General features: G+C 48.9%; 2 protein-coding genes across 9 annotated transcripts; both read right to left on the reverse strand.

The window, feature by feature from the left end:
* Positions 1–15,598: 15,598 nt before the first annotated feature.
* On the reverse strand, positions 15,599–33,803 carry LOC125640339 (2-hydroxyacylsphingosine 1-beta-galactosyltransferase). Of its 4 annotated transcripts, none has more exons than XM_048858813.2 (7): positions 33,409–33,803; positions 25,157–25,223; positions 22,346–23,190; positions 18,285–18,424; positions 18,096–18,172; positions 17,537–17,756; positions 15,599–16,521 (listed from the first exon to the last, which is right to left on the reverse strand). In XM_048858813.2, the coding sequence occupies exons 3-7, from the start codon at positions 23,186–23,188 to the stop codon at positions 16,206–16,208; spliced, it is 1,596 nt and encodes a 531-aa protein (XP_048714770.2). In that variant the 5' UTR covers positions 23,189–23,190; positions 25,157–25,223; positions 33,409–33,803; the 3' UTR covers positions 15,599–16,205. The 4 variants fall into 4 exon arrangements, with proteins under 4 accessions (XP_048714770.2, XP_048714772.2, XP_048714771.2 ...); XM_048858815.2 differs by lacking the exon at positions 33,409–33,803 and adding an exon at positions 29,696–29,900; XM_048858814.2 differs by lacking the exon at positions 33,409–33,803 and adding an exon at positions 29,349–29,626.
* Positions 33,804–37,240: 3,437 nt separating this feature from the next.
* On the reverse strand, positions 37,241–60,696 carry NOLC1 (nucleolar and coiled-body phosphoprotein 1). Of its 5 annotated transcripts, none has more exons than XM_048858806.2 (14): positions 60,538–60,696; positions 58,999–59,054; positions 56,217–56,347; positions 52,500–52,624; positions 51,028–51,184; positions 48,080–48,198; positions 47,139–47,292; positions 44,759–44,926; positions 43,997–44,086; positions 42,704–42,844; positions 41,052–41,645; positions 39,997–40,112; positions 39,520–39,600; positions 37,241–39,213 (listed from the first exon to the last, which is right to left on the reverse strand). In XM_048858806.2, exons 1-14 carry the CDS (start codon positions 60,646–60,648, stop codon positions 39,055–39,057), a joined length of 2,202 nt encoding a protein of 733 aa, XP_048714763.2. In that variant the 5' UTR covers positions 60,649–60,696; the 3' UTR covers positions 37,241–39,054. The 5 variants fall into 5 exon arrangements, with proteins under 5 accessions (XP_048714763.2, XP_048714764.2, XP_048714762.2 ...); XM_048858807.2 differs by having other exon boundaries at positions 39,997–40,109; positions 52,500–52,627; XM_048858805.2 differs by having other exon boundaries at positions 48,080–48,195; positions 52,500–52,627; positions 60,538–60,695.
* Positions 60,697–60,948: the final 252 nt, after the last annotated feature.

The following is a 60,948-nucleotide window of genomic DNA, read 5'->3' on the forward strand; positions in this document are numbered from 1 at the left end:
CCTTGGATTGACAATTAGACACTTGACAGGCTCGTCTCAGGTGGTCTCCATACTAAACCAACTGGGACATTGTGCATATTGGAATACAGTGATTAGCCATGACACAAACCTGGCTCAGCTACAGCTTGTTAAAACGTTCTGATGAGGTTCCAGCAGGCTTTGCAAAAAAGATACCAACAGTTCTAGACTGGGATAATATTGATTTTGGAGAAAAAAACCCATCCAGGCATGGCACCACCCACCATACAAATGGGATAATGCTGCAGAGCCATATCTCTGAATCAACGCCAACATCAGACAGAGCCTCACTGCCTAAAAGAGTGTGTTCTCTTAAAGGACTCCCTGGTTTTGTGAGAGAGCAGCACCATCAGAACAAGATGCAAGGTCCAAAACACGTGAGTGGTGTTGCACGTGCTACATTAGAGGTGAAAGGTGCATACCAAATTTGGAACCAGCACTGAGAACCAGACTGGCATACATTTTTATGAAGTTTCTCAGTGCTGGCTCATAGACTTCCTGGCTGGACAGGTTTTCATATTGCTCTTCGTTGTGATTGTACACTTGAGATGTCAGTTATCCATTGCCTTCCCATCACTGATGTCAGCTATCCATTACCTTCCCATCACTGAGGCATTGCCTACAGAGATGTCTACTGTCTACACTATTCTGAAACAAAGTATTGATATAGCTGATCAGCTTGAAATTAAACAGGTAGTCTTGATCTGTGACCAAGCAATATATGCTAAAGCACAACAAATCCAATGGAAAGACAATGAGTATACAAGATGTTTGATAATACAGCTTGGCAAATTCCAATGCCAGTCAATACTGCATATCATTTTTAGGTGACCTTAGCAAAAGATTTGCAGATGCAGGACTTTCTGACATCTTGATAGAGTCAGAAGTTGTCATCCAAGGATCAGTCAATGGTGTTCTGAATGGTCACCATTATAATTGCTTTACAAAAGCACACAAACTTCTGTATGAAAGCACGCAGCATCTGGGATGACAGACTTTCCTTAAATCAGCATCACTGGGCAAAGCAGATGAGTACCTAAAGGTTATCAAAGAAATAAAGTGAGCATTCCTTGTTGACTTCTTTGATGTTCTGTGTAGCGCTGATGAATTCCGCAACATGGTCATGAAATAGGAAGACTTTGTCCAGAGGAGAGAACCCAACATTTGCTTTCTGGAGTTCTTACATCAACACAGTGCAAATCTTTCTCCTTTTTGTGAGAGCAACCCATGAGTCTGACTAGGAGTTGCATCTTTCAGATATCTTCTTCATGATGCTCTGGTTTGTCTCCTATGATCAGGTGAACCATGCCAGGTATCCAAATTAGCTGTTACCACTCAAGAAGAAGATCTTAGAGTCAGTGTGGATAGTTCTCTGAAAACATCCACTCAATGTGCAGCAGCAGTTAAAAGAGCAAACAGAATGTTGGGAATCATTAAGAAAGGGTTAGATAATAAGACAGAAAATATCACATTGCCTCTATATAAATCCATGGTACGCCCACATCTTGAATACTGCATGCAGATGTGGTCGCCCATCTCAAAAAAGATATATTGGAATTGGAAAAGGCTCAGAAAAGGGCAATAAAAATTATTAGGGGTATGGAACGGCTTCCATATGAGGAGAGATTAATAAGACTGGGACTTTTCAACTTGGAAAAGAGATGACTAAGGGGGGATATGGTAGAGGTCTATAAAATCATGACTGGTGTGGAGAAAGTAAATAAGGAAGTGTTATTTACTCCTTCTCATAACACAAGAACTAGGGGTCACCAAATGAAATTAATAGGCAGCAGGTTTAAAACAAATGTAAGGAAATATTTCTTCACATAACGCACAGTCAACCCGTGGAACTCTTTGCCAGAAGAGTTGTGAAGGCCAAGATTACAACAGGGTTCACAAAAGAACTAGATAAAGCCATGGAGGATAGGTCCATCAATAGCTATTAGCCAGGATGCGAAGGGATGGTGTCCCTAGCCTCTGTTTGCCAGAAGCTGGGAATGGGCGACAGGGGATGGATCACTTGATGATTACCTGTTCTGTTCATTCCCTCTGGGGCACCTGGTATTGGCCACTGTTGGAAGACAGGACACTAGGCTAGATGGACCTTTGGTCTGACCCACTATGGCCATTCTTATGTTCTTACATATTGTTGACTGGAAATGGAAAAACTGCCCATCATACACCTAGAATGTTACACAGAACACAAAAAGAAAAGGAGTACTTGTGGCACCTTAGAGACTAACCAATTTATTTGAGCATGAGCTTTCGTTTGAGCATGAGCTTTCGTGAGCTACAGCTCACGAAAGCTCATGCTCAAATAAATTGGTTAGTCTCTAAGGTGCCACAAGTACTCCTTTTCTTTTTGCGAATACAGACTAACACGGCTGTTCCTCTGAAACACAGAACACAGTGGTCGAGGACAGTGGACAGTCCAATGTCAAAGTGGACATGGATTCTCTTGAATCGCATGTGACCAGGCAATCAAACAAACCTGCAATAGAGATTCAAACACAAAAAGGTGGCTTGATTGGATGGACAAAAAAACCATTCAGCAGTTTATAGCTGGATCTTGTCACAACATGAGAGCTCTGCTATAAGGAGACTGAAGTGATGGCAGGCATGACTAATCATTTTGAGCCCAGATACAGATGCCGCAGTCATAGGCATCAGCCTTCATTCACAACTGCCAGTCAATTCGCATTTCTTCACTGACGTTCGAAATCAAAGCCGCATTACTGATTTGGAGAAAGCACTGCAGCTCGAGGCCCATGGGTCTGTACCTCCCTGACTGGACTCCACACATTCACAGGCTGCGATTCTGCAAGTGCCTTCTGTGAGAAGGCAAAGAGAGAGGCCTTTGCTGTGGCTTCTGAGGGTGAAGAGCTCCTTGACGCTTTCACAGACCCTGGGAAAGACTTCACAATTCAGCACTCAACATTCCTCGTCCTTGAGAAATGTGTGTCCACCTGTATGGCCAAGCTCCAGCACAGGATGTTAGGATGTCAGTGATGCCTGATACAAGCCTGGGCACCAGGTTTGTCTAATTTTTGGTGGTGCCCAGAATGGGTCCAAGCGGAACTGTCCTGTCCATAGGATGGACTGGGGCAATTGCCCCGGGCACCGCACTTTGCAGGGCGCCACACTTCAGGGGGATGTGGGGTCCAGGATGACCTGGGGGGTTAGCTGGGGGCCTGGTGCCAGCAGTAATGGGGGACCTGGCCCCACTCCACCCCACCCTGCCGGCTCCTGGTGTCGCTCAGGGCAGGAGGCAGAAGCCGGAAAGAGGTGGGTCAAGGGCTTGGGGGAAGAGGCGGAGCAGGAGCGTGAAAAGGTGGGGTGGGGGCTTGGGGGAAGGGGTGGAGTGGGGACAGGGTGGGGGTAGAGCAGGGGCGGGAAGAGGCGGGTGGAGTAGGCCGGGGCTCGGTTGCTCGCTGCTGCTGGTGCCAGGCCCCCCATTAACCCTCCAGGCTGCCCTGGACCCTGTATTCCCCCTGAAGCATGAGGCTCCCCAAAGCGTGGGGCCAAGGGTGGTTACCCCAATCTGTCCTATGGACGGGACAGCTCTGAAAATATAAGCCCAAACATTGGTGGAGCCAGGCCCAGTATCATCTTTGCTGAATGAACAGAGCATGCCACCACCATGTGCTGCTCTACACCAACCCAGCAAGCGGGCAAATTACTAGGCTGCTAGAATGAGGCACTCTCTTGTTAACAGGCTGAAGCTCCTTCCTCTGTTGGGCATGGATGGCATCTAGAAAACAAGGAGCTTGCCATCAGCTGTGTGACGAGAAGTCCAGCTTCAGACTGTATGTTGCAGGCCGTTCATTGTGTCTGCAAGCATGTGAAACGTCAAACAGGGAGGGGGGTTCCTGTCTGCTGCTGGGCTTCCTGCCCAGACTTGCGTAAGTGTCAGAAGTGGAAGAACATTTACAAAAAAGCTGCTGGACCCACCACGCACACTGATAACATGACCGACAAGAGTGACTTTGATGAGTAGGATGCTGTGATTTGTCAGCGTGGGAAACAAACATTTATTTTACTCAGGGAATAAATACACATAATACAGACTGAACACAGCAATACACATAATTCAGACTGAACACTGGATATAAATAAGAAAATAAAATGTTGATTTATATCCACAATTACATCAATTCAGACCAATCCAGATAAGCGGGCGCCTATAAATATTTGAGAAATAAATGCCATAGACAAGGGGATTCCAGTGAAAAGGTCTGTGTTTTACTTTTTTCAGTGCTTTTGCTGAGGAAAATATGCTGGTAGCCAAGGACGGCTGAGAAGGAACTGAGGGGGTCGGGGCATGCACGTGCCAGGAGAGGCGTCGCCGGTGCAGTGAGACGGCTCCTGCGTGCACGCCTCCCGACCAGACACTGCTAGCAAAAATCTCCAATCGACGGCACCGGGATGCACTGCCACCTGACGCGGAGCACCCACAGGGACACCACCCGAAGAAGAACATAAGTCCTTGTATCAGAGGCCCGGTATGAGGCCTGAGGCGTGGGCTAAAGTAACAGTCAAAACGTTGCTGCTATAAAGCAAAGTTAAGTTGTGAGCAAGAGGCAGGCCTTGCTCACAGAATCTGGCAAGAACAGGGCTGGTATTGCAGAAACACATATTCCTAAGAAGTGCTAGGCACAAAACACACACGCAAACACATTCCAGAAGGGTGGAAGCAGAACACCCCATACCCAGAATGGTACAAACACATTCTCCAAAGATAACAGGAATACACTGACCTCTCCTAAAGATAAGGTCAGGATGACAGTGTGATGGATAGAGATGTACAAGGTGATGGGTGGTATCCGACTATGTCAGAAGGTGTCAACTAATTATGTCAGAGGGGCAGTACGTAACTTGTTTGTACCGATGTATAAAATGGAGTCTCAGAGGGAATGTCTTTGGCCAGCTTAGGGGGCAGTGGAAAGCCCCGCCACTGACTGAGCTGCGGCCATTGTTACAGGCATACACATATTAGCGATCTGCTAGAGTCTGTGGGATACTAGTACTGTGCTTCGTTGACAATAAATCTGGCTGGGTGCCTTTGTACCTTAACTGAACTTGGGTCACTGGGCGGTTTGCTCGAGGTCTGCTGTGCCAGCTGTTTGCACAGAGCTGGGACAGCACAAAGGGAGAACACACACATGCAGCCGAACATCTAACCACAGGCACAAGCTGTATTTTCCACAGGACCCCTGCCTCATTCAGAGCACAGGTCAGACCTGCTCTCAGGGTGAATCATGGATGTATGGTCAAGGAGGCTGTTGTCTGTAGGACCCTTGCCTCATTTGTTACAGAAGTTGGAAGGATGGTCGTGAATGAGGCAGGGGACTGCAGCAAGGGAGGATGGTCACGTGATTAAGGCCGTTGAATGCTGCGCTGGGAAACTGGGTTCTATCCCTGCCTCTGTGATGATGGCAAATAGCAAACCAAACTTTTCAGAGGTGCTCACTAACTGTGCGCCTCATTTTCTGGGTGCCTAATTTGAGACTCTGGGGTCTGATGTGCAGAAGTGCTGAGCACTTGCAAGTGCAACTAAAGTCAATGGGTGCTGGGCTTTGAACATAGCACATAGTAGGAATAGAAGCAGCCAAAGCAGGGACCTTTCTCATCTTTGGACATTCCAGTCAAAACTGTAGAAAGTTCTCTGTCTCCCTCATTCCCCTTCCCTTTTCTTTCCATTTAGCTGATCCCCTCCCAAGTGCACCCCACGGCCAAATTGTGGCACTAAAATGGCATTTGCTGCCATCACGTTGGTCCTTTTGCTTGCGTTCTACCTCTTCCCCTATGTGGTGTCTATCTGGTGTATTTCATTTCTAATTTCTTTGGGGCAGAGGCCATCTACTACAGTGTGTTTGTACAGCGCCTAACACAACAGGCCCCCTTTTTGGCTGGCCAATAGGCACTGCCCTGATTAATAATAATAAATAATAATAATATAATGATCTATCACTTCATAAGTGCTTTGAAAAAATCAGGTCCCAAGGGTCTCAACTTTGGCACCCAAAGTTGATGGATACTTTTGATCTTAATCTCTTTGGCCCAGATCCTCAAAGGTGTTTAGGTGCGCGTTGAAATCAATAGGAGTTCGGTGCCTAACTACCTTTGTGGATCTTGGCCTTTGTGCCTCAACTGCCCACCTCTACACAGGGGATAATACAAACTCTCACTCTACAGGGCATGTTGAAGATAAATTATGTAGGGTTGTGAAGCACTCGGACACCCCAGTGATGATCACCACAGAAAAGCCGATGAGGAAATGAACAGAGCAGGGTTTAATCAGCATGCAATAAATAAGACCTAGGGTTACACACTGAGCAATGGGGATAAATCAAAATAGTGAATAGCTACTTCCGGTGCACAGCCCATCCTATGCACTGAATGAGGCAGGGGTCCTGAGGAAAAGAGTATGTGACCTTGTAATTAGAGATTGTATCATCGTGCATACACATGATGGGGCTGCATTAGGTTGCCCAGCTAACTTTAATTCTGGCACAGGGCCGGCTTTAGGGAAAATGGCGCCTACCCACCCCTCCACCAAGGCAGCACATCACATGGACTATGGTGCCCCCCTGACCATGGCACCCTGGGCGGTTGCCCACATCGCCCACCCCTAAGGCCAGTCTGTTCTGGCATCTTCTAAATTTTGAATTCTTGATGCTGCAGCCTTAACATTCTTAATGTTCTTTTAATGTCATCTTTGGCTATACAGACACGGGTGGCTCTATTCCAAGGGCAAAGCACACTCTATTACAGACAGCCGCCGAGTGGAGAAAGGAATACCATGAAAGATGAGCTGGGTTTTACATCGTTCTACAGAATCTAGGAGTCATTAAGTGTATCGTTGGGAGTTTGAACCAAAACTTACTTTAACTGCCTCCTGCCCCCACAGGTGTAATCTAGATACTTTCATTCAGTTGCACTGGACCTTTATACTGCTAACAATCAGAGTTCCCAGAGCATAGTATCTCTAGCCCCCCACCTCCATCTCTATACCTCTTCCTCAGTAATTGGGTCTGAGGAAAACATTGAGTGAGGAGTGGGGAGTGCAGAGAATGCTGTTCCGTGGGACTCTGCAAGTCAATAAGTAGGTTAAGAATAACTGGCTGGCAGTTCTGAGTGTCCAGATGTCTCCCCCCGGGAATCTCACCAGTGAAAAGAGGGTTGCTCAGCTCCAACACCGCGACCCGACTGGGCTGATCAGCTCTCTCACTAGAGTGGCATGGGAGTTGCAAATGCTGCTCATGCATGGAGCCTTCAGTGTCCATGTGCAGTAATCTTCTGGACTGGTCTATTTAATGGTTGCCATGACAACCATGGGACCGTGCTGGGTACTTGTAAACTCCACTCCTTAGGCAGAGCACGCTTTGGCTCTGGTGTCCAGGCTAGGAGTGGAAGTTGGAGGGATGGATATTACCCCCTGGAATGGGCAGAACATGAACTTTGGCTTGGGGTGCACCAGTCCCCCATTTCCTTCCTCACCCCAAACCTCTTTAAACTAGCTGACCTGGTTACACACAGAGGCCTGTTCCCTTTGTGCCCTTCTCTGTGTAATTACCCTTGTTTTGGTTTACTGAGCACATGCTAAAGATGAACTTTGTTTATACATGCCAGTTCCCCCGCCCCCCATAGCACCTGATTGCAGCCTGCCTACCCCTACGCCACTGTCACAGAGTGTCTCCTGCTGGGAGTGGAGAACCTCAGAGCTCACTCTCATTCTTTTCCCCAGAGTGCGTTTGCTGCTGGGAACAGCATCGCTGCATTCCCATGCAGCTGACAGCCCCACTCCTCCTCCAGGGACTGGCTGGGCAGCGGCATGCCCTCAAGTCATTCTGCCCAGTCCTGCCTGCAAGGGGCAGCAGAGATGGAAGGAGTTCCACATGGCCCACTCCAGCTCCCACACTGGCTGCTATGGGGAAAAGCTCCGCCATCCCTCCTCTCACTGATCCCCAAGACCTGGCTGCAGGAGGTCAGACTGAGGACATCTCTGTTCAGGACACCCTACAGCGACTCCTGCTAGAAAAAATAGAAATAGATTAGCTCTAGTTTCCACCACCACCACTCCTCTGCCATGTACAGTAGCCCCTGGTGGGAGAGACTGGGACAGGAGAAAACACAAGCTGACTGAGCTCCAAGGCATGAGCGTGGAGAGCAGAAGCTAGACACTACAGCAGTGTCACCCCCTATCAATTCCTCCCACCCACAAAATGACTGACAAACCAACCATGCTCACAGCGTGGGAAGGATTGGAGGATCTGGTGGGACCCACGAGACCAGTTTTTGGCCACTTTGTAGCTCAGGGACAAAACAAAATTGAGTCACTGTCCTGCTGTGCCCCCTACTGGTGGGACTACCCCTGAAGAAGCTTAGCATTTCCCCACTCCCCTGAACAGGAGACACCAGGCTAGAGAAACAGAACATTATCCCTATTGCCAAAGGACAGCTTAGAGGAACGCTCCATTCCTCCCTTGTCCCTGGTGTCTCCTGGTGGGAGAAGCACAGACAGTTCTGACAGGTTTCAGAGGAACAGCCGTGTTAGTCTGTATTCGCAAAAAGAAAAGGAGTACTTGTGGCACCTTAGAGACTAACCAATTTATTTGAGCATGAGCTTTCGTGAGCTACAGCTCACTTACATCTGATGAAGTGAGCTGTAGCTCACGAAAGCTCATGCTCAAATAAATTGGTTAGTCTCTAAGGTGCCACAAGTACTCCTTTTCTTTAGACAGTTCTGAGTTCATCCCAGGTCGCACTCAAGCAGGTTTTTTAGGAGGCAGTGCCACCTAGTGGGGTTAGAGTGGGGTACTAGGAACAGAAAATTCTTGGCTGGGGTAGGGTTTCTTGCAGGAGATGGAGATGGGGAGACGGGGCAAGGGGTTAGTAAATATTTCTGATTACAGTGGAAAAAGCATTAAAGAGGAGGGTCTTGCATTATGCCTTATACAGAGAGTCAAAACTTTCACCTGGGAGCCAGTGCAGGGCTCCTTGTGACATGGAGGCCCAGTAGTGCCAGCTGTCAAGGGATGGGCAGAGGTACTATGTAAAAGACTGGGGCCTAGGTCCTTGGGACCAGCAAATGCTGCAAAAGACTGCACTTTTAGGTTAGAATATATTAGCTACAAAAGATAATAATTAGGGCTGTCGATTAATCGCAGTTAACCCACACGATTAACTCAAAAAATTAACTGTGATTAAAAAAAATTAATTGCGATCAATCACGCTTAAACAATAGAATACCAAGTGAAATTTATTAAAGATTTTTGGATGCTTTTCTACATTTTCAAATATATTGATTTCTACTACAACACAGAATACAAAGTGGACAGTGCTCACTTTATTATTTTTGATTACAAATATTTGCACTGGAAAAATGATAAAATACTATTTTTCAATTCACCACATACAAGTACTGTAGTGCAATCTCTTTGTCGTGAAAGTGTAACTTACAAATAGATTTTTTTTAAACATAACTGCACTCAAAAATAAAACAAATAAGCTCTAAAGTTTTACAAAGTCCACTCAGTTGCTAAGACAAACAAGTCTGTTTACATTTATGGGAGATAATGCTGCCTGCTTCTTATTTACAACGTCACCTGAAAGCGAGAACAGGTGTTCGCATGGCACTTTTGTAGGAAGCGTTGCAAGGTATTTACCAGATGTGCTAAACATTCATATGCCTCTTCATGCTTTGGCCACCATTCCAGAGGACATGCTTCCATGCTGATGATGCCCGTTAATTAAATTTGTGACTGAATTCCGGGGAAGAATTGTATGTCCCCTGTTCTGTTTTACCCACATTCTACCATATATTTCATGTTATAGCAGTCTCAGATGATGACCCAGCACACGTTCATTTTAAGAACAGGATTTGACAAAACGCAAAGAAGGTACCAATGAGAGATTTCTAAGGATTGATACAGCACTCGACCCAAGGTTTAAGAATCTGAAGTGCCTTCCAAAATCTGAGAGGGACAAGGTGTGGAGAATTTTCAGATGTCTTAAAAGAGCAACACTCTGATGCAGAAACTACAGAACCCGAACCACCAAGAAAGAAAATCAACCTTCTGCTGGTGGCGTCTGACTCAGATGATGAAAATGAACATGCATCAGGCCGCTCTGCTTTGGATCGCTATCGAGCAGAACCCATCATCAGCATGGACGCACGTCCTCTGGAATGGTAGTTGAAGCATGAAGGGACATATGAATCTTCAGTGCATCTGGTATGTAAATATCTTGAGATGCCGGCTACAACAGTGCCATGCCAATGCCTGTTCTCACTTTCAGGTGACATTGTACACAAGACGTGGGCAGCATTATCTCCTGCAAATTGTAACCAAACTTGTTTGTCTGAGGAGTGGCTGAAGTAGGACTGAGTGGACTTGTAGGCTCTAAAGTTTTACATTGTTTTATTTTTGAATGCAGTTATTTTTTGTACATGATTCTACATTTGTAAGTTCAACTTTCATGATAAAGAGGTTGCACTACAGGACTTCTTATTAGGTAATTGAAATATTCTATTTTTTTTTACAATGCAAATATTTGTAATAAAAAATAAATATAAAGTGAGCACTGTACACTTGGTATTCTGTGAATATTTGAAAATGTAGAAAACATCCAAAAATATTTAAATAAATGATATTCTATTATTAAGAGTGCGATTAATTATTTTAATCGCTTGACTGCCTAATAATAATTCATAAGAGTAGGACCTAGTTCAGAGGTGGGCAAACTACAGCCCATGGGCCACATCCGGCCCGCAGGACCATCCTGCCCAGCCCCTAAGCTCCTGGCCTGGGAGGCTCGCGCCCGGCCCCTCCCTTGCTATTCTCCCTCCCCTGCAGCCTCGGCTCACTGCGCCGCTGGTGCCATGCTCTGGGCAGCAGTGCAGCTGCGGAGCCGCGGCCTGACCCAGTGCTGTGGGCGGCACGGGTGGCGTGGCTGGCTCCATCGGCTGCCTGTCCTGGTGCTCTGGGCGGCACGGCTGTAGTGCCGCCAGTGCTCCAGGCAGTGCGGTAAGGGGGTGGGGGGTTGAATAGAGGGCAGGGGAGTTTGGGGGTGTGGTCAGGGAGCGGGGGTGTGGATAAGTGTTGGGGTGGTCAGAGGGCAGGGAACAGGGGGGTTGAATGGGGACAGGGGTCCCGGGGGGGCAGTCAGGAAGGAAGGGCAGTTACGTAGGGTGGCAGGGGGCAGTCAGGGGCAGGGCAGTCAGGAATGAGAGGAAGGGTTGGATGGGGTGGAGGGTCCAGGGGTGGTCAGGGGACAGGAAGCGGGTGGATGGGGCAGGAGTCCCGGGGGGGAGGGGCCTCAGGGGGTGAAAAGCAAGGGGGAAATCGCATAGGGGGCAGGGCCACGCCTGGCTGTTTGGGGAGGCAGCGCCTCCCCTAACCGGCCCTCCATACCATTTCAGAAACCCAGTGCGCCCCTCAGGCCAAAAAGTTTGCCCGCCCCTGCCCTAGTTCATGTTTTAGGATTTGGGTTTGTATGTGACCATTTGTTTCCATCACTCGCCCTTGCTTCTGTTTGACTCTCTGGTCTTTCGTAAATACGTTTCCTTTTGCTTTACTACAATCAAGCTCATGTGCCGTATGTGACACAGGAGAGGTGGGCTAAGATGAAACCCATCAACTGGGGTACGCTGTTCCTTTGGGAACAGAGGAGCTGGGATTTCTGGGGTTGGATACCACAGGCAGATGCTTGGCAGGGGTGCCTCTACTGTCAGCTGGCAGAACCCAGAGGAGAGGGCTTGAGTGACCGACAGGCTGGTTTGTGCTAGAAGCTAACACCCAGCTGGCACAGGCAGGACTCCCTCATGCTGAAGGCAGCTGGTGACAAGGTGACTCTCAGCCCTCTGGGTACCCAGAAAAGCACCACACTACGACACAGCGGTGATGATCTCACAGCAGCCTAAGGCATGGTGTGAGTGGGGCCGGTGCACCTACAGAGACTCTGGCGTGTGCATTGGTCAGCTAGGAGGAAGGAAAGTTTCCAAGCAAGCTGGAGTGGGGAGACTTTAGTTATACTCTAGCACAGGGGTTCTCAAACTGGGGGTCAGGACCCCTCAGGGATCACAAGGTTATTACATGGGGGGGTCGTGAGTGGTCAACCTCCACCCCAAATCCTGCTTTGCCTCCAGCATTTATAATGGTGTTAAATATATTTAAACGTTTTCTTAATTTATAAGTGGGGGGGGGGTCGTCGCACTCAGAGGCTTGCTCTGTGAAAGGGGTCACCAGTAAAAAAGTTTGAGAGACACTGCTCTAGCAGCTTATAGAGGCTAAATGGAGGAGGCAAAGGGCCTGATTCTTTGTATCACTCAGGGAACGGTTGCCACTGCTAGGTTGTCTACACGTTTCCCCCTTCCAGCCAGCTTGTACAGCTTCATCCTTGCTTGCGCAGAGTTAGAGCTGCTACTCTTCAGGCAAGAGCTGCTTTCTCTAAACATGGACGGCTTAGTGACCCTAGCTGCAGCTGGGAAAAATGAGGCACTCAACTAAGTGACAGCATCACGTTGTTGGAAGCAGAACCCATGGCATCTGTGTAGATGCAGAAGGGGGAGATGTGCTGTGCTGCAGAGACCCAGCCTAAGGTAAGGCCTGTGGGAGAAGCAGCAGCTATTCACCACTCTCTGCACCCTGCTGGAAAGGATCAGTTGGAGCCCTGTAACACTGCACTGAGTTCTCCAGCTGCGCTAGCCAGGTTAGCGGTATCTTGGAGTCGATGAAAACTGCAAAGAGGGCCAGTAGTTGGAGCATGGCTGCATTGCCAACGCTGCAGGGAGAGGTCTAGTAAATGGAGTAGCTACACACTCCCCCAACCAGAGTTTCTGCAGTGCCTGTGTAGGGTCATACTGGTCCTTTCCAAATTAACTTTCCCACCGTGTCTTGAGATGCGATCTCTGTTCACAAGCCGGTCTTTCCTCATTGCTAGGAGAGGTTCTGAAGAACCTGACCATGCAAGCTAAACCTGAAAAGCAAGTTAATTCACTCCCCACACACATCCCCACCCCTGAAGAGGCCCACAGTCCCCGCTGAGGGATTTTGCATACACCAGCAAAAATCCCTGAAGCACACACTGTTCCAAAAACCCAGAGGGCAAGACAGAAGGCCAGCTTTGTATACAAATATCTGCTTGAGGCCCACAGCGGATTCCCAGCTCCTGAGCTTAACCACCGTGCTCTTCTTCAGCGCCAGGATAGGAATGGGGAGGCATGTCTCCCAGAGGGCACCTCTCTACCCCACAAATCATAGCTCTGGCTTGATATACAACAGTACATTGTCCTCTGCAGCTCTCGACACAGGAGGGCATTGTTTCACAGACGATTCATTGTTTTAGAGAAGAAGTTAAGTGACTTGCCGACAGTGACACAGCAAGTCATCAGAGTCCTGAGTCCTGGCTTAGCCCCCTGCAGGCCACAAAGGGAACACTGGGGTCAAACATGCTGCCCTTTTACTCGCAGAGGGAAATGGGCACTAGATCCTCCCTGGCCGAGCCCACTCCCTGCACATGTCGTTCCTGCCCCAGGAAAGACTGTGACCAACGTCTTTCCAGGATGAATATGAGCTAGAACTGACTTTGGCGCTCACACCTGCAGTTCCTTTGTTGGCCAAAGAGGGTGCTGTGGAGGAAAGCGAGGCCAGCCCTGCCTCTCTGCTCCACAGCACTAGCTCTGCACCTGGAATGCGAATGGGCAGTGAAAAAACAGACCCGGCGCACAGCAAGAGAATCCGCCCAAGTAGCGAGGCTTACTGGGAACCTGTACTGAGCACTGGCCTCCTTGCTGGCTCAGGCTAGAAACAGCACATGGAACTCAGCTAAGCCATGGACCCCAGCCTTGCTGCACTGAACGAAGTTGCTGAGGTATGACGTGGGCTGCAGAGGAACTACTGACAGCCCACCCCACGGGGGCCGAAGAGCTGAACAAAGTACACGAGCTCCCCTCCACCTCCCCTCCAACCACGACACCCCCACGCTTTCCAAGTTGCTCCGGGGTGACCAGTGACTCATGGTTGATGTATTGGAAACAGCTGCACTAGGACAGGCATGTTGTGAAACTTGTTACACTGTGTTTTTGAAAAGCCATATAGTCCTTTTATCTCAACCATCTCTAGACCAAGGCATGAAGGCCAGGGGTAGCCAGCACTCTCGGATCTCAGAGTCCTCCTTCCTCTACTACCAGCTAGGAGCAGGTTATTCTTCCTCCATACACCTCCTGTTAGTTGCTTGTCTTGCCACGCTCCTCTTGTCTGCCCCATCAGCGTGCATGCCCCCTCAGCAGTCTCAAGTCAGAAGGGATGTAAGTTACATAGGACTGTCAGAGAATGAAACCAGTGGGGTCCAAGGTAGCCCAGTCACCTGTCCCAGACAGCAGCCAGGCGCAGGTGCATCAGGAAAGTGCAAGAATCCCCGTGAAGTATAAATCACACTTCAGTAAGCAGACAAAGGTCTACGTTAGCATCTCTCACTATGTAACAGAAGGAGCACAGATGCCCTCCAGTTTGCCCTCTAGATTTGATCTAGAGAGCAGAGGACACCAGCTGACTGTCTCTTCTCCACGACCCCAGTGATGTCAAGAAGGCATAAGGAAGGGGCTAGAATTTGGCCTGTTGAACACGGGGTGATTACTCATTCCTCATAGGAACATGAGCGGCATCGGAAGAATGTGAAGCTTGACATTGGAGTCTGAGCCAGCTAAAATCCAAGCTAGCACCAAGTGCCCCTACCCATTCAGCAGCAGGGCCCTGTTCCAATACAGGACACTCAGGAGAGCAATCTAGGTGCTCTCCCACAAATATACTCAGATAAGGGCAGACTGGGAGATGGGCCCAGGAAACAAAGTGGAACAACTGGCACATGGTTTGCCATGGCTGGGGGATAACGAACTAGCTATTGCAAGAGCCGTGACAGGCTTGGCCAAGCTGCCAGCGCAGAAACATTCATGCTCGTTCCAAGGCATCGCCAAGTGCATTTTCCATACAGCTGCAGGTGGATTATAAAACTAGAGCACAGCCTGGGCTTGGCTCCCAATTTCACAGGCACTTGGTCCTTGGCGTCGTCTCCATACCACGCCCTCAGGGTGGGGAGCGGGCAGGTCCAGTCACATCTGAGGCTTGGTTTCCTTTATGAAGCGTATTGTTGCCTTTAAAGAGCGCTGGTTTTAAGGCCGCTGGGCTGGCCCTCGAGCCGTACTGAGCTAGCCGCTCTCTCTCACAGTTCTCCTCTCCCCTGCAGACTGGATCTCCTGCCTCCATCTCTCTGCTCTGCATTCTTCCTCAGTCATCCCCATGTGGAGGGTGCATGACTGTCCCCACAGACCATGAGGCCTCACAAATAGGGTAGGATGGGGGTGTTGCCTGAAAACCCAGCAGAGGAGCGTGTAGCATGGCAGGGAGGGAAGACTTGGCTGAGGAGCGCAGTAGCACGTACAGAGACGTGTGGGGAGGCGGCAGGGGCTTGTACAGCATCAGGCGAGAGCCCCAATCGAGCTGGCTTTGAGTAAGGCCCCACTAAAGCTACAGCAGCCTCTGCCTCGAAGGAGGCGCTCCTCACACAGACCAAACACCACTGCTCAGAAGAAAGAAGACAGTTTATTAAAAAATAAGTTAGCACAAACACAGCCTAGAGCACAGAGCACCAAGGGAAGCAGCCAGAACCTCTGCCCAAGAAATTTAACAAAGACTGATTTTTAAACAACCTTTAGGGTGCCCTCCCCTACCCCAAGTCGGCTGCCCCACTGTGCCCAAAGGAGTCCTGAGTTCCTGGGGCCTCGCTAATGGAGCAAGGGAGAAACGGTGACTGCCCCAGACAAAGCACCACTCCTGCCCCCTATGCCTCACCGCAGACCCTAGCAAGCCAGAAGGGTAACACCAGCATCTAAACCATTGTGAATAAAAAAGGGAGCAACCCCATGTTCCTCCCCGGAAACCTACCCACTCATGCCCCGCCTCAATGCTCCCACAGTCCTGGCCAAATGCATCCACCCATGCCTCGATCCATGTCCCCACCCACGTGTGCTATACACAGAGGCACACATGGGCCTTTGCACCGCTCTTTCCCCCTCTTCCCAGCCACGAGAGCAGCAATCAGACTGACGGACAAGCTTGTGTCTCTGCGTGTGCCTGGGCGGTGTGCGTGCTCGCACTGGAGTCTGTTTTGCGCCCTGAGCACACCGCGCACTACTGCGCCTTCTTCCCCTCTGTGAGGTGGCCATTCAGACAGTTGCCATTCAGATGCACGGAACTGACACTCTTTCCATGGTACCACACAATGGCTTTGGACAGAGCATAGGCAGCGCCGGCCAGACAGAGAAGGAAGAGAGCAAGGATATCCAGGCAGAAGTACTCGTAGAAGGAGAGGTCGTAGACGGCTGGGCGAAGGTACGGCGCCCCGTCGTGGCGGAGGATGTACTCCAGCCAGTACACCGTGCGGTTCAGAGCGTGCATAGGCGTGTCTCGGTGCAGGGCCGAGATCTGCTTGGCTGCTTTATTGTAGCTGCAAGACAGGAAGCAAAAAAAGTAAAAGAAGTCACCCACTGTTATTTCACAGTCACTTCTCTGGGTAGAACAGCCCCTTCTGACTCATGACGGGCCCGAAGCCTACAAGGAACCAAGCAGTCTCAATTCCCACCTCTCATGAGCAGGCTCTAGATCTGTTCCCCAGGTCCTTACAATCACCGTCACTGATAGTTTTACTCCTGTTAGCCCTGCAGAGCTGATGCAGCTAAGGCCATGCCATCCAGAGTCTGTTCTGCCTCACGCATCATGAGCGGGGTGAAAATTCTAGCTAAATTCTAGTGATGGGATCTTGGTAACAGGCATCACTCTCAGGGGCTTGAAGGACCCGGCTGGATTCTCACATCCTAGTGGGAGCAGGCAGGTGGCAGAGGCCCTTTTCTGACTCTGGGCCTGATCCCGCATAGTGCCAAGCACCCTGACGTCAACAGCAGTTGAGAGTATGTAGTAATTTAAGGGAGCGGGCCATGTGACAGCGCTTCAAACACAGGATCCTGCCAGGTCCTCTCAGGAGCATTCTAGCCAGTATCACCCAGAAGTCACTCGCTGGCCCAAGGATCTTAAAAAGCAGGTGAAGAATTGTATCTTGTACGTACAAGCCTTAGCACTGTCTGTGTTTACTGGTCTCTGCATAAAGCTAGTTTGGGCATGACCAAGCAGATTGCAAGGTGAGGACTTCGGTGGACCCGATAACATGCTGCTATTGAAAGGGGAAGAGTTTTGAGCAGCAGCATCTCAGGGACCATTCCAAGGGAAACCCAAACAAAACCAGATCAGTTTCCCTTTCACCGTAAAGACGGGCAGACCTGTGGTTTTGGCTGCAGCCGGCATCAGTCTTAAAGCTCAGAAGGCACTGGAGCGTCCAGGCAAGTGAGCGACGCACCTGGTGGAACCACTGCTTGAGCCAATTGTTATGGGAACCCAAAAGGAGGATGCATCCAACTGTTCATCTGCTCCCATTTAACCCAACAGCTCCATCACTCAGAGAGCCTCACCTGGGCTTAGAGAGAACGGTGACTATGGCCTGGTAAAGGTCCTCTTCACTTACTCGGCTCCAGTCCATGAGAATCCCCATCCCTTTTGCCTGAACTCTTGTCATGATGTCGAACTGGTCCCCATAGAAAGGGAACCCCACAACCGGCACTCCGTGATAAATTGCCTCAAATATGCCATTCATCCCGCAGTGGCTGACGAAGGCTTTCACATTGGGGTGACCTACAGAGAAGCAAGAGACAGTGACCCCCCAGCAGATGCCCCAGTTTGCCCAGGTCTCTCCATACAAACACTTGCTGTACTCATACAGATTTGGGAGAAACAGGGCATATCTTTGGGATAGAAGGAGGGTGTGGAACCCTGAAGGACCCCACCATCTCCTGCCATGACAGTGAGCTGGTTAGAACCTGTAGGAGCAGAAGGGGCAGAGGTTGGTTCCACTAGACAAGGAAGCGATTGCCTTCTGATCAGAGGTGCTCTGGATGACACACACTACAGTGGCATTTTCTTTGCTCTGGTTGTGAGCAAAACTCTGAATTATGGTATTTCTCTCCGTCTTACCTAGCAGGTCATTCTGGGGCAGCCACTCCATCATCAGCGTATTCTCACCCAGGTTATTTGGCTTCTGACCAAAGTATCTGCCAGAAAAAACAGAGAAGGGAAACCAAGAGAAAACAGACTGAGCTGGAATCACCCCTGGAAGCCCCAATCCCCACCAAACTACATCCTGAGAGAAAGGCGCCCCCTCACCTCCACACAACCCTCTGTGGAAGGCGTGCAAATGCCCCAGCCATCTTCTCCACCAAGTTGCTCGGGAGTGCTCGGATCCCAATGCCAAAGGAGACAACGACAACACCGGCATCCGCAGCTTCCACCCAGAGGCGCAGGCCCTGCAGGTGAACACATACAGCTGTGCCTCACAGCCTATCCTCCAGAGGGCTCAGACACCTCACCACCACCATGGGAAAGCCCTCCCTTCAGAGGGGGAAGCGTCACGCGTCAGTACCTGTAGAGCTTCAGTTTTCATGGACACGATCTGGCTATAAAGAACGCCTTCCCCCACCGAACCCCGCACAAGGTGGTCTCACTGAGCTGGCAAATGGTTCTAGAAAACAGCTGTGTATTTCGGATCATAGCTTTGCCAGGCAAGAGCAAAGTTACCTGGGCTCTGGTCAGCCTCTCTGCCGGTGTTGGAAACTATCAAGAAAGCCAGTTTCATTATACTGCTTTGGAAAGCTCTGAGCAGCAGGAGTGGGGACTGGGGTCATGAACTGGTGAGGAGGACCCCAAAAATACAGGCCCAGGCCTGGATAGGAGTGGAGACGTGTCCTCTTCTAGAAACCAGGCAGGTCTGGAAGGGATGTGAGGTGAACTGGGCACCTTCTCCATCCCACCATCAGAAAGGACTCACTAGCCAGATGCAGATATGAAAAGAGCCCCTGAAGCAGCATCTAGGGACAGCACCTGACAGAAATCCCTGCAACGCCTCTCTCCCAGCAGCTGGCAATGGCTGCAGATCTCAGGGTCTCATTAGGATTTTGCGGATGGGAAGCGTCCAACCTTGTCTTTAGTACCTACCGCTGACTAATTGATTTAGTCCTTCAGGCCCAGATCCTCAAAAGCAGTGGTTCTCAAACTTTTGTATTGGTGACAACACAATTGGTGACAATTGGTGACTTTTGTACTGAGTGCGACCCCCTTTATAAATTGAAAAACACTTTTAAATCTATTTAACACCGTTATAAATGCTGGATGCAAAGCGGGGTTTGGGGTGGAGGCTGACAGCTCACGACCCCCCATGTAATAACCTCGTGACCCCCTGAGGGGTCCCAACCCCCAGTTTGAGAACCCCTGCTTAAAAGGTATTTAGTCTCCTAACCTCCACTGGTTTTGAGGATCTGGGCCCCAGTTACTAAGTGCAGGCAGTGGGGCAGGAACTACAGGTGCTGCCGCACCCCTGGCTTGATGATGTAATAAACACCAAATACATTATTTTCATCATTGGCACCCCCACTATAAAAATTGTCCCAGCACTCCTGGGTGTAGGTAGGTTTTCCAGGCTGCCAAAAGGCTCTGTGTGCACACACACACAGGCACACACTCCTGACTCTCTTTAACAAAGGGAATTTAGCCAGCTGGCTCATTATGAAGCTGCAGTAGCAAACATAGGGAACCACTTTTCCCTTATCAGACTGATTTGGACTGATCCCAATTCTTATCTCCACCTCCTTGCCTCCTCAGGTTTCCCATGGCTCTTCTCCTAAATTTGGAGAATTTCAGGGGAAGGTTTTCAAAACCACCTCGAGGTAGGGGATGTCCAATTCCCATCAAACACCTTTGAAAAAATCTCACTCTAACCTCCAACGTCCTTAAAAACAAATATTGACAAGGCCTTGCCTAAGATGTAAGGGGGAAATTCCGCCCCCTCCAGTTTAAAAAAAAATAAAATAAAATAAAGGGTGTGTGTGTGTAAGGGAAGATTTGGGGGGGGGGGGGGGGGGAGAAACAGCTTCATCATTTGCCTTCAAAAAGGCCTATTGTCAGAGTATGATGTGTCAGCAGGTGAAAAGATCTATTCCAGAACTGTTCTCATACAGTATCTGACCCTTTAAGACCCCTGACAAGTGCTGGTTGAGTTTTAACCCTTTCTTGATAGCATGGGTCATTCTGACAGCAAGAAGGTCAGAGATTAAATTAAATGATTGGAGATTCTCCTGAATGTCAGGAAAGGTTTTCTTCTGGAGGTGCAACTGTCTGTAAAACCTACATTTTTAAAGAAACAGGAAATTCTGGGTATTTAAGAAGTAGCTATAAGTCCTGTAAATAGATAAATTACCCACATTATTATAATAAAAACCCAACATCAGAAGTTCAGGAATTTCATCATTAAAGCTCTCTCTGGAAACGCAGCCAACCTTGTATCAATGCCCACCCACGCACCAAGAATATCCTGTATTAACACAAATACTAATCCACATTTCCAGCACAGACCACAAACTCTCAGCTACCTTAAATACAATAAGGATATAAAGAACCGGAGCTACTGGGATTGCTTCCATAATGGGTCATCAGGGTTTGGGCCCCAGTTCAAAATGGAAATAGCTTAATCTACATGCAGATCTACAAATCACAGAATATCAGGATTGGAAGGGACCTCAGGCGATCATCTAGTCCAACCCCCTGCTCAAAGCAGGACCAATCCCCAATTTTTGCTCCAGATCCCTAAATGGCCCCCTCAAGGATTGAACTCACAACGCTGGGTTTAAGCAGGCCAATGCTCAAACCACTGAGCTATCCCTCCCACCAAATGACTTTCTCTCCTCAGCCCTAGCATCTTACAACCCAGATGCAAACAGCTGAACCAACCATCTCACCTCTTAACCCTTTGAGCACAGCATCTCACAGCCAGTATTCCACTACAGGTCAAGTCCTGCAAGATGCTGGGCATATGGCTGATCCAGAATAGGATGCTCAAGTACACCAGTAATCCCATGCAAGGCAACCGGACAACTCACATTTAAAGGTAAGCATGTGCTTTAGTGCTTTGCTGGATTTGGCTCAGCACCTGGCAGGATTGGCCCCAGGTCTCATCCACCCTCTGATATATACATGGGGTGTTCCGAACTGTTTCTGTAGCCTCTGTATGTTACTCAGGCACTATGAGGAAGGGTGGTTACCCACAGGGGCAGAGTCAAGTGGAACCTTTATTCCAAAGTTCTCAATTTAAAAAGAGTGTTGCACCTAACATTCTACCACTCATAATTTCATGGATATTTATCCACCCAAGCCCGTCATCCGAGACTGGCATTTTGTCTCAGTTTCAATCCATTGACTGAGTGTGGGGACCCCCCGGCAAGCCAGGCCACATTAGCCTGTTCTCGCTGGACATTTCCAGCACTCCTCCAAATAGCAGAGCTCCACCAGTGGTAGCAGCTACGGGAGCTCTAGTGTAGACAGGGCTCCTGACGCTCAACTCCAATTGCAGGGAAGTGTCACAGGGGAAACTGAGGAGCAAAGTCTGGCCTTCGGAATCTAGTACTGGTGATGCTACATAGGAACAGCCATACTGGGTCAGACCCATGGCCCACCTAGCCCAGCATCCTGTCTTCCGATGGTGGCTGGTGACAGATGCTTCAGAGGGAATGAACAGAACAGGGAAATTTTGAGTGATCCATCATTTGTCACTGCGTCCCTGCTATTTGCGGGGCTGGCAGCTGTGGGATGGGAGAAACTTCTTTTAACTTGTAAATGGAACAGATTCAATGTGGGATCAGAGCAAGAATGAGCAGGGAGCCTGTGCAATGTTCTTTTTTAGAAAAAGGTCACTTATGGAGGCTGGGAGGATTGAGGGAAAAGGATTAAAAGGAAAACCTGGGGAGGCTTCAAAGACTGGTGAAGCAATAGGACAACAGAGAGGAGACTGCTCAGTTCAGAGCCCAGAAGAAGTCAATATTGGGCTTTTCCCAGGTCGGGATAGGTACTGTCATTGCCAGTGCAGAACTCCCCAGCATTGTCGGATGGCGGCAGCATTACAGGTTCCAGACATGCGATGGGGGACCCAAAACTGCATCCCACCTCCCCCTCAACCCCAATACACACACTTGTGAACTGCATAGAGTTGCCATACAGGTTTCATGGCCTGTTGCACAATTTGTGAAGCTCACCGGTGCTGATCAGGTTCCTCAAGGGAAGAGACACCTTGGACTGATCTCTGATCACAGCCCATAGACGCCCTGGCCAGCACCAGAAAAGTTAACCTCAGAACTCTAAAGCCAGCAGCCCCTGTAAGCAGCCCCTCCTCCTGTACTTACCACAGGAAGGGGCTTTTCAGGCTCAGCGAGGATTCCCCCAGTGAAAATGACATGGGGGAGCGTGGGCCTGGGAAAGTCTAACACCACATCGTTGCACAGGAAGAAGAGGCTTGTCCCATAGACAAGCTCCAGCATGGACTTCTGCGGCTCCACCCCATGTTTCTGCATGAGGCGGTCGAACTTGGGCAGGATGACCAGCTTGGTGGCGATGCGAGTGATCATGTAGACCAGGAGATTCCAAGTCCGGCCCACCAGCCCCATCCTGTCCGTCATCAGGGAGTTGAACTCGGGGACATAGGCGACAGGGGAAGTGGCGCCGATCTCAGCTGGGTACCAGAAGCCAGTGGAGATCACAGCGTATTTGATGCCAAGGAGGTGGGCCAGAATGAAGCCACACATCTCGTTGGGGTCTACCAAGAACAAGTCAAAGCCCTCACCCCGGAGCTGCTGCAGGAGGGCTGCATCCCCCAGCACTAGATCACAGTTTTCTAAATACTTTTCCAGGAAGGAGAAGATCTCCAGGGAGGTTTTCTTCCCCTGGAAGACACGCTTTATCTTCTCCTGCACCCAGGCATCTGCACTCTCCGTGCTGAAGATCCCCCTGTATGTTTGCACTCGGAGGCCTGGCAGGAAGGGCTCAGATTCCCGACCCTCATGGAGGAGAAGCGTGGCATTGTGACCCCGGTCGTTCAGTGCCTCCGCCACCCGCATGAAGACCCGGAGGTGGCTGTCGAAGACGATGGTGGGCATCACCAGCACCTTGGCACCATGGCAACAGTCCAAACTGAAAGTGGCCACCATGAGGAGGACAGCAACAGGGTGCGGTGGCAGCCTCATCTCCATCGCTGCAGAGAAAGAAATGGGCAGTTACTGACCGACTCGTGCTGTAGGTCCTAGACACTTCCTCTGTGGGCTGTGGAGAAGGGAAGGTGCCCTGTGTGGTCACCACCTACTGATGGAGACTTTCCACAGGTAAGGTCACACGTTTAATATGACTCAGGCTTCTCCATGCACAACTTCCCTCTCTTCCTCCTCATCTGTTTCTGTGTTCTGTAGTTTCCCCACAAAGAGGCCCTAAGTGGATTTCCCCTGCCTCTTCCCTCACAGCTACTTTTTAAAGCCTGGGGCTGCTCTGGAAAAGCAGCACTTTCCCTCACAGCAGACCAGCTCCCTGGGTGTGTCTGATAAGTCTTTACCGCAGTTTACACACGAGCAGAGCCAACGCAGCTCGGCGAGGAAGCTGGATTCTACCCCGGCTTATGTACCAACCGGCTTGTTTACAAAGCTCCAGTCCGCGACGTCCTGCTGAAAGGACAGCGGGCTCACAGAGGCTGTGCCGACGGCACAGTCTGGCCTGCAGTTCCTTTATTACCGGTGATGATGCACATGGGGGAAGCACTCGGCTCGCCCCTCAGATCCCAGGCCGCTACAACTCAACTGAACAAGGCTGAGACCGAACATGCGTTCGGCCCGTTTCCCAGAGAGGAGCTGCACTCGAAGGAGAGAGCACTAAGCAGTGAGAGCCCTGACTGTAGAGAGCAGAGAGGGTGCAAGATTGTGGCCCGACCAGGCCTGCTCACAGGGCGACTGAGCCTTGGCACAGTTTGAATGTCTGAGGAGCCGCGTAGCAGCTTCTCCTGTGGCCCTTGGAACACCAAAAGGGGGGGAGATTGTACAGCTCGCTGGAGGAAGGGGAAAGCCAGCTGTGGTAGGAGCAGCAGAAGGGGCCCACAGGGCTTGCCACTGTGGGAGGACACATAAAGCTGTGGCTGCAATACAGCATTCCCAAGACACCCCCTCCCGCAGGGAACGCCTTCATATTGCTATATAATTCCCAACTGGAAGCAAAGTTCTGCACAGTGCCACTGCACAAATCCAGGGGCATCACCACATCACTGGAAACCAGCGTGCCTCAAGACATGGGGCCTTGGCCAAAGCTTACGTTCTGGGAGAGGGGACCCTATCTGGGAACGTTCACAAGCAAGTGACTGTCCTGAGGCAGATCCAGCGCAGAGGCTTGGGAGGAACGTGCCCTCAGACATGTTGCAAACAGAATAGAAAAGATGGGATTTTTGATTGTTTAGATTCCTGCCCTCATTCACACCCACCAACCCCCATGGAAATCAGTGGAGCTGCAGGGTCGTGACAGAGCAGAAGTTGGCTGAAGATCTTACCCAGGTCTCACACACTAACTTGATCAACACCCTCTCTCTCCCCCCCACCCCAAAAAAAGAGGCAAACAAACAAGCCCCTGCTAAATGCAACCTTCTTCCAACTCTGGTGCCACCTAATAAGGCTGCGTGCTGAAAGGGGAATGCAGCCCAGAAAGGTGAAGGGGATGTGGGGATGGGAAATTCTCATGCCAATGTTCCCTGGCCAACTTCCGTCAGCAACACAGGACTACAACAGCCCATTTCAGAGAGCCTCAGCAGCTGCTTGCCAGGACCCTTCCCTGGCACCATGCCACACAGATGCAAGTGGTGGGGAATTATCACAACTCCACTCTGGAAAGCGCTTTGAGAGGGGAGGGGAGGGGAGGGGAGACAGCTGTGGTGACTGCACAGGGGAAAATTAAATGTTTGCTTGGAGGAGGGGGAAGGAAGAGGATTAGGTTGGGAATGGAGGAATTGCAGGAGTGGGGCTCCCACGAGGTCCACAGAGCGAGGAAGGTGCAGATACTACAGGGGAGCTTGGACAGGCACACGGTAAAGCCAGAGGATGGGGGCTGCACCACGGACCTGTGCAAGTGACTGAAAGGAGACGTTTAGAGAAGTTACAGATCCCCACACCACGTCCTACTCCCTCGCTTACCTGTGCCTTACTGAACGAAAGGGGCTCTTCTCTCCTGGCAGAGGCCGCTGCAGACTCTGGGGTAGAGCTGCAGAAGAGAGGACAAATGACAGTCAGCAAAATGACAGGGCAGCATCCCCTCACCCAGGAAATGAAGCCACCTGATCCTCAACTCACTGGGCTACAGCATCCCATCCAGAGCCCCGATTTCCCTATAGAACACCAGGAGAAGGAGGATCAGTCAGCCAAGGAGTCATGTCAATTTTGCCAAACCAGAGCAAGGCTCCTTCCAGCCTGCCACGCGAAAGCACTGGGGATACTTTCTGAGAAGACTCTGCAGACACTGGGGTTGGGGAGGGAGGTTTGGTTAGAGGGGAGGGTGTGTGAACGTGAGCTTGTGGAGCCTGGGCTGGACAAGCATCTTGGAGAACATGCAGGGAGGGCTGGGAGAGAGGGTGAGTTTTCTGAGGGCGTGTATGGGGAGAACAGGTCAGAGGGGGAGTATAACTTGAGGAGGGGACTAGAGCGACGTGAGTTGCCATTTAAATCAAGGAAATGCAAGACATGGTTTTTTAGACACACTGATACTCCTTTGTCTGTCTCGTCTCCTGAGATAGCTCTGTAAGGCAGGGACAAACAGCCTTGTACAGCCCCGAGTACAAGGGAGCCCTGATCTCTGGGACGACCCAAATAAATAAGCTTTTGGTGCGAATGTCAGAGCAGGGGACTGTTGCTGACCCAGTGCCTTGCTGGTGGTGCTGGCATCCCCTCTTTGGGCGACTCAATCCCTAGCAATGCGGGGAGCAGCATCCAGACCCAGGAATCTCCCATCTCTCCACAAGCCCTTCAGCGAAGCATGATGGGATCTACCAGAATCCTCTCCTTCTCCCTGAGTTGGCCCCATATGTTCCCACCTGACGGATACTCTTCCACCTCCTCACAACTGCCTCAACTCTCCCCTCCCCATGTTCTCAGGATGGCCTTGGGTTGGGAACTGACTGCAGCCCACAGTGCGAGTGGGACTAGGCTTAGAGCACAAAACAAGAGGCACGTCTTAGGCTTCCCACTAACTGCATCTATGGAACCCCTTCTATCTGTACCATGCACATCACTGCAGCATCGGAGTGCCTGACAACCAGTCCCCGCAGCTGGGGTCATGGCTGCAGGTACCCACTCCCCAATCCTCACTCTGCAGGCTGGATGGTAAGATTTGACAAGTTCAGTGCTGGGAGCCTGGGGTGGGGGTGTCAGAGGGGAGGGGGGTCTGGTGGGGGTGGGTGGGAAAGGGAGCCCAGCCCTTTTTCTGACTGATGAGCTGGGATGCTCTATAGCAAAGGGCCAGGGTGCGGATATAGGAAAGGGTCCGTGCCACTTTCTCCACTGTTCAGGTCTCTTCTCCCTGTCCAGTCGTGTTCACCCCACACACCCCATTATTTTCCCTCCACTCCTCTCTCCCTGCCCAGCCCTCTCAGACATGGATCCCATGCGCACCTGGCCCAGGCAATCCCCTCCCCTCTACAAGACTAAGACACCCCACCAGCTCAGTCCCATCCTTCCCCCTTCCAGCATCCCACTGGCCCTGGAGATGCAAGAGTAGAGGGACCATAGCTTGTTCTGCTAATCCAGATTAACCCCACTCCTGCCTGGATTCCGAGCCTGCTGCCTGCAGGGACTTCTGATGGAGCAGCTGCCCGCCCGCTAGGGACAGCCAGGTGTATCGCAGCCATTGGAGCTGCAAGGAGTCTCCTACTGGCAGCAGATGGTACTGCACCCTGCACACGAGAACCATTACAGTAGACCTGGAGGAGAGCTCTGTGGCTTGAAAGCTTGTCTCTATCACCAACGGAAGCTGCTCTAATAAAAAAATAGTACCTCACCCTCCTTGTCTTTCAGTCTATAGCGAGGCTAGCGCCGGGGGCCCTATTGAGGGGGCCCAACGCATCAGTCCAGGTCTGTACTGCACATAGGCCAGTAGGAACAGATTCCAACAGGGAATGCAAGGAAAAAGGAGGAGATCACTGTGACTTCATGAGAGATTGCTTTCAATAAGGTAATTAAAACAAATCTATACAGGAAACAGAAAAAAACGCACCTAAAACACCCCGCTAACGCTTGCGGGGAAAAAAAAGCAACAAAAAGCAGAATGAGTTAGAGCGAGCCAAAATGGGTAATATGAAGGGCTCACCATTTGTTGTAACTGGGACGAATTCTTTGGCCTATGTTACACAGGAGGTCAGTCTAGACAACCATCTTGGTCCCTTCTGGCTGTAAAATCTTTGAATCTATAATACTGTCAATGCCTGTCCTGCCTCCCTATATAAGGTTAAAGATGAAAGAGGAAGTCCCTTCTCGGTGTATAGGATAATAACCAAAACCCCATACCCTAAGATGACAAGCTGTGAAATCTAAGCCCCACAGATTGACAAATCCTCCCCGCCCTCCCCCCCCCACAATGACACAGAGCCCATACATGACAGGTCACAATGTAAAACTGCCTTTGTTTCTTCATGAAATTTTACCACTTCAGGACTAAGCCTTGTGGCATACCTGGGATGCCAGCAACATTCCAACACCAAATCAATCGGTTGCTCCAGGGACATGTAGAAAAATCTCTCATCATTCGCAAAAAGAAAAGGAGTACTTGTGGCACCTTAGAGACTAACCAATTTATTTGAACATAAGCTCTCGTGAACTACAGCTCACGACTACAGTCAAAGATAAAGGCAGCAGGAGAGGTTGCCCAGAGGTCAGATTTTTATTGGGAGTAGTAAACTATTACCTGGAGGTTTTGTTTACCTCTCTATTTTCCTATATTCACTACATCTCTGACCGTTAAGCTTTGTCTACACAGGAAAATTGTACCAATTTATCTTAATTCATTTAGGAACTGATGTCAGTCAGTATGTCCATGAAAGGGGGCTGCACCCTCTTATTTCATCCTACTATTGGTTTAGCTTGAATCAATTAAAAAATTTAAAGGGACAAGGTAATCTAGACCAGGGGATATTATTACATTCGAGACACTTCCTCCCCCTACCTCTCCCAGTGCCAAAAAGTCCATAAAAATCATAGGACTGGAAGGGACCCCAATAGGTCATCTGGTCGAGTCCCCAGCACTGAGGCAGGACTAGGTGTTATCCATTCTAGACCATTTATGACAGGTGTTCATCTAACCTGTTCTTAAAAACCTCCAATAATGGAGATTCAACCACTTCCCTAGGTAATTTGTTCCAGTGCTTAACTATCCCGACAGGAAGCTTTTCCTAATGTCCAACCTAAATCTCCCTTGCTGCAATTTAAGTCCATTACTTCTTGTCTGGTCCTCAGTGGAAAAGGAGAACAATTTTTCTCCCTCCTCTTTTTCTGTACTTGCCCCCCCCCCAAGTCTTCTCTTCTCCAGACTAAACAAACCCAAATTTTTTCAACCTTCCCCAATAGGTCATGTTTTCTAGACCTATAATAATTTTTATTGCTCTCCTCTGAACTTTCTCCAATTTGTCCCCATCTTTCCCAAAATGTGGTGCCCACAACTGAACACAGTACTGCAGCTAAAGCCTTATCAGTGCTTAGTAGAGCCGAAGAATTACTTCTCGTGTCTTTCCTTCTCACAACACTCCTGCTGATACATGCCAGAATGATGATCAAATTGAGAACCTGTTTTGGTCAGCCTAGATATTACTACACCTTTTAAAGTGCAGCTCTGAACCAGCAGAATGGAGGAAAGGAACAGCCTATCCAAGAATAAGCAGAAAAGTGAACTACAAAGCAAAATAAGGCCCCTTTAGATTTTTGATACAGAACAAGTTTTTTTCCGGCTGGTTTCAAATCAGCTTTTGGCTTCTCTGTTTCAGTGCACAGATTCCAAGGAAGAATTTGGCCATGCCAGTTCTCACAAAGTGAGGGGGAGCACATGGGCAGTCAGATTGCTTTGTTGGCATTGAAGCCTGTTGGCTGAGTTCACATTTCTGACACTTGGTTGGGAGGAGAGCTCTTAGAAGAAGATTCCCTACGCCTACCCCTCTAAAAGTACCACTGGGGAAAGAGCCTCTCCCAACTCTAGTTCTCCAGAGGGCTCCATAGCAAAAAGAGGTAATTCCAGAGACTTTATATACCTGATCTGTCCGAGGTTTAACAAATATACCCAAAAGAATATTTCACCTACCAGATGTAGGCTTTCCTGCTCCTTCAAAAAGTTTCCCCCCAATGCATTTACCTATAAAGGCTTCAGAAGAGCAGAATTCCTAAATGCGGAAGGTGGGAGTTCATTCCTTTCTTTCTCCAGGGCGCCTGGGATGTAAATATTCCACCCGCCCACACACTTTAATGTCTAGTTCCTCAGCACCAAGAATCCCTTCTGTGCTCTGTGTGGATGAAAGGCATTGAAGCATTTCTCTCTGCTGCAGCCTGCTGTCTTTCCAACTCTTCCCCAGAGCAGGAAGGAATATCTCCTCTTTTAGTTTCCTTATTTAAATGATGGGCCGAGTGGTGCAGCACAGCTGTAGCTCATCTGAAGCCAGAAGGAAAGAAAGGACTTGTCTCAAGGATGCCAGAGGCTCTTACCTGGGTGGGAAATTAGTGTTCGCTTCTTCTCCCTAGTTTGATCCAGAAAGAGTGACTGCAGCTGCTTTCAGCAGCTTGCTAATAACAGGCTTCAGTTACTGGGCTGGTTGTGGTGTGGCAGCTACCTTAAGAAAGTCACAAGTGTGGTTATCATGAGTTTGCAGAAACTGAAGCAATATGGGTAATACTGCTGTGTAAACAGGTAATAGGCTAATATTTCACTTCAGACAGGCACTTCTAGAACTAAGAGGAAACTCTAGTAAAAAGCCTCCAGGACAAAATACTGTACAGAGCACATTCTCAGGCAGGAAAGTCTAACCCACATTCACTTTTTGAACAAATATTTTTATATTTTGGTGGATTTCATCACCGCTGGGTCCAGGCCATCGTTTTACCAAGCTGGCTTAGTCAACCAGTCAGCGACACTACCTTTACGAGATTCTTAGGTGAGACTTGAACCCATGGTCCTGTAGCGTTCTGCACAAACCACTCCAGCAAAGGTCTATAGCAAAGCCAGGCTAGATTTACCCTAGCAGCAGGGGGAGATTTTAAACACAAAACTGTCACGGATATAGTCATTTCCTTATGCAGAACAGAAAAAAAAAAAAAATATATATATATATATATATATAAAAATGAAGCACTAGAGAGAATCTATACAATAATATCCCAGAGGGTCACTCTTTGTGTCATTTTAAAGCCTAAAATGTCTGTAGAACCGACATGAAGGGGGATGGAAGCAACTACAAGCATGGTCAAGAGTTTTTTTATTCAGAATATGACCAGTTTTAATCATCACTGGGTTTCACAGTCTGCTACCATCCAATTTTTAGGTTCTCAGCCGCTTTTACTTGACAAATTACATGCATGTAGTGTACAGCTACAGTAAGGCATGCATGTACCTAGACCATTGAGATATCAGAGGTAAACTCAACCATTCACCACTCTTACTCTCTTCAGCTAATTTGCATGCAACGGTTTCATTGGTTGTATGAGGGATAGTGCCACACCCGTGCACCCAACTGCAATCCGCACAAATCAACACAAGTCTCACAGCACAACCCCCTAGATACAAATCAACAGCCAGCCAGCATACGCAACCAGCATACACAACTCCAAACACATAAGGCCTTTCACTGTAGCATACACCCTTATTTGCCACCCACACAAATCCACACAACTCTCCCAGCGCAACACAAACACACCCACACAACACCACATATCACTCCGAGGCCTAGAACGTCTGTAGAGTCGATGTTAGGCAATGGAAACTGCTACAAGCATGGTTGAGAGTACTTTTTGACAGGTTTCAGAATAGCAGCTGTGTTAGTCTGTATTTGCAAAAACAAAAGGAGTACTTGTGGCACCTTAGAGACTAACAAATTTATTTGACCATAAGCTTTCGTGAGCTACATCATGAAAGCTTATGCTCAAATAAATTTGTTAGTCTCTAAGGTGCCACACGTCCTCCTTTTCTTTTTATTTTGAGTATCACCAGGTTTAATCATCACAGGGATTTGCTGTCTGATACTGTCCAGTTTTAAGTGCTCAGATATTTCTGGCTTTTTCTTTTTTAAAAACACGACTTTACAAATTACACCTGGCTTTGGGATATTAGTAGGTCCCAAACAAACAAGAAAGGAACTAAATGACCAATCAGCTGAGACACTGGACTCAGAGACAAAAAGGTCTAGAAAGACAAAAAAGGACAAAAGCCTTGAAGACACACCACTTGATAGAATACTTGAAAGTTCACACATCTAAGCAACAGGCTCAGATGAAATGTATGCTAGGATAGTAAAGGGGTTCAAGAATTTAAGTTACTGGATCACTAACAATATTTTTTTTAGAATCCATAAAGAACTAAGGAGATACTGGAGTGTCCAGTTTCAGCAAAGGAAAGACGCAATCCTATCAATTACTGCCCTGTAATTACAGCTTCTCTCTGTAGTAACACAGTGTATTTTTAAAAAAGTAATTAAACATCCTACAAGGTTATGAAACCATGAGTAGGAAGCACTGAGGATTTATAAAGAACACCACTTGCCAGACAAGCTCAACTGCTCTTCACAGGACATTACAACATTCGGACAGCAGTAGATATAGCTGAATTTTAGTGAAGCAGTTAATACTGTGTCTCAGAAAGGGTTATTCAAATTAGCTCACCAATCTGGAAAACTGGCTGAACTACCATAAACAAAGGTTAATGAGAAATGGACAGAATAGGGAGCCACTGTCCAGGGGATGCCCTACGGATGATAAGGCCTAATCTTATTTAGTAGAGCCGAGTCAATGACAGAAGAAGAATGTTGGTGAATATCGGTTCAAATTCTAGGGTCCAGGTCCTGCAAAGACTCATGCACACGTTTAGTTCCACTGAAGTTAACGAGACTACTCCCAGGCATAAATCTTTGCAGGCTCAGGGTCTAGCTAAGTTTCGGTCTGAATGTTAAAAGTATTTTTCTGGTTACTTTTTACTACTATTAATTTTCAGGATGTTAAATTTAGTGCACGGGTATTTGTCACAAGGAAGTCTCATTGGGACATTCATAAGCGATGCCAAAGGTCATGAATTTTAGAATCAAATTCACAACTAAAATTTACACACAGCTAGTTAGGCAAGGAGTCCCTACAGACAAGAGAAACAACCCTGCCTAGTTTATCCATCTAGGATCTTAAACCACACCCTGCTCCACAGTATCTGAGTGCCTATTTATGTACCCAGCCAAGGGTGAGAACATTTCTAATCATATATTGGATTATAAACCTGGCACTTCACATCCAGAAGTATTGAAGAAATTGGTGATAATCTTGATTAGCCCATTAGAGAATTTCCCAACACCTCTGCAGAAAAACTTGCAAACTGAAAACGGGTTCAAGTTTACCAAGTTATTCAGCAGGAATTTGCCCAGATTCATTTTAGCATCTTGAGTAAGACAGAGGAGGCAGTCAACATCAGGAGAGGAGACATTTGCAGATGAAAGGAAAGGTCAAATCCCCTTTCTGTGCACTAACAGGAAGGGGATGGGGGTGCGGAATTTGCGGACCTGGAGCTGCCTCTGCCCCTCTGCAGCAGCAGGTAAGATTCCAGGCTAAGGCTTGTAAAACAGGACCAGCTGCTGTACTGGTTGGTTCACTGTAGCAGCAAAAGAGCACAGCTTGCCAGCTAAGGGTAGCAGCACGTATGTGGAGGTCCCGTCATTCCCTGGGCAATGCTGCCAAAGACACCCCTGCCAACACAGGGAACGCTACTGACTGAATGACTCTACATAGGCTCTAAGGAGCGTGAGCCGTTTGCAAATTCAGCTAGAGCAGACGGCGGCACCCAGCGGCAGCTCATCCAGCTCACACCTCGCCCACGTGCTCCGAGCTGGCTTCTACCCTCCAGCCAGCTCCAGGAGCTAGGCCTCTCCTCCAGCACCTGGAGCGCTTTGAGGTCCCATCCAGAGCAGGGGCGATCCCAGCCCTGGGGCCGCGATTGGCTAGGCGGTCGGATCAGGGCCCCCACTTTGAGGGGCTGGGGGCACTCCCTTGCTGCGGCCGGGGTGGAGCCCACTAGCCTCTTTGGGCCCCCGGGAGACTAGCGCAGAGCCAGGCAGAGGGCGATCGGGGCCCGGCGGGGGGGAGGGAGGACTAGAGGCGGAGGATTTGCCCCCCGCCACCGGCCCAGAGGGAGAACGGCCCCACGCCAGTCCACAGCGCCTCTCACCCACCTGTGCGCCTCCAAAGGCGGCCGCGGGGCTAGCTGGGTCGCGGCCGCCTCCCTCCGCCCGGCCGGGGCAGGTGCAGTAGCGGGGAGGCGCGCAGCGATGCGGCGGCTATTACTGGCATTGGCCTCCCACGCCGGCGCCTTTCAGCCCGGCCGGCCGGCACAGGCGAAGCCCGCCTCTCAGCCCACACGCCCGGCTCCCATTGGCAAGCGGAGCGGCCCGGCCCGGCCTCGCCCGCGCCCCGGGACGCCCGCACACCGCCCTGCCGCGGGCCCCCCGCTGGGAGCCTCCCGCCCGCGGGCCTCGCTAGGGGGCGGTCATGGGCCCCCGGGATTGCAGCGCCAGCTGGGGCAGAGGTGGCGCCTGCCCTCCCCTGCCGCAGCGCCGCGGGCACTAGCTCGGCAGGCAGGGGGAGCCAGGCGCGGCCCCCAGGGCCAGGGGCGTGTATGTGACGGTCTCCCAGCGCCTGCACCCTTTGGAAGAGAAGGCGGCAGGTGTAGCTCGGCCCTGTGCCCGCCAGGGGGCGGAAACGGCCGCGCTGCAGTTTAGGCGTTAATCGTGCGCTGGGAGATGAGTCTGGCGCTAGCTGGGGCCATGGGGCGGCGATTTGGGGTAGGGCACCAGTAGGAGCCCCGCGCTGGTAGAGTTGATCCCTGCTCTCCTTAGGCCAGTCCTCCAGCCACCCACCCGCATAGCTCCAGAATTAGGGACAGCCCCTAAAGATTTTCAAATGAAACTGTTCTTTGCTCCCCAGGAAGCCAGGGACTAAATGCACTACACTGTACACAACTTAGTAGACAGGCTGCTGCCTTCTGTTAACACTTGTACTCCTGAAAGGGGTATGGCTCCCTTCCTAGGTGGATTGAACAAGACTGATCACAACATGCATATAGGAGTGGCTAAAGTCTGCAGCCTTTACACCAGGGCAGTGTTCCAGCCAGCCACACATCCAAGTGGGTGGAGTTTTTCCTCCAATGATGGCTTTTTGATGATCAAAAAGCATTGAGTCCAAACATGCCTCAAAGCTGTGGGCAAAAATCTCCAGCCAGGGAAATTGGCACAGTTCAGGGCAACTGCACCTGCATTCCCTCTCGACTCCAGTCAAGGCACCCACTCAGGCTTCGGGCTCTGGAGCCATCACCGCTCTTGGGTGAAGACCTATGTTTCTTCCCCTCCTGAGCAGGGTATTTTCAGGTTGCACAGCTCCCTGCCGCTACAGTGAGCTCCCCAACAAAGTCATACTACCTAAGCAGGCCTGCTTTATTTCCCAGAGACAGCAAATGGTGTCATTGCCACAGTTAAATTACCACACAGTTTTCTAGTTATTTATTCTTAAGGTAAAAGCATTACAGAGAAAACAATCAAAACCTACCCATATGCTAAGAAGATCACCCCAACAAGTGCTGTGGCCAGTGAATGTCTTTCAAACCCTACCCAGCGTCTTCCTGTCACTACAAATTTTGTAATTCTCTTTGCTCAGAACAAAACCTCATGAAGCAGAGAGTTACTCCTCTGTACAGTTTGGGCCTCTTGATCCTGGGAGTAGATAATTCCTAGACCAAGGTCCCATCCCCAGGGCGAAGCTTTAGAAGATCATGCTCTCCTCCAGACCTTTATGTTCCCCTCTTCCCAAGTATTTCCTAACTAACAGTTCATTTTTTAGCCCATCGTTTAAGAGAGTCCTTTGCGGCCCATAGCACTGCCCAAGGTTTACATTAATCATGGCTCCTAGGCAAGTTACACACAACCTCAAAACAAACAAACATTTGCCATTTTAATGCAATGAACTCCTAGGATACTGAAACTTAGTTCAATAACGTTTGTCCAAGATATCGTAAGAAATTGCCATACCTCTCACAGATGCATTAGAGGGAAGTCCTTTCAAGTAATACACTCTTCCCCTCTGCATCAAGGCTGTCTTGCATGTGTTCAGCTTGACCTGGTACTGATCTCGAAGCACTGCAGTACATGACATGTATGGCTGGCAGCACTTCAGCTGGTGTTATTGGACCAGCTCCCCTAATAACTTTACACCAAAATTATATGAGATGTGAGGACTGAACCTTGTAGAACTGCAGAGGTAAAGGGCTCTAGAAGTATGTTACCCCAAAATAGCTTACCAGTTCCCTTAACCTCACCACTCAATGTGTTCTTACACAGGACTCACCCACTGCGGTGTGGCTACAAGTGAGAAGAAAACATCTGTAGTTATACTATAGCACACTACAAGTGCAAAGGTGACCAGACAAAAAGTGGATACGATGTTGTGCATGCAGGTTACAGGGAACTTTGGACCCAGGCCACGTACCATAGGAAGACTGGTGACCAGGCCCCCATCCATCCATTTCTGGACTGTGGACAGAGAGAGGGGGTCACTGAGGGGGCTCACTGGCTGCCCGGCTCTCACCACCTGGGTTGGTCCCCTGCCCCAGATGGGACTGAGTATGGCCAGCTTAGCCCCAGCGGGAAGGCACAGACAGGTGCCCCCCACCAACACTTCCACCACAGGGAGCTGCTAAGTGATGCAGCCACCATGCCGCCAGGACTGAGCCTGTGCTCAGTGGGAGAGTTCAGGGCAGCAGGGGTGAAGTCAGGCTGGCTGTTCTGAATGGGGGAGTACAGGGAGGCTGGAGCAGAGGGAATAGAGGGGCTGGCTGCACTGCAATGGGGAGCAGGGGGCAGTTGGGGTGTCAAGCATAAGAGGGGGAGTAAGGAGAGGTACTGAGACTTGGCAGTGGGGGTGGCTGGGAAGGTAGGTCCTTGTGGCTCACTACTCCTGGCCCCAGCCTGACCACCCTGGTTCCTACGTGCTCCCCAAGAGCTGCTTCAGCCCCTTCAGATCCTGCTCTTGCCTCTGCCCCTAGCAGCCACAGAGCCCCACTCTGCCTAAGTCACCACCCAGCCCTTGCTGCCCTTGCCCTGGGAATAGATTAAGTTGCGAGCAGCATGTTTGTGACATGCCCAGTATATTGAAAATTGCTGCTTTATGGGGAGTGTTGCCACCACCACCACCCTGGCAGCATTTCCTGTACTACAGGAAAAAAGCAACACAACAAACCCACAGTACGTAAGACCTTGGTCAGTCCCTTGAGTTAATGCGGGCATAAGAACTTCATGCCCCTGCATGTGTGTTCAGATGTCTGTGTGCTTCACCTGCTAACTTCGTTACATGGGTATTTACCTAAGGATTTTTCCCCCATTATGTTCTTTGCACACAGGTTTTGCTCCACTGCAGCACACAGGAAGCCAGATTTAGCTAGCAGAGAGACGTCACTGCTGCATAAAAGTTTAGCTAGAACCAGCATCTGACCAGATCCGTTGACATAACCTGCATTACTTAGATTGTAAACCCCTGGGGGCAGGGGCTGCCTTTTTGTTCTTTGTACAGCACGTAGCACCATAGGCTCCAGGAACACGAATGGGGGTCCCCGCACTACGGTAAGACAAATAGTACAGGGGCTCCTCACTCCACTCACCAGAGCCCAGGCTAGCTTCTTGTCCACTCTCGTTACACCTGTTCATATTTCCACACAAAGCACACTCCTACACATCCTTCTGTTCTTGACAAAGGCAAGCGTTTATCCTCTGCTCACCTATTTTTCTTAGCTCCCAGCTGCATGGACCATCCCTTATCTCACATAGCCCAATGCCACTTGCAGGTAAGAACACTGCTATTAGAGGCTGACTAACCACTACCTAATACAGATAAATGCAGTTAGACCTATTGACCACACCTCAAACATTGTGGTGTACCTTGTCCCAGCTAAATAGTTTCCCCCTCCTTTTCCCGCCTCCATTCCGAGTGTCAAAACCCATCAGTGAAATGCACACAACCTACAAACACAGGCTTCTTTATTGTAGGAGACACTTGTGCTCACACATCAACCCCCCCCAAACTTAAAACTTTTTAAAATGTTGACAGTTCAGTCATTCATGTGCCAGGTGAAGATGACATAGAAGGTTATTTGACAGGTCACAGCTGGGACTCTGCTCCAAAAGCCTGGCCAGGAAGGCAGAGGGTATTCTCTTCCCACCCTCCAACTCTACATAATAGCCCTGGTTTCCTGAGCATGTGCATCACTGCATGGAAAGAAGCCAGTGATGAGGCTTATTTTGCAAGCATGAAGGCGCGGTACTGAGATGCTCCTTCCAACAAGTTGCAGTCAGTTAATGTGCACGGGGGTGGCTTGTTAGTCACCTCCAACCCTAAATTATCTGGCACTGCTTCTCACGCAGACCTGGCCTCCTGTAACAGCAGGGCCCTTCACTGGGGGCAGAGCTGTCCTTACGATCTGTGGGGCTCCATCCTGCTGGCAGGGAAAGGGAGGATGGAAATGAAGCCCTGGGTTACCTGCTCCTCTGGCTCTCAACCATGCTGGAGATCAGGCTATGTTGCAACAGAGAGCAGGGCTCCAGGCAGCAACTTGCCTGTCTTGTACTTGAAGCCAGGACTAGCTTCTGCTTGCTGTCTCCATTTTGGCACCAGATCTTTCAGACACCAAAGCATGGAGGGCAACAGACATTTTACCTCTGCAAAGGGACTCCACAGACAGGAAAAGGGCAACTGATCCAGCCAAGGGGAGAAGTTTAAGGCAAATCGTGTTACATTCATCTCAACCTCACACCAGCTGCATTGCACATGGCTAGGACAAAGCATGTGTTGGCGAGTTGGATTCCTACAGAGGACCTGGGGCAATTACTGCTGTCAGAACATCCCAAATAAAACAGAGTTAAGGGAGTGGAGAGCTAGGTGAGGAAGGGGCTGGGGGCCAAGGCTTTAAACTTCTCTCTTTAAACCTTTCCATTGGGCCAAAGGATTCTCAAACCCCAAAGTGTCCAAGCAGCCAGGAGTGTCCCCACTTCTCCCATAGCCTGTGCCTTCCCTATGAAAGGACAGCACATCTGAAATTCCCCCAGAGTTGCAGGGCTTTGAGCTTTTGACATCAGTGCCAAAGCTGCAGGACGGAGAGGGAAATCCTACCAACCTGAACCCTGAGCTTCCCATGCTGGTGGCAACATGCCCTGGGCTGAAAGGCACTTTGCTTCTCTAGCTACCCTGCCTAATGGCAGCAGCAGGGTCTGCCCTGGGTGAAGAGAAGGTCGCTGCAGGAGGAGGCCTTAAAGAGAGAGGGAAGTAGAAGAAACTGCCCCTCTGGAGCTGTGCTTTGTACAGTTGGAGATGCACAGCGAGGGAGCTGTAACCGCAGGTCACTCAGGCCTAGCCACAAACAAGCTACAGTACTTTAAATTTCACAGGTCTCAACAGTTAAACTGGCTGGAAAAGAAAAACAGATTCATGGAAAATATAAATTTTCTTTGCTTTACAAGGTGGGCGGGAAACCTGAACTCCAGGGCACCACCAACCTTTTAAAATAAAACTGTACAAAATTAGGACACCTGCGTTGGATCTGGTGTCGCCAGCTCTAAGAAGGCTCTTACCAGGTGCGATGCCAGAATTAGTCAGAAATAATGTGGGAGCATCCAGCCGCTCTCCCATATCCTATGGCAAGGGCTACCATCCCCCCACAAGAGAGCGGGGAGGAATAAGTTCCAGGCAGGATTGGGGTCTACCATGCCTATTCTGTTCACATGCCCATCCAGCTGGCTTTAGGGGATGGGTGGGGTATGGACTCCCAAGCCAACTGCAGCTCAGTCACTTTCAAACTTGATGGAATTGACCTGGGTAGAAATAGCACCTCCGCAGTAACTGCCTCTTTTCTTCTTTGTCTTCTCATGGCGGAAGGATTTGCCTTTGGTGAATTTCAGTACGTTGTGGGCCTTTTCTCCCCAGTCGCCTGCAGCTCCTTTCTGTGAGATAAGGAAAAGGGGGGCCAGGTCAGCACTCAACAGCCAACATGGCAAACACTAGGTCCTGCTTTGTATACTGTCCAGTAATGACTTCCATGGGCTAAAGGAGTTTTCACCCAGCTCCTCTGCTGGAGGGGCTGGGAGCTCCCCTCAGCCAGTGCCCATATACCTCCCAGTTGAGCCTCCTGGTGGGAGAGGCTCAGATTGGAGAGCTCCCCACAAGCACCATGAAAACCCTTTCCCAGATGACCTGTGTTCTTGGGGCAAAACGTGCCAGTTTGTCACTCTGGCTGGACTTGTCCCTACCTTTGCATCAAATGAGTTATTAGCTACACGGGAATCCACCTCGATCTCTTCCTCTCTTACTCTTCGGAAAGGGACAGCTGGCTGTTAGAGAAAAACATAGGTCACCCTAAGTCAATACCTGCACATGGCCTTCTCTTTGCTGGCCCACACAGCAATGCAGGACACTAAACTGGGGGAAATCCTATTTGAACCCTGGTCCAGTTTTCCAGGCCACATGAACTTGTGATCCTTCCCTTCAACAGTAAGGGCAGTACAGAGGAGCTCCAGAGGTAGTCTATACAGTCATCCTCAGCCAGAAAGATGCTGGGGCCACGATGCGCATCTTCTCTGGTCTCCACATAAGGGGCACTTAGGCTGGCTGAGGAGGGGGAGACTGTCTCCTGCAGCCTCGACCACCAAGGAAAGCAGTGCAGATTGCTGGGACTGAGAGACAAGAAAAAGCCCTGCTCTGATTCAGCACGTTTTCCCGTCACTCACCTGCTTCACCTTGGGAAATGAGTGTGGCGTTCTGGTCTTGGTCTTAATCTTCTTGCTGTCCGGTGTCCCCAATTCCTGGTCATCTTCGCTCTTCCGCTTCTTCTTATTCGAGCCTGCTAAAAACAACAGTAGTTCGACTTCAATGGGACCACCCTCCACCTGGGGAAGGGGAGCAGCGTCTCTCTCCACTGGGACACAAGTCAGACTGATGTATGCTGGGAACGTGAGCATGTGCACTCTGGAGTAGGGTGGTACAGGAACAACAACAGACACTCTATTAATGGCCAGTCTAGAGCACCAGCACTAGATAAGGAACTCCTGGGCAGCCATCCTCTAGTGCAAGGGTGAGGAAACTTTTTGGTCCAAGGGTCACGTCTGGGGATGGAATTTGTATGCAGGCCATGAATGCTCACAAAATTGGGGGTTGGGTTGCACGAGGGGGTGAGGGCTCTGGCTGGAGATATGGGCTCTGGGGTGGGGCTGGGAATGAGGGGTTGGGGTGCAGGAGGTTGCTCCGGAGGGTGGGAGGAGGATCAGGGCTGGGGCAGGTGGGTTGGGGTGCAGGATCCAGGCGGCGCTTACCTCAAGCGGCACATATCTCTCCCCCTGGCTCCTACATGGAGGCGCGGCCAGGCAGCCCTGCATACTGCCCTGTCTGCAGGCGCCTCCCTGCAGCTCCCATTGGCCACGGTTCCCAGACAATGGGAGCTGCGGAGGCACAATTTGGGGTGGGGGCAGTGTGTAGAGCCCCCTGGCTGCCCCTACATGTAGGAACTGGAGGGGGGACATGCTGCTGCTTCCAGGACTGCGTGGAGCAGGGCAAGCCTCCAACCTCGCTCCCTGGCAGGATCTTGAGCACCAGATTAAAACGTCTGGAGGGCCAGATGCGGCCCCCAGGCCATAGCTTGCCCACCCCTGCTCCAGCGCGTGGAGGTGGCTGCAGGTTACATGCAGAGTTTTGTTTAGGAAACCGCTTCTAGAAAATGGCTTCACATATGCTCTGCCCTGCAACACTCACTGCCTGACAGATGCCCTTCCTGGCTGGCACAGATTACCTCCATTTGCTTTTCCCTTCTCATCGCAGGAGCTCTCAGAGCTACTCTCACTGCCACCAGCTGGCTTGGGCTCTGGCTTCTTTGTGGCTGGTGATTTGGCTGCTGGTGTGGATGAAGCCTTTGGTTTCTCTTTCACCAAGCTGGAGTTGTTCTGTCCCCCTTTCCCTGGCTTTAACCCGGCGACTGGAGTCCCTGCTGTTCTGGACTTCTTGTCATCATCACTGGAACTGTCAGATGAGCTGCTGCTACTGCTAGCAGCAGCTGCTTTCTTCCCTGCACAAGCTTTACTGCCCCCTAGTGATTTGCTGGCTAGTTTCACTGCTGGTTTGCTCTGCTCCTCCTCACTGCTTGAGCTGTCAGAATCTGAGCTGCTGGCTTTGGGGACCAGGGTGCAGGGTTTGGACCCTGGCTTAGCTGTCTTGCTGGCTGGCTTAGCTGGAGGGGCTTTCTTCTCTTCCTCAGAGCTGCTGGAGCTGCTATCTGAGTCAGAGCTGCTCTGGGCTTTCTTTGCCACAGCAGGAGGCTTCTTGGCTGCAGGTGGAGCTGGTTTGACTGCAGGCTTTGCAGGGGTCTCATCCTCAGAGCTGTCAGAATCTGGGAGGGAAGTTTCCAATACAAGAAGATTCCAGTGAGAATAGCCAAGTACTGAACAGACTTGTTCAGCCAGACCAAACTAGACAAGCAGGAGCAGTAACTGGAGTCCCTTCCACACTAGGAAGTAAGCAAAACCTGCTTGGTTTGGGACTCGGTGAAAGGTGCAGAACAACAGCCTTAGAGATTTATGGGCTCTGCTTAGAGCAGGTGTAGCACAGGCAGCTGCCATCTCCTCCCCCCACAAGCACATCTCAACTCTGACCCTCAGAAGTGGCTCTTCTAAGTCAACAGGGAGCTCAGTCTCCATGTTCCAAGTGATGCTTTACCTCTGCTGAGACTGCCACAGGGGGACAAGCAGTTGTGTCAGACACCTGCCCACTAGGAACTGGACTGAACCACAGATACTGCCAAACAAGAACAACTTTTGGGCCCTAGCAACATGGCTGAAGAGCCCTGGGAACTTGACGCTAGCACAGAATCAAACAGCACTAACAATCAGAGCTGAAAAGTTGGGGCCATTCCTGTTCCCCTGCTCAGAAGGGTGGCTTACAGATTCAAGGCAGCACACTGCACTAGCTGCTCTTAAACGGTGCTGCAGCTCTTTAGTGTGGTTTACAAGCACTATCATGGACAGTGGCTATTGGGGAAATGGGTTTGGGATGGGACTGTCCTCCTCCTTCCCCTGTATTCTTCTCATTGGAGAATAAAGTTCATCCCCCAAGTGGCTTTTCCTCCAATAAACAAACGTACCGAACAGGTCCCCAGTTCCCTGTATTTCAGCTATGCGGCAGAGATGTAGGGGTTTGAGTGATGAAACATTAGCGGGTGAGTACGTTTCCCCACACTTCATGCCCAAGAGAACTGGCACTTTGCATGGGGTTGGTTCTGCATGCTTAGGAATTGGTCAGCAAATATCAGGTCAGTTCGATTAGACAGTGTCCCTGTGCCTCTGTATTCTTGATACCACAGCTGGGAACACAGACTGGGGAGGTAGGCATGGCACTCACACCTGCTCAGTATGGTGGTGGTGAGATCACCACCCCTTCCTGTCCTGATACCTGAGCTGTCTGAGGAGGAGCTGGAGCCCGTCTTTGCTTGTCCTGACTTGGCAGGAGCCTTCGCCGGTTTGGCAGGACCCTTCGCTGCAAGTGATTTGGCAGTGAGCTTGGTCATTACCTTCTCTTCCTCAGAGCTGGAATCTAGACAAGAGAAGCACATCTGCAAGTGTCAGTGTTTTTCAGGGGCATATAACCCAAGTGAGTCCACCAGGGACCCCAGTCAGTGGTCGTTTTAGGCAAAGCTGTGGCCTTGAGCCTCACACTTTAGGGAGGCACCATTGCCACTGGATTTTTGGAACTCACCAGACTACGATCATGAAGTGAGGTGAGGCGCAGAGCCAGAGAAGGGGCAGGGTGGGCAGAGAAGTCCGATAAGCACTCTCTGAATGGCCAGTGGAGAGCCCTACAGCATGTAGCCCTGCCTATGTTCCTGCTCCTGTCCCAGGGAACGGAGGCAACAGGAGCTGGAGGACCTAGGGCTGGGAATGTGCCCTCAAGATCTCCATGTTTCTTCTTTGCTAGGAAGATGAGGAACAGCAGTAGGAGCTTGGCCTAACCCTTCATAACAGTGTGTGTAGTGAGAGGGCACGGTGTAGAAACTAGGGGATTGAAGAGGGAGTGTTGGCCTCACTAAAGAAAGCAAAGAGGAAGAAGAGAGCGAGGAAAGAAATGGACAGAAAAGGAAAGTGTGTAGTGGAGGTGAAAGAACAGAATGAAACAGAGAAGGGAATCAATGACAAAAAGAAAAGAGGAACAGACTGGAGTGATTTGGGAAAGAAGGAAAGGACACCATTTGACTGTGTTATTCGACACTCCAGACTATTTTAGCAGTGGTCCAAATGGAATTGAAGATTTGTTTAAAAAAGTTCCCCTTTCTCCCCACCTTGGACCTGGCACAAGGGGGATATTTTTCACGTAGGGAATTTACACCTGATGCCAGCCATGACTCTTATGGAGGATCTGAAGAGCTCAGAAATGGATCCAAAAAAAGAACTCCTAATCCTACCATAGGTACTTGTTAGGGAATACCCTTCACCACCCTGCAGACCTTCCTGTACTAGTCATTGTTCTTGTCTGTGCCACTCATTCATGCTTCCCTCCACATCGATACAGGAGGCTTCAGTTTTCAGAGGCATCCCTTTACCTTGCCATGGACACTGCAGGGAGCTCAGACTCACTCTAAGGGCCCTGGCAAGAGGAGGTTGGGTCCCTGCTGAGTGACACCGGGGGCTGAAAGGGGGCATGTGCAGAGTCACTGCATCAAAAAGGTCAAATCCCTGCTCCCTCACTCACCGGAATCACTGTCTGAACTGGATCCACCTTTCTTGATAGTCACAACGGTGGGTGTTGGGGTAGGTTTTTTTTTAGCCAGACTTGCTTTGGCTGCAAGAGAAACAATTACAATGAATCTCACACTCTCACAGCACTTTTCATCCAGGGATCTCCAAGAGCTTTACAAAGGAGGGCGGCTTATTAGCCTCTTGGACAGAAGAGGCAGGCAATTCACCCCTGGGCAGCATTGCAAAGAACTCAGGACTCCAGATCCTCAGCCCCTGGGATTCCTAACCACCTGGAGTAGGGAGATGTCAGGGCTCCTTGTCCCCTCGCATGGCACAAGTCACGGGCTGCGAATGCAGCATCGCACATCAGCACATGCTCCCCTACTCAACACACGCAGGGGGTCAGATAGAGAAGGGATTTTCATTCACATAATACAGTAACCCAACGCAAGGCCTCTGCCAACTTCAAGAATGGGCCAGATTCATCCCATCCACTGAAGTAAATGGAAATCCAGTAGGATTTATTTGACCTCTTGTGACCAAATTAGAGATGGGACTGAGCAGTCTGGAACTCAGGCTCAGCTCCTGGGGCCTGTTTTGGGACAGATACTAGCTGCTCTGAGACCTTTAAAAAGGCAAAAATAGCAGCATAATCCACAATTGTAAGGTAATTTCAGAAGCCACTATGTGGCCAGGAACCAACTGCACCCCACACAGGCACTTCCTGAACAGTCTAACACAACCACTTCCTAGCCTCCCTCTCCCCACAATCCACCTGTTGTTCCCTTCTTGGGTGTCTGCTCCATTTCATCACTGCTGTCCGAGCTGCTGTCTGAGGAGTCACTGCTCTCGGCTTTTTTCCCAGGAGCCTTTGCAACAGAGGGCTTTGCTTTGCCCTTTCTTGGCTCTGTAACCTGGGGGGGTGGCACCGCACTGTATGGACCTACAAAGAGACAGGATCAGCAGCGGCACCAGTGCAGACCCACCAGCCCTGCACGCTGGCAAATACGGTACACGTCGTGCTGGACTTCCCTGTTTTAGCCAGGCGATGATATAAAAACAAGCCAGTTAAGCTACCTGCTCCTAATCACTTGCACAGTTGTGATCAACAAGGGCTTTATACTCGGTATGGTGGGAGGGGACATCCCCACAGTATTGCTACTCCTGACTCCCCCAGCAGCACAACTCCCCTTTGCTGGGGTCTCACCATAGCATTGCTCCCTTTTAGGGCTTGGCTACACTTACATTTTATAGCGCTCTAACTTGCTGGCTCAAGGGTGTGAAAAATGACCCCCCTGAGCGCAGCAAGTCTGAGCGCTTTAAAGCGCTAGCGTAAACAGGCTCCGAGTGCTGGGAGCCATGCTCCCAGTGCTGGGAGCTAATCCCCTCGTGGAGGTGGAGTACCAGGAGCGCTGGGAGAGCTCTCTCCCAGGGCTCGCACGCGACCACACTCGCACTTCAAAGCGCTGCCGCGGGAGCGCTCCCACAACAGCGCTTTGAAGTTTCCAGTGTAGCCATGCCCCTAGATTTGGATGGCCTAATTCACAGTTTCTCAAATGCGGGCACCATGGCCACATGTGGCCACTAGGGCATTTCCCTGCAGCCACAGCAGTTTCCTGGGCAGTGGAAGGGAGGGAAAAGCATCAGCCCCTCCCCTTCCTCCTGCATGTGCCAGCTCTCCGGAGATAAAGGTGGACCACACAACACTTAAGGAGCAAGGGGCAAGGAAGCCAGCGGGGTATGTGTGAGGAGGCGAGCAGTGGGGGTGAGGGGGTGTGAGAGGAAGTGAGTGGCGAGGGGAGGCCTGGCGGGGGAGTAAGGAGCAGGGTGAGGAGGTGGCAGGGGGCCCTGGCTGAGAGTGAGGACTGAGCAGTAAGCCACTCAGCGAGCAGGGGTTCTCGTGGTGGGCAGGGGAGTGGAGGAGTGCAGCAGGGGGTGGGGGTGGGGCAAGAGGAAGGAAGGAATATGAGGAGGAGAGCAGCGGGTGGGAGACTGAGGAGGGATGCAGGAGGTGAGCAGCAGGTGCATGGGCAGCATGTGGAGCATTCCTTTGGGGAGGCTAGCCCCTGCCCCCCCCAGCAGCTGGAGCCCTGAGACCCCCCTGCCTCCCTTGTGGCTGCAGCCACAAGCCCCCCACTCCGAGTGCCTCCCACCCACCCTGGCCGGAGGAGCCCCAGGCTGGCCAGCGCCCCGAGCAGCCACAGCCATGCCTCCCCTCCCCAGACCCAAGCTGCCCAGATACATTTTTCATTATTATTTGGACTTCTGAAGTAAATTTTAAAATGCTCTGACATAGTAGAATTGTTGTACAGATAACCACTTTTACCAAAAAAGCAAAAGAAACAATAATGAAAGAGACAAGAATGTGCAGAACACCTTATTGTGTTTCTATTCTGTTAGGTCCAGTAAAGGGTAGAGATAACCGTGCATTATATTTATTACTGAGTCTGCAAAGAAAAACAAAAAACAACCACCCCAAAACCTTACATAAATCAATTACGATTATTTGGATGTATATATGTACATATTACTTGTTGGGTGCCGCACTCCAAGACCTCCAAAAAATTTGTTGCAGGACTTCCACTGCTGCTCTTGTTCATTTACTACTCTGCTCCTCAACTACGCCCCCGGGGTAAAGAAACCTATCTATATTTCACACTTGCTTCTCTCAGTTTATTGGAGTCATAGGAACTGTTATACTAGATCAGGGCACGGGGTCCACCTAGTTCATTACCCAGCCTAATACTGGCTAGCACCACATGCTTCAGAGTAAGGTGCATGAAGGCCTGTAAAGCACAATTATGGACTGATTTACCCACAGGGAATTTTCTTCCCAACTTCAGTCAGGCTGGGAATCATGCATGAGAATAGCCTCTAATAGCTCTCTGAAGAGCAGGATGCTCAGAGACAATGACCACATAAGGGATGCAACCAGCATAGTTTTCACCTCAAGAGAAGGTCTGGGTTTGAGGTTTAAGCCATGTCTTACCTGGACGTAGCTAGAACAAAGACCCTGCAGTTCCATGCTTGCTGCCATCACCACCCCTCAGCCTTCTGGGCCACACCAAGCAGAGATGGGCAGCTAAACTTCTCTAGGGCTAGTAGTGGCAGAAAGCCTCCTCTCCACAGTACCAGCAATGGTTTTTGGTACTCACCGGGCTTCGGCTTCGATTTTGAGGCTGGCTTTTCATCCTCCGAGCTGTCAGAAGAATCCTCGCTGCTGGAGCTCTCTTTGGCAGGGGCTCTGGCTTTACCTGAGGGCACCTGGATGGCTGCAGGTTTGGGCAGTGGTGTTTTCTTGGGAACAGCCTTATTGCAAAGACGACAGACAAATACCTTTCCTCATCAAGGAAGCTGAGCTTTGAGAGACAGGTGCTGCCCAGAAACCACCCCTACTCCGTGTTGGAGAGTCCTCTCTTGCCCTCTCTGCCCTATTCACTGGGCATCAGATTTCCAGGATAGAGCCAAGAACTAGGGAAATTTCTCAAATGCCAGGAAGCACATTACAGGCTTTAACACCAGAGCATCAGAATTTCTTACCTCCCATTAAATTCCTACACGGGATACTCTCTGGCTGAGAAGAGGTGAGACAGAACATTAATAGCTAGAGAGCACCACCACTGTCAGGGGAGCTGAGACATTAGCCGTGAGATATCTGGGAGAAGTAAGAGCTCTCTAGGAGAGGTTTCTAAGAGCTCCCACAGCTGGGGTCCAGCTCTCTTTCAGGGAAGTTGCTCTAACACTCCCCAGTGGGACTGCAGAAGCAGTGCAGGAACGTGTAAGGCTGGTAGAGTAGCACATCTGGCAACAGGAAAGCAAGCCATACAGAGGGTGCAGCATGCAGAAGTTATAAAGGGATTCCTGGCTCAGGAAAGAGGAATGGATCACTCAGCAGCAGAGAAGACTGTTGGTGAGGTTCCTAAGACACAAAGCCTCACTAAGATGTCACAAAAAGCTACAATGACTGCATGGGCGGGCACGCACTCAGCTGCTGTGCGGTTCTGGGTTACTTTACACAACCCTTAGATCAAGGTCAGAGAGACTCTTAGACTTCTCTCACACCAATGGAGTCATCCATACTTGTCTCACTGTTTACCTTTGCAGATGCAGCCTTTTCCTTGTCAGAATCCTCACTACTACTGCTGCTGCTGCTGCTGCTGCTGCTGCTGCTTTCTGCCTTGCCATTGGCTGCGTTGCAGGCAGCTTTACTTCCTGCTGGAGATAAGGCAAAGAAAGGGATGAGAAAACATGAGGGGTAGGGAATGGTAATCACATTCAACGCAAAAAATGTCCTGGACAGCATCAGCTCCCCTAACTGCACAAGGCAAGAGTCTCCAGCCCTCTTCTGGGAACCCACTCATTCTCCTCCTGTTTATCAGGGCAGCTCTAAACAGTCTCTCTGCAGACGGCTTTTCTCATTATAGACGAAATGGAAATCTCAGACTCAATCCTCTAATGAGGTTTAGAGACATTGTTATAAATTGGCAGCACCTTTTTCTAACATAATACGAACCTGCTGGTTTCAGAAATGGGTTACTAAACTGAATTTTGACATTTAGACACGCACACTTGATCGCCACCAAAATTCATCAGAAATGTTTGCTATACCAACACCAAGTGTATGAACTTGTGAGCAAAAAAAATCAGTTTGGTATAATTCCTTTTCAGCTGACCAAGTACAGAAATGAGTAGACGTACATTGTGGTTTTAACACCTACTGCTCCCTAATATTCAATTTTGTAGAGTATTTAGTCATCACGGTATCATATTAAAAATAAGTTGTGTGCAGTCTAGTTGTAGACACATTGGTCCCAGGGTATGAGAGACAAGGAGGGTGAGGTAATTTTGGTCTAATAAAAGATATTACCTCACCCATCTTGTCTAATATTAGAAATAAGTTAATCGTAACAAAAGTTACTTTTCCTGTAATATGAAATAATTCTAATTTTCTTGCATGCTTAGTACTTGTTGCTCTGAAGTTAGAGTTAACAGAGATGGTGTATATATGTGTATTTATTTATTTTTTACAAATAAAGAGAGCAACACTAGTTAGATGAGGTGGTGGTTTATGACACTCGTGTTGGTTACAGTTGAAGGAGTGCTCCATGCCAGTCTCCTATAATCTCTGCATTATTTGCCAAGGATCAAGTAAAGAAGACGTGCATGAAGCAGGTGAACAAGGATTGCACAGAATAAGGGAGGCAACAGCCATTACAGGGAAAAAACAAGATAGCAAACAGAGAGGCCATTGACAGAATTGAGTGCATCTTTCATTCAGAACAGAGTATCAGTCGTGTGACAGAGAAATTGCTATGCCCATTGCACTGAAAAAAGGCAAAATCAAGCGGTTATAGAAAACAAGAACATCTGCAACTGATATGATCACATGTGGCAAACTGCAGTGATCCCAATAAATACCAGACAATCCCATGCTGTGAAACTCATGGACTGGAGATGCTGTATGCTTTGTCAAGAAGCGCACTCTAAACAGAGACTCATTTCTGTTACTACACTCAAGATGAGTGAACAGATAATGAAGACAGCTGTATTTGACCACAGATGAGTGTTTGTTTAGCTGAAGTAAGTGACCTCACAGCTCCTGAAGACAAGTACTACCTGTCTTGTTACATCCCATTTATGAAGTCTGTGATGAAAAAGAGTGAGGGCATCAAAATTACTGACACAGCAATGCTTTGGCTTCAAAATGAGCTTCAGCATGCATCCAAGCAAGGTCATGGGTTGGCAACATTACTGCAAGATTGCAGTGAAAACTGGCATGGAAATTCCACACTCCTACATCTGCTATAGATCATCATACACTGGAAAACTCCAAGCTCCTATTGGGGATTTATTTCATTTTATTGCCTGATCAATCGGCTGCTGAGAAACTCTTAGTTCCAATCAAGTATAAATATGTACCCATCTCACAAATGATGGATTCTTGCCAAGATGACATATTTCTGTCACAGGTACATGTTGCACTGAATATTCAGGGAGATGCTTTGTCACACGGTGGCCACAAAGATTTCAGTGTCAGCAAGGATGATGCAGCTGCTTGCTAGATCGCCTGTACAACATTAATATCTGTGCTTAATTTGTGTGAATTAAAATGTTTATTTCTAATGTTTTGTCATGAAAATATTTTCACTTTTTTTAAAAACAGGTGTTTTGAGATTATGTGTTGTATTTGTACACTTTTCTTTTAAGGTGCGAATGCTCAAGTTATAAGAGCCATGTAAACAAACTTTTTCATGGTTGTATACTGTATTAAAATACGTCCAGTACCTCTTGGAAATAAACTGAAATTCAATAGCTTTATAAAAAGGTTGTGCATATTTAATCACTTGTTACATCCTACAACTCATTAAGATCCTACAATATGTTGATCCTAAACTAAAAGTAAATAAAGATCACTTAAGTGATTTCCACGTTATTTTGTTCTCTTTATAGAGGCCTTTATATACAACATACAGCTTAGGAACAACCATATTTGGATTCTGCACAACCTAATTATCTTAAAAAGACTTCCTGCCAACTTTTAACAAAAAATGCCTCATTAACTTTTCTGACAACCTGACTAGTCTAGTACCAGTTGGGGGAAGTTATAGTAACACCACTGATTCCAAGTCCCATAACTATAAGCTGAGGGTTAAGTTTAACTTAAGTTAGTGCTGGCTCAAATAGTGGAAAGCATTAGCAAGAAGCACATGGCCCATGCAATTACTCAGGGATTGGTGACAACCATTGGATCTAGTTGGGCCCTGAGATTTAACTATCCATTTAGGATCAAATTCAATTAACCTGTGATCAGATTTATATCTGGATTTCCAGAAATTAAAGCCTAATATATGCTACCAGTGCAGCCCCAGGTCCCTATCACCAGTGATCCTAGCCAAACAGCAAGTTGGACTGGATCACCGAAGTGGCCTTGCTAGGATGGTATCTTCTCTACCGGGGCATTTGGTCACCTAGACCCCAGGTTCTTCCCCAGGGATTCCTGTTCACACACATCCGCTCACAGTGCAGCGCAGCGCAACCAGGTACCTGATTTAGCTGCTGTTTTAGCTGCCACTGGCTTCAGGGGCTGTTTCTTTGGTCTTTCATCCTCTGAGCTGCTGGAGTCTGAGCTGGAGGAGCTCTTAGCCTTCTTCTGGGGCTGAGTTTTGGTGGCAGCTGGCTTGGCCTGGGCTTTGGTTACCTTCTAATGAGAGAGGAAAAACTAATCAGAGACTATTCTAGTCAACAAGGCCTAAAGGGACTGAGGAGAGAGAGACAGGACAACAGTCCAACTGGCACACCCGTTCTATAAAGATTATCTGTACGGACTGCCAGTCAAAATGTTAGACAACCTTGAGTTGGGGGTTCTTATTCTGGAGAGCTGATGCTCTATTTTAGGCACATAACCCCAAATATACAGGAAATTCCCTAAGCTTTGACAGCAGGAGACACTTTTCCCTGCACCCTGACACTTCCAAGTGGAATGATATCTCTCCCACTTAACAGGAAAGGGAGCAGAAGTACCCAACAGAGACTTGAGGGTGAGGAGAGCAGAGTCGGGGTGCCCAAACAGGGCACTAAGCCCTCAGACTAGTGACTATCCCAGAGGGAAGAACACCACCAGAAAGGGATGGCTCCAAGTTGGGGTCTGAAAATCCCAACACATGGATGATTATCCTAGATGGCCCATTGGAATCCACCCAGGGTCTCTTCCATGCACATGAATTTTCAGAACCCAACCCTGAGCCATGAAACAGGGACAGATTTGGGGTTGGTAGCTGCCTGGTAGTCCCCTTCCCTATGAGAAAGCACTAGTCTAAGGGCTCAACAGCGCTGGCTGGGCACCTTGGCCTCAACCGTAATTGGGTATTGGTACCTTAGCTCCATGTCTTGCTCATGAAGAACACAGCTCCAGATATTAATTCTCAGCTTGGTGGCACCAGCACACAGTGAAAAGGGAGGAAATACTACGACTCTTCCCCCACACTAGTTACATGCTACTATTTCGTTTACAGATGGTGATCAGAGATAACACCCCCTTATCCTGAGCATTTTATACACTGGTTACTCTGGTGGCAGTGTAAACAAATGCAGACTTCCCCTCAGGTTAGAAGGAGCAGGCCACAGCAGTCTGTCTCAATCTCATGGGAGAGAAGCAGATTCCAATACTAGATGGGAAATGCATCCCAGAGATCTGCCTCTGCTTTCACTAGAGCCAGTCCAAATGGCAGACTGCACGTTACAGGACTAACTCATTTGTTAAGCTCTAGTCGCATGCCGAGTGCTTTACAGAGAGCTAAGAACACATGTCCTCTATCTCAAAGAGTTTAGGGTGTAAGTAAAATTGCCCTGAGTCTGGATTAATGCCTGATAAATAGAATAAGTGATCCAGGACCCATACTCTGTAGCCCACCTCCAGCCCCAAGAGTAGTTCCAGTCCTCCACACAGTGGTGGTCACATTTAATACTCTCCATTACTGTGGAACGTGCTTTGGAAAGGACCGAAAGGAAAAGGTGACCTGTGCTGGCTTCTTTTCTTCCTCCTCAGAGTCCGAATCATCGCTGGAGTCCTCGCTGCTGCTCTCTGCTTTTTTGGCAGGAGCCACTGCCTTTGCTATCACCTTCGGCACAGGCGCTGACTTAGCTGCTGTGTTGGGAAGAGCAGACACTGAGGACAAATTCATTCCCAGCCTTCCATGTATAGTGCAAGAAAAGAGAAATGTATCAAACTGCAGCTGTCATGTCCTGTTCAGAGGCTCAGGCTTATATCTCAGCTTCCCACAGAGTGCTACAGAAGCCTTCACAATGACTAGCCAAGGCACAGAAACCACTCCTTTCTTGCCATGCACAAGCTGTGCCACTGAAAAGGACATACTCCCCGCACTGAGTGTTTGTTAAAAGATCCAGATATTTTATCATATCATTTAAAACCAAAAAAGCTGCTTTTTGATGATGGGTTTCCAAAGAAAACTGCGTCACTGCATTGCTGGGCCCTATGGAGCTGCCAGGCCCACTGACTTAACCTGCTGTAGCCAAATCCACTCCTTCCTGGCCAGTTCTTTCTTCCTCTGCTGGATACTGTGTGTAAATGGTCTAGCTAGAGATCATGTTCCTAACATTCTTTAGAAGATCAAGAGCAAAGCCTTGTTCAAATTCAGGATTGGGAAGGGCCAAATTAAGTTTCAACTCAGTTTCCTGTTGCCTCATTCCTTCCTCCCCGATCCCAGTTTGCAGTCTGCTCCTCATCTCCTGTGAATCTGCTCATGGCAGCAACCAATGTGAGTATCCTGTGAGCTGGACAATATATGGGCACAACACTAGGCAAAGCTGAAAAGAGAAGCACTCTACACGTTACAAGTGAGGGGCCTAATCCATGGGGGCACTGGAGGGGACACAGGACCTTGAGAGAGGGGGAAGTCTCACATCCTTGGCAGAATACACATCAGACACCAGTGTTTTCAATTTCCCTATCTGATCCCCAGCTGTCCTCCATCCACCAGGAGATCATGAGTCAGATCAATACAAAGAGAAGCCTGATCAATGGAGGCTAAAGCAGGAACTTTAACTAAGCGCTCATGTTTGCAAACCTTACGTTGCTCAGGGGTATTTTTTTTCACACCCATGAGCAACATAAGGTTTGCCGACAAAAGTGCTAGTGTAGACATGGCCTAAATCCAGCTCAGCCCTAGCATAAGCAGGCACATTTCTCTTCACTTCAATCAACCTGCTACAACTTGAGCCAGGGCTGAATTGGACCCCTATATAGCAGCAGAACAAGACAGCATACTTTAAGCACAAGGGGAGTTCTCCCTCTCGTGTCATAAACCTGGTAAGTTAGACATGAAAAGGAGTTGAGGGAAGCACACCTAGGAGCACTGGGGCACTGGCTAGGGATGGAGAAGACTGATGGGAAATAGCATGTTAAAACACAATGAGGTTCAGGACAGCGAAGAATTGGTACTCCAGCACCAGCAAGCTGGATAACAAAACTTAAAATAAAAAAAATTCTTAATTATGATTTTAATTTAAATCAGAGTTTATTTATAGATTTCACTTTCTTCCCATTTTATGATCCTATTTCTGAAACTGACATTTTGTATTTATTCCTTTAGTTAGTTTCCTAATTGTTAATAACATTTCAGATTTTACACTAGGAGCATGAGCATATAAAGTGAAAAGTGCAAACATTGGTGGATGGCACAGATCCTACCAGAACCGAGACCCAAACACCAACTGCAAAGCACCAGCTCCAAATCCAGCCTAAGAACTTTTCCCAAGTTAATTTGTGTGTCACTTGCCCAACCCAAAGGTTTTCTGCTAAGAAGTTTCACAGTGGATGCTCATCTATGCTGAAAAAGACAAGCCCAGGGCCTCATTAATATCTGTGAGAACACCAACTCAAAATTGATAAGCAATTTTAATAAGTAAGGTGGTGCAAACCACACCACCTTCCCACACATTAAACTTCCCCAAGTGAAATCCTTTGCTATTCACCTCTATCAGGGTTTGAAATCAACAGGACTTGTGTTCCCATGTCATTTAGGTGCCTAAATATGAGTACAGGAGCCTAAATAAGCTATTTTTGAAAATTCTGGACTGTGGATAAGTTCAAAGTAACTTTGTTAGTATACTGGAAATCTAAACTTTTCATTAACAATAAAGCAATTCTGTTTTAAAATGACAGACTTCAGACCACTAAGGGTTATGGTTTTAATCTCTAATGCTGCAAATACTCATGCACGTTTAACTTTGAGCAGTGGTTCTCAAACTGTTGGTTGTAACCCCAAAGTGGGTCATGACCCCGTTTTAATGGGGTCGCCAGGGCTGGCTCATACTTGCCAGGGTTAGGGGCCAAAGCCAAAGCCCCACTGTCTGGGGCTGAAACCTGAGGTCTTCTGTCCTGGGCAGTGGGCTGATATTACAGGCACCCTGCCTGGGGCTGAAGCCCTTGGGCTTTGGCCCCCCACTCGAGGTGGCAGGGATCAGGTGGGCCGTCAGGCTTCGGTCCCTCCCCCCGGGGTCATTTAGTAATTTTTTTTTTTCTCAGAAGGGGGTCATGGTGCAATGAAGTTTGAGAACCTCTGACTTAGAGCATAAGTAGTCCTGGTTAAGTGAATGGGACCCTTCATGTGGGGAAAGTTAGTACCTGCCTAAGTGTTTGCAAGATCAAGGTTTTTATTTTCAGTATTTTGTGTTTTGCCTACAGCAGTTCATATAAAATACCCTTTTAAAAAGGCATTTAAAAACATTTACAATTTAGTTCAGTGGTTCTCAACCAGGGGTCCGGGTCCCCCTAGGAGGCTGTGAGCAGGTTTCAGGCAGGCTGCCAAGCAGGGCCAACATTAGACTTGCTGAGGCCCAGGGTAGAAAGCCAAAGCCCCACTGCATGGGGAGGAAGCCTGGGGCCCTGAGCCCTGCCACCCGGAGCTGAAGCCTGAGCAACGTAGCTTCATGGGGGCCCCTGTGGCATGGGATCCCAGGCAACTGCCTTGTTTGCTACCCCCTAATGCTGGCCCTGGCTTTTCTATGCAAAAAACTAGTTATTGTGGCACAGGTGGGCTGTGGAGTATTTATAGCATGTTGGAGGGGCCTCAAAGAAAAAGGCTGAGAACCCCTGATTTAGTTCATTATACATTTTTGACTAAAATTGCAATAGCACAAATTTCCCTATTAGTTTTACAAAGTCTTGACCTGATTTATACAAATTTTCAAAAATCCAATGATTTAAATCATGATTTAGATCGCTCTACCATGACCAAGCACCAGGAAGAACTCATTGGATTAGTCACGAGTCTAATTCTACCTAAATACTACAGCGATGAGTGCTAGAGAAATCTCCAAGATAGGTAATCAGTTCTGGTATCTGGCAGCTCACAGGACAACAAGTCAAAGCACCCATCCAGCCTCAGCCAATGTGCAGATACAATATGCCTCCAGCTGCTACAAAGCCTGATTTATACTCATAGCAAGCTTAGTACTTTACTTATAATTAAACTGGAAAAAAAAACATTATGAAGGATGAGTAACTAAAGTGAAAAGTGCAAGTGATTGTGGATAGGTACAGATCTGAGATCATGAACTGAGATCATGATCATGACCAGAACTGAGATCATGCAGTTCGTGACTGCTGTTCAAAGCCCTAAACACAAGCTGCAAAGCTGTGAATCCAGCCTCAGAACTTTTCCCAAGTTAATCATGCCCACTTGCTCAGCCCAAAGGCCTTTTGCAAACCCCACCTGGCTTCTTGGCTGTGGTTTTCTCATCTTCTTCACTGGAGCTCTCATCACTGCTCGAGGAAGATTCTTTCTTGGACTTCTTTGCAGGGGGTCCATTGGGAACAGCCTTCCGTTTCTTAGCATCAGGGGATCTGGGGAGGAGAAAGACTTAGTTCTAAACAGTTTCTCCCAGCTCCAGAGAGCTTCCTAGCATTTCACCCATTCTACTACAAGCAAAGCAGCTTATCCCTAGAGAATACTGGAGCCTCCCACATTGCTGTCCATTACTTGTATTACAATAGCACCTGAAGGCCCCAACCAGAACTGGGGCCTCCCTGTGCTGGGCATTATACAGCAGAAGAGACAATCCTGATGGGCTTACTGTCTGAATAGAAAAGACAGACAAGTGGCTGGAAGGATACTACAAACAAAACAAACAACTTGACAATTTGCCAATGTCATGTTAGTTCCGTGGGTTTTCTTTTTTATATCTTGGTGGGCAGTGTGTTCAGTGGTACTCAGGTGTTTGCAGGTATAGGAAAGGACTGTTTTCATTCCCACTGCATGCAACAATCTACAAAGTGGCTAGAGCCACGCAGTGAGGATTCAAGACCTGATCTGTCTGCAGTAATAAGAGTTCTCTTTAAACAACAGATAGCTTTAAATAACTAAGTTATGATAAGATGCTAATTAAGAGGTCCTCCAGTTAAAGTAACCAGACAAAGATTTTACATACAGTATGTTAAAGGATTTTATTAACTATATGGCTTATTACAGATTGTTGTCGTCAATTCTATTATTTTACAGTAGTACCTTTAATGCTCATTAAAGATGCAATTGAAGATGCTGATGATGATTATACCAAAGGCTAATAAATTGAAGCCATAGGTTATACTTTGCATTTTTGAGAGTATAAATGCAATCACTGAATTATGCATACTTTTATTGAGTCTTCATTTCCCTATTTTCTGATAGTTACCTTAATTTTAAGTTTTAATTTAAGTTTTATACGTGCAATTAATTTTCAACTTTGCTTTTCAGTTCCTCTTTTGAAGGCATTAGCTAGACTAGATAATAGAAATAGGGGATTCTTACAATGGAGAAGTACATAATGCCAGAACTGCCAGGTTCAAGCCATTTGCATACCAGTCTCCTCTATATCAGGGTGAACCTGCCAACTAAACAGATTTATTCGACACAAAATAAGGGATCTCTTTGTTCGAGAGACCCTGAATCTGGAAATAAGTGTCTTGGGTTTTAAAAACACATGAGGAAGCTCGGTAGAGAAAAACAACAGAACATCTGAGAAAATGAGAAAAGCAGAATGCATATCTCCTCAGGAGTTTATCAGGGTATTTCCTCTCCATGCACTGAGGGGTTGGAGATTCAAGTGCTGCCTGACTTCGTTTCTCCAAGCATCTTTGAGGTATGAATAGTTTGTTTTAAACAAGAGACTCATTTTGGGGTTCATGTGAGAGACCAGACGGGGGTTCCTAAGCTCACAACACATAGCCCTCTGAAGCACTGGCAGTTGCCTTGAGCATAACCATCACCCTCTGAATCCTGAACACACCCTTGGGATCATGGCCCTGCAGACCTTTCCAGCTCGCAGCAACACGTTTCTCATTCAAATTGCCCTTGGTCCTCCATGCTTCTTTCCAGCTCTTTCATCAGTTGTTCATCCCCTAATAACCTCACCTTACGCTCACTGAATAAATTCTTGTCTAAGACAGCAGTGAGCTGTGGTGTGGAATAAACAGACTCAGGGGCAGAGAGCAGTACAGCACTATGGTGTGAGGATTTGGGGTCAGAGCATAATTACCAGACTTGGACTCTAGACCAACCAACCTGGCTTATGTAGTACTTTTACACCAATGTATCATAGCTGGGTGTGGATCAGCAGGTTGAAGGCACATGCTTCAGCTATGCCGTGAGGCTGAAGACATAGGGTCTAACTACCTAAGAAGTTCATCAATAGCTTCTTAACGGCCACGGCTGGATCAGTTTGCAGCATGGCTCATTTTACAATTCCCAAAACAAGTAGTTTTGTGGGGTTCATGCATATCTACTAGATAGTAAAACCTAATAAAGAAAGAGGGAAAACATTATAATACCTTATTTTTACTGTTTCTCTAATCCTTTTAAGGCTTCCTGGACTATTTGGCTTATTTTCCGTACTCCCTAGCCTCTTATCCTGAGATCATCTGCCCTTTCAACAGCTGTTTGGTTGCCCAGCAGCCAACTTTAATGCACATTATTTTACGAAAACTAAGGATATGTCTTCACTACACAGTTAACATGGATTCTTACCTGGGTGTGAGCCTTACCACCTCTACCTACACAGAAAAACCTGTGACCTAGATTTGGAGTTCTTTAAGCCCAAGGTTGCTTATCCAGCTGGGGGTAACTGCCCAGTAAAGTCATACCCTAAGTATGGAATACCAAACAACTCACATTTTAGCTTTTCACTTGAAATAGAGTTAAAAGGGGCTGAAAGGGCCATAAGCTGCTACTGAAATGGCAGCCTGGAACTTTGTGGGCAGAAGGCAGATTAGAAGTGCGCTGCAAATATTTTTAAAATATTATGATGGATAAAGATGGCTGGGAACTTATTCTTTATATCTTTACTGCAGAAATACCAGAAGCTTGGTTTCCCTGGGTTTTGCTGGAGCACCTTTGGGAAGTCTCAGGGATTCTATTGGGAGCTTTGTCAGTTTGCAATAGAAAGTAACCAAAAGAAATGTACCAGATATGGACAGGCTAAGCCCATCTCAACAGATTTTCCAGGAAGGGAGACACTTACTTCAGCCAGTAGTTGAAGACATCCAAGAGAGAAGCAGCATTAGGATCCTGGTCTGTCTGTAAACCAGAAACATACATGAATATTAGCACTGACAACCCACATAGACTTCTCTAAGGAGTGCCTCCTATACTGTCAGTGGAATGGAAAACTCTGCGCCATAGGCAACTGCTTCTGCATTGATGTATAACAGGTAGAGAGGTCTGGTAGACTTAGCAAGTGGAGCATGTTGCTCATAAAACACCTTCATAAACATTAGAAGCTAAAGTTAAGAAGCCTCTGCGTGATCTTAAAAATGAGACAACTTGAGTAATTTAGGACAAAAGATTCTACCGCCTATAGATTTATTAAAACCTAAGGTCAAGATTCTGCAGATATTTTGGCTACATCTGCACTAGGAGCTCTTTAACTGGTATACCATCCCAGCAAAGTGCTCCTAGTGTGGACACAGCTTATACTGACAAAGCTGTGCTTTGTACAAACATAGTAAATCCACCCCCCAGAAGCAAAACAAGCTACACCTGTAAGAGTGCAGCTTTGCTAGAATAGCTGTGTCTACAGCAGCAACTTCTGCAGACACAGTTGTCAGTCAGGGACTACTCCTCTTCATACCCCTGACCAAACCGACAAAGCTGTACTGGCAGAAGTTTGTAGTATAGACGTAGCCTTATTCTTAACTTTGCACACTGAGTAGTTTCATTAATGTTAATGTGACAACTCAGTATGCACAGTTAAGCATATGCTAAACCCTTGCAATAATGTAGTCTAATGGGAGGGGGAAATATCTACTTAACATATGGATTAGATAATAAAAAATATTCCAGAAGAGTTATCACTATTGGTATCAAATTATGAAGAGACAGGAAAAAGTGCGGAGAGAGCAGGGAGATCTGCAGAAAGCTAGGGGGGAGTCCTCCCAATTTTGCAAGGACTTTCCACCACTTTTGTTGGAATTTCAGTGAGGTTCTATGCATTATACAGAGACTCTGTCTCTCTCCAATACAACATGCAGCTGCCAGAAGAGGAAGGTAAATGTGAAAGTACAGCATATGGTCAGAGGCAACTTGCCCCAGGACTCCCAATTCATGACGACATGACATAAGTTGTTTGACTCCTCAAACGCTCTAGTTGAATGCACATCTCCCTCCTCCCCCCAGGGAACGGCCCCCCCACCCCACAAACAGAACCCCTCTTTCCGGGTCCTTCCCTGTACAGGTACCCCCCCAATGCAACCTCCCCTCTCCTCAGAGCCCCCCTGGCACAGTTCCCCCTCCCCACCAGGACTCCATCCCAGACCTTTAGGATCCCCTCCCAGTACAGCCCCCCCCGACCTCTCTCCCATACAGCTCCCCAAGGTCCCCCCAGGACAGCTCCCCCCCAGGGTCCCCTCCCCAGTACAGCCCCCCTCCCTCACAACCCCACCAAGGTCCCCCCAACACAGCTCCCCACCATGGTCCCCTCACTTCAGCCCCCCCAGTACAGCCCCCCCGTCCGCTCCCTCAGGGTCCCCCCTGGATCCCCACACTTCAGGGCCCCCCTCACCACTCCGGCCGCCCTGCCGAAGGCCCGCGCCGCCCCCTCGAAGTGGTTGTCGCGCAGAAAGGCGAACACGAGCGGGAAGAGGTCGCTCGGCACCACGCGCAGCTCGGCCATGCTTCCACGCCGTCAGCCGGTCGCCTGTATCACGTGTGCCGGCCGGGGGGGACGTACTGCGTCGTGAGGTCATAGGTCAAACGGGGCCTCAAAGAGGGGAAGGGGGGTGTGATCCGCCATCTTGTTATAGGCAGGAGCACGGCCCCCTCCCTCGAGGAGAGCTCCTGAGCGCCACCTGGCGGGCCAGCGGCTGCAGTGCAGCCGGCCGCGCAAAGCACGCAGAGGAGGTCTCGAGTGAGCGGGAGGAAGTACATGGGTAGGGCTAACAGTGATGGAAGAGCAGGGAGGTGAAGAGTAATG

Source organism: Caretta caretta, chromosome 7 (genome assembly GCF_965140235.1).
Source record: "Caretta caretta isolate rCarCar2 chromosome 7, rCarCar1.hap1, whole genome shotgun sequence".
Lineage (NCBI taxonomy): Eukaryota > Metazoa > Chordata > Testudines > Cheloniidae > Caretta > Caretta caretta.

Excerpts from the sequence above, each read along its gene's own strand:
- LOC125640339 (XM_048858813.2), bottom strand. The coding sequence starts at position 23,188 with ATGGAGATGAGGCTGCCACCGCACCCTGTTGCTGTCCTCCTCATGGTG. Across the intron at positions 17,757-18,095 it reads GCCCCAGAATGACCTGCTAG|GTCACCCCAATGTGAAAGCC; the intron begins GTAAGACGGAGA and ends GCTTCTCTGTAG. Across the intron at positions 16,522-17,536 it reads ACCGTTCTCTCTAAGCCCAG|CTACAATAAAGCAGCCAAGC; the intron begins GTGAGGCTCTCT and ends CCTGTCTTGCAG.
- NOLC1 (XM_048858804.2), bottom strand. The coding sequence starts at position 60,648 with ATGGCCGAGCTGCGCGTGGTGCCGAGCGACCTCTTCCCGCTCGTGTTC. Across the intron at positions 44,927-47,138 it reads AAAATCGAAGCCGAAGCCCG|GTCCATACAGTGCGGTGCCA; the intron begins GTGAGTACCAAA and ends GTCTCTTTGTAG. Across the intron at positions 40,113-41,051 it reads GAAGGGAAAAGCAAATGGAG|CAGGCTCGAATAAGAAGAAG; the intron begins GTAATCTGTGCC and ends TGTTGTTTTTAG.